This window comes from Glossina fuscipes, unplaced genomic scaffold (genome assembly GCF_014805625.2).
Source record: "Glossina fuscipes isolate IAEA_lab_2018 unplaced genomic scaffold, Yale_Gfus_2 28, whole genome shotgun sequence".
NCBI classification, from domain to species: domain Eukaryota; kingdom Metazoa; phylum Arthropoda; class Insecta; order Diptera; family Glossinidae; genus Glossina; species Glossina fuscipes.
The window spans coordinates 2,473,043-2,545,131 of NW_023998423.1; the positions used below are offsets into that span (position 1 = coordinate 2,473,043).

Sequence of the window (72,089 nt, forward strand, 5' to 3'; positions counted from 1 at the left end):
ATTAAAGCCATCTCGATGTTATGAATTTCTTCAATTCCGCATATGCCTGACCTTCAGCTTAGAAGAAGGTTACGAGGATTATTGTACGATAGGTTGTTCTGGAAAGTGAATGCGAGTTGTGCTCCAAGCCACGTTAACTTTCACTCGATTGCGTGTTCGGGAAAGATATTTAGAACTTTACTTAAATTCGCAAAGATGTCTCTTGCATTTTTTATTCTGCCAAGTGCTTGCAAGTTGTCAGATATGTTTATCTGACATCACCTTCATATTACATTACTAAACTTTGCACCTGGCAATTCCTATACATGCAGAGAATATAATAAAAATGACAATTGCTGAATTTAACAAGAAACGTACGTGTTTAACACAAGTTAGTATTTTTCCACTCGGTACTTCAAAAGAAGTTTTGCTCCAATCAAGGCTTTCGGACATTTTTTCAGGGAAGTCATCGCAAGCTTTACTCATCATTTGTATAGGAAAGCGTATTCGATCTTAATTCAACGTCGTCAGGAATGTTTGTCGACCGTTTGGTCGGTAAAGAGATTGTGAGTTTTACTCAAATACGACAAAACCTTTATTCGATCGCTTGTTAAATAAAGTGAAGCGAATAATTTTCCCAAAATCCTCAAGAACATTATTTGAAGATTTTCTCTACAAAGGAATAGCGCGCGTGGCTTAAACTCGTAAAAATGTTCGTTCGATCATTTTCCTAGTGAAGGGGCGACAGCGAACTTTTCTCAGAACCACAAAATCCTCTTTTCGATCGTTTGTTCAATAAAGAGATCACAGGCTGTGCTCGAAGCTACCGCACTCTTTTTTCGAGCACTTGTTCTATTAAAGAGGAACTTGATTCAAAATCGTAGAGGATCTTTTCTCAATCGTTCTCTCAATAAAGCAGACGACCTACTTTAAAATCCCAAAAATAGTCGTTGCAATAGACAAGCTTCTCGAATGATCTTTTGTAGCAAAACAACCTTTAAGGTCGTCTGATAAGGTTTCTGGTTTTCTTCTCAATTGTCAATTCTTCTCAAGCCTTTGAATAACTTTTTCTGTCGATGACTTCATCATTAATAAAATCATCCCAACAAAATTCAAAACAAGTTACTACTATCTGGTTACAAAGCAAACCTTGTCTAAGTTTCTAATTTACTTCAATAACTTTATACTATCTGTTGTAGTCGGGTCTTCTCTTGGCCCAAGGTTAGCGTACTAAATAAAAATTAAGGAAAGAGAAAATAAAGGGAAGGAAAGAAAAGCACTCAAGCATTTTTTCAACTAATGAGAATTTCTCGTATCTCAACTTTTCCAATAAACTCTTCAGTCGTAAAAGTTTTTGTTTGTTTATTGGCATTGTTTTTATTTTGTTTCTTCTTTTTTCTCTTTGCTTCACTTTATTAAATTATCATAGCATGGCATACATACATGTTTATGTCACATTGTCGCAATTTCCATATACACCCGTATCGCCGCGCTCTAAATTATACTCATTAGTCTGATGTTTATGTTCCAACAAAAAAAAAAAAAAAAAAAAAAAAAAAAAAAAAAAAAAAAAAAAAAAAGGAGAATTTTATTAAAAGGAAACAAAAACATTCGCGTTGAATTTTTATGTAATTTGAAACTTATTAATCTGTATGAAGCTGTACCCACACACACACACACACACACACACACATGTATACTTACATATATATATATATATATATATATATATATACGCGTATACAGGCACAGCCACAAAATTAAACCCGCACACAAACATACAGAAAAGAACAGAAAGCATAATAAAATCGTTAATGCTTAGTACCGTAGCGGCTGTATCAGTTCCGTTTGCTTTAACTCACCTATACTTAGTTGTATACCCTTTTTTTTCTATACTATGATCTGGTTTGCCTTTTAATAACACGTGAAACACAGTGGGAGGTGAGCGAGATAAGATACAAGCGAACGAAATTTACAGTGCGGTGGACAGATTATACACAGATTGCGGTTTATTGTGGTCATAGCATTGGTATTGACATCAAAAGAGGTCTTTATTCTTTATTCTTTTTTTTTTTTCTGCATTTAGTTTGGTTTGAATGAAACATTTTTTCATACACATGCAAACATATAAACGTAAACACACACTTAGACACGAGTTCATTGAAATGTAAAAGTTTTTCATAAGTACACTTAACTGAAACATGTTTGAAAAGACTTGCAGTTTTGCAAGAAAAATGTAACAATTGTTTAACTTATTTTTATTTTCATAAGCTTTCACTTAAGTATATTAATTTTATAAACAAAAAAAGACAAAAAAATTCTAGTGAAAGCAGCCTAGGAACGTTGGAAATTATTGCAGCGTATTGTTACCGTAAACAGCTTTTAGAAAGTTTCTCTTTATTACACATTTCCCCTAATGCTTTGGATGAGATTTTGCCTCGTGTGGAACGAGGTCTTTGTAAACAGTCTGTGAAAGTAAGATTTATTACTATGCACACAATGCCTGCAAGCACGTGCCTTTAGAGAATAAGAAACCATTTCTCATTTTCTTCTCTTTCCATATATATATATATATGTATGTATATAGATCTAGACGAGCAATTTGTAGAAGTTTCCTTGCAGCCATGGGATATGATCAAGAGTCATATCGTATAATTGGGTAACATGAGAAACGGGTAGATTTAAGTTTCCGAGCGTCTGAAGTAAAGTATCTGACCTGTCAGTGAGACATTCACAAGTACCTTCGTGACCAGGGCATTCGTGACGTAATCAACAACGAGTGCCTCGGAATGAAAACTTAGCGAACAATTTTTTTATAAAGGTGTTCACGACAAAACTCAATAACGCGTATCTTCGCAGGAAAAATCTTCGTGGCGAGTACTTTTCTGATGCGTGCAATTGCGAGGGTATTCGTAATGAAACGATTGACAAAACATTTGTTATGAAATCAGTGACCAGTGCTTTCGTGACGATATCAATCAATAACGAGTATCTTCATGGCGAAACCAGTGACGTGGTGAAACCAATGACGCGTTCCTGCATCGTTAAGCTTCTTTGCTAAACATGTCTAAGTAAACTTCATTTAGTGCACGATCATCGCTGGGTTTCACACAATTATCGTCGGAGCACGAATTTTGAAACGAATAGATGGAATAACGGACAGACATTTCTCCTCCTCTTATCGTCTTTAAGGACTCGATTTTCCTATTTAGAAGTTCTTAATCTCTATTTATTGCCTATGCTGTGAAGACGTAAAAAGTTTTAAACGAAGCCACCGCATAACGATGGACGATCTCGCTTCAAAGTAATACATGAATGGTTCAGTTTAAACTTAGTTTACCAAAAAAAATCAATAAAAGGCAAGAAAGAAGAAAACTGTTTTATACGATTTTGCCGCGCGGCGTGTCTTATGCTCATTATTTTATTTATCTATTAGAATCCTTTGCAACTCAATATCGAAATTAATTAAAACTATTAATGTAGGATCGACCGGTAAGTGTTGACCCTCTCTCTTTATGTTGCCAGTACGGCTTTTCTTAATTTCAAAAGTAGTTGTAGCGGGATTCTATCTATTTTCAGAATTGGTAGCTGTAAGAATGCATATGTGTAAGAAGTTCCTACCTAGACTCCACCAACAGACGACAGATATACACTGCGTCGATTTGAAGTCTGAATCTGAAGCTTTTCAAGAATAGGTATACTTTTCAGGACACGTGTGTATATGAAAGCAAAAATGCCATACGCATCATGCTTCGTGTGAAGCCGGTATGCTTCTACTCGACGGTAATGATTATAAAAACAAGCCGACAAGTTTTTTTGCCAGTCGGATCGCCCTACGTTATGAAAGCTACTTTAGAATGCGCATAAAATAGAACAAATGAAAAAGTATTAAATCTTTATTTGCTTCCATTTTCCCGTTACAAACTTGTCTAAGAATGTTGCGCAAATATGTGAAAAAGGATTAGATGAGGAAGTAAAACGGGATCGGTATTTAAAACGATTTTTTCTTGTTTTGATCGTAGTATACCCTAACTACATATGTTTTATACCCGTTTACTACTTTTCCTTACTTTTCTTCTTACTACGAAATAAACGCGGAACAGTAGTGAAAGCAAGCGGTAATCGACCATCAATTCAAAATACAACGAGAAAACTGACTGTCTAGTATATGTTTATGTTTAATGTTTTCCGTCGATTATTCTTCTTATGCTTTTTAATATCAAAGATATTACAGCCTCTCTCTTACAGCAGCGATCAGATAGCACAGAAGAAAGGAAGGTTAAAGCTTTCTTTAAATTTCAAAAGACAAGAGCATGCTTCGCCTTTCGTTTATATTTTATGAAGTTTTTAAGTAGTTTTTAATAATGATAGTAAGAGAGATATAATGACCAATAAAGAGACCTATGGTTATAAAAAAGTGATTACTTTTTTAATTTTCAATAGTTATTGTGATGCAATCATAAAATATTATGCAAAAGTGAATGTTCGACATTTTTTCTTTGCACGCCACTACTCCTTGTGTTATTACCCACCCATTATTGCACACAGATGATCACATTTTTTTACATTTCATGACATTATTACTTACTAAGTCATATTATTAACGAATTTTATTTACTTACCCGAAATTTAATATACGTTATTTGATCATTGAATTGCTCCTTACGAAACATTTTTTACCTTCCAAATTTATTTAACCAACATAAGCTACTTAGTTATTGACTTGCCTCTTACTAATACAAACATTAATTGTGCGGGATTGTGCGGGAACAAATAAAACCATACGCGATCTGTCGTCAAGCTATTGCTATTTGTTATTTTTTCTCACAAACCGAGTTTAATCCTCCCGTGACTGATGTCTAGTCTATAATTAAGCAAAACAGTTGTTATTTGTGAGATTCGTTTGTTTAAATTACTTCTCAATGTGTTTTCCTTACGTATTCCGCGAGCGCGTTCGTGTAAGTACAAAATCGACATCAACAATGTTGACAACTATTAAATCTAAAATTCATGTGGTGACTTAGCATATTCCCCACAAGAGTTGATTTACACACGAACCTCAATTCCCAATTTAATTTACACAGTCCACACAAAATGCGTTAATTTTAATCAATAGCATTTCCCATTATCACTTTCGTTAGCATAATTGATCAGCATTAGCAGTGCGAACCTTTTATTAAATGTATATGGAAAATCAAAAATATAGAATCAGAATGAATATTCCAATTAATCTGAACAGTTGCTAAGAGGAAAAAGACAATAATTTTTTTTGTCTCTTTGGATTAAAACAAAGTTGCTTCAATGATGTGACCAAATAGCTTTAGCAGTTTTGTATATATCACAAAAGAACATGCGAAGGACATGAAAAGGATTATCATATAAGAATGCAGTAAAAAATCTTTATTCTTTGCCGACAAAAGTTCCGAAAAAGTCACATACGTACATTGACTATAAAGAGGCATAAAATGCTAAATTAATTTAGCCCTCTCAGTCTGTTCACGCCTTAACAAAAATAAGATAGAAAAATGCAGGAAGGATCAGATTTATCACAGTTACTACACAGTTGGGCAGATAGGAAGACAGACGTGCTCAGGTGTATTCCGAATTTAAATCTAATCAAGCATTTACATGCTTTATGGGATTCTTGAAGCTTGCGCATTATAAACCTGTTGAAAAAAAAAACAATTAAGTTTTGATACGTTATAATAGGCATGGTGAATTTTTCCCATTTTAGCACAGGTACTACGGCTACTACAGGTGCGGCTTTTGATCAATTTGCCCCATTTCCAATACCAACCTACGTGGCAGAACTCCCAGCGATTCTGCAAGGGAATGTTTATAACAGACATTGCAAGGACGGACAGAGAGACAGAGGAGCATCCGGACAGGCGGACATACCTAAATCGATGCAGCTGAAGCTTCCTTCTAGACGCTGCAAACGTTTTGATAAAGTGAACTTACTCCTCATCCTTTGATGATAGATATAACCATGGGCGCGATCCACATGTAACTGCAATTCAGGGTTGAACTCATAACAGGTTGATGGTACAAGTTATGAGAGATCCATGTTAAATTACGCTTGAAGTAAAGTAATTTGCGTTTGCAGAAACTAATCAGTCGCGAAAAATAACGAAAAATTTGAACTTAAGCCTAATGCTATTCTCCCATCCGATTTCTTTCGGTATGGTCATAAGATATTTACAAGAATTATTCCAAAATTGTCAATAATACTCCGTTTTTTTTTTTGGCTGTTACAGGGGGTTAGCTCTTAAGAAAGCCAAATCTGCTTTGGAACCAAGTTTCGATAACCACTATACCTACTAATCGATATGCGAATGTTGCGAAGAAATTTATTAATTTTTCGCATATCTGGCGATAGGAATTTATATCGCAGTGAACATCTTCTCTTTAGGCAATATTTCTATCAAAATTGTTTTTATTTTATTTATTTATTATTGTGATTTTAGATTTTTACCTCTTGTCGACATGTAGTTTAGAGAGACTACGCTCGTTCCCGCACGAAACTTTCAAGAGGTTCTTGTTACTATATATATATATGTATCTAGCTAAACTATACTCTGCTTGATTGCGTGTGAATTCAACCTACTTTCAAAGTTGAGATTTAGCTGCCAACTGAATACGTATGTGTGTAGTTGCAACTTTCTATCTGTATTATTAAGCCCGTCATAAGATGAACGATTAGACGAACGGACGGATGAAAGGATGAATGCATGGACACCTAGTCAGTAAAGGGACTGAATAAGCAGATGGTCGGACAAAGAAGTGGACGGAAGGTCGGACAAATAAAGTTGAATCCACTCAGAATTTCTGTTTAAAACACATCCGGCGTATACCTTTACGGCTTATAAGTTGAAAAATGATCTCTCATTAGAATGTAAAACAAGTTCTGAAAACGACAATAATTCCTGCACTATCTTCCACCATTTACGCACTAATACACACTGCTTTTTGAAACCTCAAACAAGTATTCGGTACATAAATTTTGATATCAAAGGCTCATCTCAAAATCGATACAACTAACTTTGCGAATCGTTTTTTTATTTAAAGGTTATATTAATCATTGGTATGAATGTTTAAGAGAAACACACACAACATTTTTTTCGTTCATCTTCGCGAATCATCACTTAAATTCTTCAAAATTAGTGAAAATTTTAAAATCAAAAATTTATGCTGTAATGTTACATGTGTGTATGTCGTGTTTCTCGTCGTGTTTCGTAAAAGCTATGTTACACTTCGGCTATATTCGTCGGCTTTGCTGAGTTTTTCATGCATGCGCTTGTACTTTGCGTTGAAACAGTAATTTACTAATGGCGTGATATTCGTATGTGAGCAATGCTGTCATAAATGTTATATATTAAAAGCACAGAATGAAAATGCTTTCAATAAAAGAGGAAGTACATACTGGGTAAAGCAGTTTTAGCCTAAGCCAAATGTACATTTAAAAGCATTGCTGGGCTTTTGTGCAAATGCAAAAAAAAAATTAAAATACGTAAGTAAAATGGAAATTTAAATCATTAAAATTTTTGCACATTTAGCATAATTTATAGGCAAATAAATATTCAGTTAATTTATGGCAATGGGATAATTTTATATGCAGACATATATGCGTAATGAAAGCAACAACAACAATAAAACTTTTTAATTAACAAAAGTACGCCGTTTTATTCCACGCACGTGCATAGTAGTTTTTAAGGATGTTCATGAAAGTCAAGGTTTTATTAATATTACTAATGTACTTTCGCGCTTATAGAAAAACAGCTTTAGCCAAAGCAACCCGAACAATGTCGTCTAGTACTTTTCGAGCAAGATATTATATCTAATCGGATCATTTCCAATTGGTAGTTAGCTTTAAATCCTCGACCGCCAGTTTACCGTTGTCGTTAGAGAGCTATGTTCATCACGAGATATGACCACGATACGGATATATTACGAAGTCATTGACATGTGAATCATAATGCAAAAGGAAGAGAGAGGCAAAAAAAACGTAATCAATCCAAACAAATTATTTGAAATTTATCTAAGAATAAAACTAAAGCAAATTGCTTTAGTGTAAGAAAACTACAAAAAAAAATTCCATTTCACGGAACAAAAGAGATGGATGCCGCCACATTCTTCATACCGCTATGAACAAGTCTGTGTGGAGAGCAAACACGGATGACACTCGTGCGAACCGCCAGAAAAGAATATGGAATGTCAAGCGTAACTTCTTGACACAAGGTTTCCTTCTTATTATTATAATTAATTTGAATAGAGAAATAAACTCTAGGACTAAAAATCTTACCACATAAGCATCGGTTTTGTTAAGGACTCTACTGCACTTGAGATTTTGAACTACGGCCACTGAGATCCTTTCTGTAAGAATTCCATTTAATGTGATATATTTCCAACGCTGCACATTACTCTTTAGGTTTGCCCAATGACTTGGATTAAGCGAGCAAGGTTGGAAATTTGCCTAGAAAACCTTTGCAACAAGTGTGACATTTATTATATTTGCCTGTCTATATACTGCCCAAGGAGGTAGCGAATATCACATTTCCATAAGATTTGTTAAGTAGTCTAAAGTAGTCCTATATTTCCGCTTTTTTCGTTTCCAGAAATTTTTCTCTTAATTTCTTATTCATTTATACGCTTTCGTGCTTTATGGCATCAACAGGTTAAATAATCAAAAATAATTATTTGCTTTATTATTTTTGCCAATATTTTGGAATTGTTGAGGTTAAGTGCTCTCTCCATGTCTATTAATTTACGCTATTTTTTTCTTTGTGTTCCCTTTGAATATCAGCCATCGGTAGCCATTACACGTTCGAGGAAAAGCAAAAGTCGCGCGCTATTAAGTGCCATAAGCAAGAGTACCATTACCTCATTACTCCTTAACATTTGCTCGACAACAAGAGCTATCAGCTCAAAATTTAAATTTGTTATGGATCTAGTTCGATAACACGAACGGCAGGCAGGCTTTGCCGCCTTTTCGCATCTTCCAACCGAGGAAGTACTTACAGCGGTTATCTTAAACCTACAGAATTTAATGACATCCAAGGCAATTCTACGTGAAGCGTCCTGCAATTTGACGGTCTTCCTTAAAGCACACCGATAAGATATCATCATACGCTATTTCTCTTTTAAACGCAATTTAAAGTCTAGCTGCTACGTTCGGTGTTTTGTATTTATTATAAACGCTCTTCTTCCTTTCGCTTGCATAAAGAAAAAAATTTCGATTATCTTGATCATAATCAAATAAGGGGCGTGATGCTTCCAAATGATGAAACTAGCAGCGAACTGATACTAGTTTGCCTTCAAAGATACTCGTTTAAGGAATGAATTTAAAAAAAAAAAAAATTATTTTATGTTGCTTGAACATAAAGAAAAAATGAAATGGAATGAAAGAAAACATCAATTGAATATGAGACCCATTAAAAAGCCATAGTCAGCAGAATAACTTATAAAAAGCAGCAAACAAAAAAAAAGTACACTTTAACAGCAAATTGTGTGTGTGTGTGTGTGTTGTGTGTTCCTCCATAGGCCAAAGAACGACATGATGTGCACGCACACCACAACCGAATGGACACATATAAGCGCATACATCTCATACAACACCATATATTAAATCGACTCACGAAGCAGCAGCAACGACGAGAGAGCAACAACAGCGGCATAGAAAGTCTGGTTGCGCTTCAGACATCAGTACTTGAACCCATTTAGGAAAACTAGATTGTACGGAGTGCCTGTATGGATATGTATGCGAAAACAAGTACATCAGTGTAAATGTACCGTGTACAGTGAAATTCAACCACTAACAAACAAGTACGAAAAAATATGTACACTATGCCATAAGCAATGAAATTCAAATGTTTCCGCAGACCCATTAGGAAATTTAGGAAAAATATTTATATTAACTGAGAATTCTTTGCGTTTATTTTCCACAGGGATTGCAATAATAAATTAAAAATTCAACACAAAGCGAATGTTGTTGTTAGTTTTTTGTTGTTCCGTTTCTTTTTCTTTTTTCGTCTTCTTTTTATATATTTCTTGCTTCATAAACATTGAATGCCTCTAGAAGTAAAGTAAAAAACTGTTGTATGTTGGTGCTGCTGGGGTAGTAAGTTCAGTTCAGTTGAGTTCAGTTTTGTTGAGTTGTGTGTTGTGAGGGGTTTGGTGTAATGTTCGTAATCAACGAATGTTCGTTCGTTTCGTTCATTTATTTACAGTAGCAGCAAAATCGTACGTACGATTTGATTATTAAAACAGAGAAATGTATATACGAATGTGTATGCACTTACCCAAGCATATGTATATGCTTACAAAGAGTGTACATCAGTGCGCTCAATACTGAAATGCATACATATAACCACTCACAATTTTTTTATTTAAAGAAACAAGAGCATTACATATACACGCACTTGGAGAATTCTAAGCTATTCAATACGTTAACGTATAAGCGCATTTGTGCTATTTGTTGTTAAGATTGTTGTTGTTGTTATTTTGTACAAATCCGAAGGGGGAGAGAAATCAGTTTGCTTACGTTTAAGTTAAGTCCCAGGCATGTGTTGAGTGTGACGCTCTCTTGTGTATGCATGCACGTATATAAATTAATGCTTGTTTACGTTTGTATGTGTGTATGTGTGTATGTATGTATGTATGTGTGTGTGTGTGTGTGTGTGATTTTTTAAACCATCATCATCAGCACGTGGGACAAGTGAGAAGGCGAGTGTTTAGACAACAGAAACATGTATATACACTCCTCACATATATATATATATATATATGCTTGTGTGTGCTTACGTAAATCGTCGCGAGTTTATTTTTACATTTTCATTCTACTTAATATTCTTCTGTTGACTTGAGTTTGAGTTTCATTTCGCTGTTGTATTTTTTCTCTTTTCTTTTCGTTTCTTTTTTTTTTATTCAGCGCAATTACTGGCGTTGAAAACCTATTTCTATATGTTTTCTTCTCTTTTTTTTTAATTTTGGTTTATTTTTATTCCGCGTTTGGCAAAATTAATGGTTCCTTCTTTACAAAAATGGTAATGACGCAGACATTAAGCCTATGATCCGGGAAGACACACGATACGAAATTTGATTAAATGTTTCGCTTAATAAATATTGAAAATCTCTAAAGCTCCGCAATTTATGATAATTTTTTTTTTTTGTATTTTGCTATGACAAATGGCATATTCAAATATTTCTTCTTTTATTGCCAACATAAAAACGGTTTGTAAAATTATTCCTGGATCAAGCAAGTTACAGAACATAATACCCCAGCAACAGAACCTACCAAATTGATCTTAGGAAACTTCAGTTACGCCAACACAATTGAACGTAATTTCATTTTTAAGTTTGATGAAGATTGGCATACCTCTCCAAAATATTATTCGTTACCTATAGAATTCCTCACATTGACGTTTACGTAATCACATCTTTGCGAGATGACCTCACCATCACCGTATGATGTCATCACAAAAAGAGCGTAATTGGCAGCCCCTAGCATGATCGGTTGTATATTTTGCTCACCATAACCCTTCAAGTTGCAATTGTTGTCAAAAATATACATATATTAAGGAATTTGCTACTTCGTGTAGCCGCTCTAAGAATTAAAATTAAAAATAAGAATTAAATTAGAAATTAAAATTAGGCCATTACTACGAAGTAGTTCATTACTTATTTCTTACGGAATTTTTGACATTAACACTTAATACGAACGATTCATCTTAATCGACAAACCCAAAGTGTTGCTGGCGCTCTTCCAAGCCTTTCCAAGAATATATATCCTGCTTATTAGGAAATTTCAAAGTTCATAGCAAGATAAACTTCATCTGCCTGTTTTTTATTTTTGGTTTTTGTTGGTTTTCTCACATAACACTACTACTTAGCTATTGTAATGGAAATAGATATCTTAATCATCATGCCTGAAGATCTGGATAGTACTATACATAATTTTTACTCCCAGTTCTTTTCATCCATACAGCAGTCATATTTACTTTATATTTTTACCTATGTCTTGCCTCCATCAAAGTTTACCTCTTCCAAAGTTAAGATAAAAGGTTTCGAGAACTTACTTCAACGTTTGTCAAAGCTAAAATGCCTGCGAAATGAATTTTACCCACATATTTTGACCCACACAGCGTGTTTAAACTTGTTTTATTCGTCAGATATTTTTAAAAACACAGGGAATCTACAGATCCTCTATAATGCTTTAGAGACAAAACAGCATTAAAGGATTTGTTGCCTATAAGTGAATTGCTCTGTTCTCCATATAAGTTAAATTTATTTCTTAAACCGTATATGTCGAGCCACAAGCGTGATTACGAGGCTTAAGGGTGAGGAATACGATTCCCAACATATTGTGGTGAATTTATATATCGAATCGATATTTTGAGCTAATCTCTATTATCAAATACTAAGCTTTGCCGTCATATAAAAACTAATTTTCTAATTGTTCACCGGCATGAGGTTAGCTCGCTGTACGTAGCCTACGTGTTTGTCTTTGCCAAAAAGATAGGCTGTCTTCGTAAGTGATCGTAAGAGCGGACCATTTTCAATAGAGTTTTACTCTTCAGCGCAGATTTCACCACACACTCGATGAACTGATGCAGACCCATTGTGATTGTGAATCCATTGCTATAGTAAATTCTACATTCTATCTAAATGTTGCATATGCGCGCACAAGCTTAATATACCCTTGCAAAAGATAATGTAGGCTATAAAAATTTGGAGAGTTTTTATTAACCATATATGAGTCAGAGAGATATGTCTATGTACGATAAATGCTGCTTACTGTTAGTAGATATTAGTGGATTATATTTCACATAGAGCTTCTCTATTTAGGTTTGATATGCGTGTTTCAAGTGGAAAGAATAATATTTTTGCAAAGACTCAGTTTTCATTTCTACGAAATCTGTATCAGCTGCATTTAGCGCCGGATCTTACGTACGTAAAAAAGCTTGCGTTCGCTATTGCTGTCATTGCTTGGCCCATTGTAAAGTAAATGACAAAAACACGCCGAAGCATTGTAAAAAGCCAAAAACATCGTTCAACTCTTTGAATTTATGTTTCGCCTGAGAATCGTTAAATTGTGCACTTCTTCTAAATTCCGGGATTCTAATGTATCCTAAAAAAAAAAAAAAAAAAAACAAGAGAAGGTTGAAAATGTTCATCAGTAAAAAGAAAAAATGACAGAGAAAATAGTAGCAAAAAGTTTCTTAAGTACAGCATTTTCAATATTATCTGACGTATGCAATAACTCTTTAAAACTTTTCCATTTGCATAAACACACGTGCATTTAAATCCATATTTGAACGTAAACTACGATCTGTGTACAGGCATTAATCCACTTACACTTCGTCTGCGTCTTATTAATCCAATCATACACTGAAACATTAATTTGTATATATTCGTCCGTTAATATGAATGAGCGTGTGTGTATGTATATCTGCTTTCCATATGATTACATATGCATGTTAGTTTGTTTGCTTGTTGATTAATCAACGGTGGTTATAACATGTACGGCATGTTTAACGTGCGTTGGCACGAGCGTGCCAGTTAGCCGGCCAGCCAGCTAAGAGTAAAGTGGAAAAAATTGAAAAAGACAAAGTAAATAAAAATAAAAAAACTAAAAACAACAACAACAACAAACGCAGTAGCATTAAAATTGATATTTTTAATTAACGCCAAGGCCAATACCAGCCACCAGAGATATACACGTAAATGGACGCAAACAAACATGAACGCAAACTCACTTACATGCCATTTACGTTGTACGAAATGCAAATTCTTCGCGTCGTCATTATCGTTGTCGTTTAAAGTACTTCATGAAAAGTGTACGTACTACAAACTGATGTGTAAGTAACAGCATAACAGCACAACAGCACAATATGACAACATGGTGTCATGGGAGCTATATGGAGTTCTTTAAAATTGAAGGAGGCAAAGAGACAAATATTATGCAGAGAGATAATATTAATCGTATATACAACTGCTCTCTATACTTACTTTATTTAGTGTGTGGTGGGGCTGATAACCTACCTATTAAATGCACTTATGGGATGGTTTTAAAGATTTCATGTTCAACATGGGTTAGCAACACTACAACTCTCTCTTGTCTCAATTTAAATAACGATAATGCGTGCGTGTGTTTGTTTATATAGAAACAAATCGTTTGTTTCGCGTTAAAACGAAGCAAGACAACACCCTAATGATTATGTATTTGCTAACGGGCAACAACAAAATGAAGAGCTTCGTTTACGTTCGTAAACAATCGTTTATAAACGAAGTCTTGTAAAAAGTATGGCCAGCCAATCATATGTGCGCAATAAAAATTGAGGGTTAGGCTTAAATGTGTGAGTTATGGCGGGAAGCCAGGCAAGCCTTGTACGCGAGTGTGTGCTTGTGTTTACTCTATGTGTCATATTCTCTGTGAATTTAACATTTTAATGCAGTTGCCATTGCACCCGTTAGGCGGCCACATAGAAATATAACAGCACGCAACGTAGGAATGAGTGAGTGAGAGGGAGAGAATCGTGCTTTATAATTAAACGAGCCGAGCAAATGAACAAGAAAGAGTAACGTTTCGCATAATACAAGCAAACGACAAGAGTCTAATACATCGAAGAAGAGGAAGCAGTGTAAAAATCAGTTTAACGTCAGCGCAGTGCTTTTTAGTCTTATTAGCGTGCTTTTAGTGTGTTTTCAGCGTTTGTTTGCGTGACATTACGTTGCGGATATTTCCGTGCATTATCACTGCTGATAAATCTAAGTTTTCCGTTTCGCATTTTGCGGTAATACACGAATCGATTTTTGTTTCTTTGCTTATATTTTGTTTTTGTTTTTTTTTGCGTACTTGTTCGTACTTACAACGCAGACGGAGTGTGAGTGTACGTAAAACTAACAACTACAGCAACTACAAACATTCCCTTCAAAAATAGAAAAGTGCAATATGTGCAGTAAGAAGAATAAATATCTTTTGCTGTGTTTGTGTAAACATTAAGTGAAAATTTGTTAAAAATCAATAAAAATTTTGAAATCTTTGTACGCTCGCTGAATAAATAAAAGCCGGTTAGTAAATCTACATTAATATAATTCAAAATAATTGATATATAAATTATCAACGAAAGATTTTTTATAAAATTTTTATTAAATTTCATTTATCGATTTGAAAAAAAAAATAATTTTTATTGTCTATAATTTTATGACTGTATTTAAAAATTTGTTAAGTTTATTATTGTTTGCTTGTCGGTATAATTTATTTTTATTTATTTATTTATTTATCTTTTTTTTTTTTTTCCTTACAATTTTCACTGCAATCGTTGTCCGTTATTTGAAAAGCAAGGCAATGGGAGAAAAATTTCACTTTATTGTTTTTGGAGAGTCGGATTTCGCGTTCGCATGTTCGTGCGCTCGTTCGTTCGTTCTTTGATTCGTTCATCAGAAGTAATCATTGCAATCATGCTGCTTATAGCAATTGTTTGGTGGGGATCCAAGCAGGGTGGTGATTGTGTCAAAGCACTGTTTCATATACAATAAAGCAATTATGAAGATTTCAAATAGAGGGAGAGAGTGAGAGCGAATAGTGGTTTGGTTTGAGTTGATGGAAAAGAGGGATAAGTGAGTGTTATGTAAATCTCTTATAATTTTATTTTATTTTTTTTTTTTTTTAAGATGGACACGTGACATTTGTTGTTTTTCTTTTTTCGTTTTATTTGGTTAGCTTACAAAACTCTCTTTCGTATTGGAATTTACAATTTTTTGGCTTTACATATCTAATCAGAGTTGCCAATCGCCATATAATCTAATTAAGATGTAATGGTTAAGGTTTCATATAATTACACTTTACAAGTATTTTAATTCATTTCGATTTAATTCAAGGTGAACAGAATCTTTTTGGCAAAAACAGGGTGCCCGCACCTTTTCCTTCCAGGTAAATTCTGACCGTGTCGAAAAATGAACCTAATTCTCTTCCTAGCTTTAACTTAACCTTAATTCCTTAGGATCCACCTTAAGTGAATCTTCAATTTCCTCGCATATTTGTCTTCTAATGAGAAGGAGTTTTTCTTTCCATGCACATCACGTCTTTTAAGGATTTTCACCTGAATCACCAGTGAGTTTCATTGAATGACGTAATTCTTGCTGATTTAGTAATATTTCCGTTGTATTTGCGAGATCTTCCTATTCAATATCATTCCAAATATTGCTGAGTACACGTTACTTTGATACATGCTTGGACGCAACTGTATCATGTTTGCTATCATTTGTCTCGCTATATGTAAATATATACATTTTTTCTAAATTTTTTTTTAAGCCCCATATATATGCATATATATACCCCTGAGTGGCCGAGTAGACAAAAGGATCTAAATTAAAAGGTGTGATGGACTTAGATGTTAGTGCTTAGAATTTGTTTCACTGATATCTCAAATGCAATACAAAGCAACAAATATGTTGCGGCTGCGCCCAAACAAATATTAAAGTGGAGCAAATTCACAAATTTACAAAGAGATAAATAAAATAGTTTGTAGCCTCTTTTCTATTCCTGGTAAAACATAATTTAATATTTTGCATACGTTTTTGTTTAACTTGCTTTCGAGTCCGACTGTAATGTGGCAACCGATGTTATAAAAGTGGGCGGGGGTAGGTTCATTTTGCATCATAGGTTATGGCAACTCTGAATTTTCTCCAAATTTAATACATCGTGCGTCGAACCTTTTAGCATAGCGTTAATTTTCATGTAGAGATTTTTACTCTCGTGTGAATTTTTATTCTCTTTCACTCTTTATAGCTCTTCGTTTTCTCGTGTTTTTCTCATTTAAAGAAAAATCGCGCGCCTTTTTTATTTTCTGTACATTTTCATATCATATGGAATAGATACAGAAATTTACGCTAGATACAGAAACTGTTGTTGGTTAAATGTTATTACGCACACAAACACTTATCCATATATATATCTATACATCTGTAAACGTATACTTTGATATATGTGAGTTTACATGGCCAGTGTAAGCTAGATAGATAGATGTATTAGTATAAATGAAAAAGGTTGCAATTATTTGTCTGTCTGTCCCTCCCGTCTGTTATTTGTATGTACATTACATACATGGTACGGTTGTGTGTATAGGCCATAAATTGCTTTTTGGCAATCTTAAAGCTTTGTCCGTTTCAGTCGATTTTTGGTGGCTGCTGTGTGGCGGACATTCAACATTGACGGAGCAAACGAATCACGTTGAGTGAGCGCATTTCGTGTTATCAGTGCGTGAAAATATTTAATGTGTAACAGTTTTTGTTATTATAGTCTTATTATGTGTATTTCTCTTATAGTGCGTATATGTATGTGAAATTTACAATGCAAATGTATGGCTGCGTCAGAGTGTTTGTGATTATTAACCACCCTCTTGGTGTTTTGTTGTGCAGAAGATTAATAACACAGAAATTGTGTTTTGCTTTCTTTTTCTTGTTTTTTGTTTTCTTTTTGTTTTTTTTTGTTTTTTATTTTTATTTTTTTTTGCTGTATGAGAGTCTAGTTTGTCTTTTTATTCGAAGAGTTTTGCTCTCCATTAGGTACGTAGATACATACACATCTTGTTTCTTTGAATATTAAAAGTTAGTTTTTTGACCAAATTACGTTAGAGAAGATATTTCCTCGCGTTTCTTTTCCTTTACTTACGCTCGTTTATATTGAAAAAAAAAAAAAAGAAGCGAATTCGCATATTTTGTCGAATAACAAAACACAATTTGTTTCGTGCGGGTAAGGAAGGTAAGGTAAAGGAAAAGAAGTAGAAGTTGAAAACAAAACAAAACAAAACAAAACAAAAATACACTTGTGATGATGGTCGGTCGGTCGGTCGGTCGGTCGGTCGGTTGGTCTTATAGTCAAGTCGGTTCAATACAAAGTGAATTTATTTTGCCACTGTTTTGACTGAGAAGAAAGAATCGCGGTTAACATCTGAATGTTTGTTCACTGTTGTTGTTATTTTTATTTACTGCACAAGTTGATTGAAAAAGCCGGTGGATAAATTGTGTGTGTGCGCAAGTATGAACGTGTAATGGTATTGCTAAAAGTGCGTGTAAACCATATCAAGCTATCGTCGAACTCAACAACAACGGCATAATCACGGTATAATTTTCCGCATGCTACATATGGTAAATACATCGTCCACTCGTCATTAGCAGCCGCAATAGTAACAACAACAATGACAACAAATTACCATATCAAACAAATACGGCATTGAACGGTTTTCATATTTATACGTTTGCTTGCCGTATACGTATACGTATATGTGCTCGTTTTAATGACGATTATACTTCGTACATGGCTGTTTATTAGTACTATTTAGATGTTGTGGAGAAATGAAAAATACAAAAAAAACAAAATAATTGTATCTCTCATCCAGCATTTAATTGACGTTTTAATAAATCGGAATTTATAGCAATTGCTTGCTATGTGTGTGCGGTGTTGCCCGTAGAAAAAAAATGTGTAATAAGTTCGCTACGCTTTTAGGGCGATACGATCTCTTCATTGGTTTAGGTTCGAAATTTCTTGTAGCATAGGAAAGTCACAATAATTGAAGTGGAGGACAAATTATGATTATAATAGAGAGGGGGAAGCGATGTATAATAGATCGCCATTACGATCCGTTCTCTTACTTGCAATCCGAACTGAAATGTACGAGACCTACGAAGGACAGTCATATCACTACGTTCTCTGTTAATGTTAGTTATTTATTTTATCATTATTATTATTGTCGTTGTGGTGGAAATTGCATACTCTTTCAGATTGCGTACCATTCTCAAGAATAAATTCGATAAAACACGTGAAAGGTGTGCAAGAAGTGGCAACACATGTAAATGCGCCTCTAATCAGTAAAAAAATACGACAGCTTGATTACCAATTAATATTTCCATTCGTTATCGTTTATCTATATACGGCAACAGTATCCTATCATAATTATCCTAACTACGATGGTAACAAAGTACTCCGTCTCTTAAAAGACTCATGCAAATCCGGCGAAGAACATAGCAAGAGCTTAAAATAAAAGTCATTTAAAAAAACATCATGGACGCCATATTTGCTGCGTATTTAATTTACTCTTATTGATAAATGAGTAGAGTATTCCGCTATTGAAGTTCTCAGTTAGCTTGAATGGGCGACATGGGCAGATATTTTGCATTGCTTAGTATAATAAAAAGGGGGTCTATCGCAAGTTCTTTTGAGTGTTGTATACATTCGTAACTTTGCACCAAAACTAAGTCAGAAGCCACCATTTGCTCCGAACTCCCGTTAAATGTTGGTAAACTGCTCTACACCACAGATCCGGCCATTACGCCCATAGGAGGGCTAGCCTAAGCATGTACAAGACATTTTGGGAGAAATACGTACGTGTTTTGTTATTGATGGTGCGGATCGGATCACTTGTTTTTATAATGACTTTGGCTAGAAAAAAGTTTATCGTTTACTTTATCTCTGAGGATGATGAAGGGTACCCTCACGGCAAAATGGATCCGTTAGGTGTTTGTGTCTATCCGTTTGTAGTAATCAATTTGACGTTAGTATATTGCTAATAAAAAAAACTAGGAATACAATATTTTTACATGCTACACATTGCAGCGGTAGTGTGAAAACATTCAACTCATCAGAGTGTACTAAGCTTCATATGAACATTTTTTTCCTTATTATTATTATTATTTTTTTTTTTTGAGTGAAATTACCGCACATTGGCGCTTAGCCAAAGTGGAAAATTTCTGGTTTCGCTTAACAAAGCCAATATTTTTTGTAGCTTTTTTCAAAAAATTTATGATTAATTCGCAGGACAATACTTGGGGAAAAGAAAGAATATACGAAAACCGCAGACTTGTGAAATATGATACATCATCCTTAACTTTCTTGAAAAGGCATAACAATATGCCTTGAAGTCCAAATTTTGTTGTTTTTGCGGTGTAGCGCATTAAAATACTACTTGCGAAAAGTTTTTGTTTTAATAAAAAGAACAGTTAGATAAAGGGTACGTTTAATTCTTAAATATTGCTTACAAGCAGTGCAATGGGTAACCGTTTTAGTAATGTTTTCATTTTTAAGGACTTTTCGCCAAAATGATGCGGTGCTCTTAAAGGGGAACGTAAGTAAAAGCAGATAGCGCTTCTGCACTTCCTTTAGACCGGGGACTGCATTAACTCTAGACGCAACAGCAATGAGATGTAATTTCTCTGTTCTTATATTAGTTTGATGCGAAGGCAACATGTCTCCCACGAATCTAAAACTTCCGCCATTTCCATTGAACGTATTCTTTTGTGTATATACTTGTGAGTAGCTTGTTCAGTTCTTATAAAATATTGCTTTCAGTGGACACAGTATATAGTGCTAATAAAAAAATAATTTCTATACCTTACATCACTTGTGGTACAAAGGTATTAAATATGTGGACGTGTATGAAATGCACAGCGATCGATTCGGTGTCACTTACTGTATTGGTCAAAACTTGCCTGTCTCTTTGTTTGCCTTGTTATCTTATGTTCAACCTTCTGATGAACATTTTCGGCTCAAGGACAAACGCTATTGAAAATGATTCTAAGAGTCTGAGTTTTTTGAAAAGTCCTATATGAATAACTGTAGGACTGTATAGGGTACACTATAGTATTTTTAGCTGTTTTGTCTGCTGTTTGGATGCACCGTACAGAATAAAAAGTATATTTTAAGCCTGTCAGTAATAGCTTTATAAGTCTTCTCCAACATTAAATGCCTGAATAAGGCAGTACTATTATTGTACTAGTATTGTAGATATATCGTAGATTTCTAAAAAGTCATGTGCTTGCTCGACCTACTACAGAGACCGTTCACCGGCATGAAGTTAGCTTTTACTAAAAAGTGAACTATGTTTACTGATTCGTTTTCATCCTAAGATGTTTGGAAAACATTGAAAAATGGGTTATAAAATTTGAACGAAAATAAGAGATGTGCGTAATATAGGTGCGTGATATTATAAAAAACGTGAGCAAAACAAGATACATTACTTGAATGAAAATTAAAATATGCCATATCTTAAAGGAAACGCCTCCCCCAAAAGCCTTAGTTCATTGTGATACCTTTCGGGGCACAATGGCGGAGAAGTTTTGCTTTACATGTCGTGCGTAAAAACGTAAAATCATTTCTTTGACTTTGTTAAGACAAGGCGACCTAAATATATGCCTTTGGAACTTCAACCCGAAAGCTTCTTTAACCGTGTTAAAACGAATAAGACCGTGTAAAAAGAAAATTAAACTCATTTTGCTGGATAGGGTTGAATGTGAACAACCAAGAAGAAGAGCTCTGCACCGAAAGTAACTGACTGTTCGTCACTCATGTATACCAAAATTTGTCAAGGGCTTAATGCGAGGGCGTGCCCTACTCAATTACGAGCATTTTTCGCCAATTTTAGCAACCTTCAACAGCTAGAAGAGCTTCACTACACTGATTTATATTAAAAATTTAAATACCCTGCAAATGTGGACGTAAGATAATCATCTGTCACTTTTTAAAGGTGATTGTCTTGGAGAGGGAAGAAACTCAATTATACTTACCTGTATATTTGGCAAATAATGGGCAAATAAATTTAAGAGCGAAAGCTACAAAATGTTTTGGTCGTAAGCAAAACTTTGAAAGTATAATATTTGCTTAAGTCCATAACACTTCAAAAATAACGCGAAAATGTTCTTTAATACCTATTGTAGGTCACCATATCATCGTCATACTTGAATTGAAGTGCTTTGTTTGCCTATTTCTTTTACATCGCATACATCTACTTGCATGCATGAACACATATACGTACTCACTATACAGCTATCTATCTAACTCGGGACATAATATGGCGCAACTACTTCTCAGAGCCAAATAACCGAAACAAATCTAACGAAAACTCTACACATGAAGCAAGAATGAAGAAGTACAACGCGTTTAACTATTCTCTGTACATGCACATAAACCTTTTCTCTACACCGTGTGTTGGTGTGTGATATAATTTTCAAATCACGTTTTGCCTTAATACCTTTTTTTTTGCTTCATATACTCTGCCTTAACTTACTCTCTCATTAATCAAAGGCAAAAATCAGCGAGAGAGTGAGCAAATTAGTGAGACAGAGAGAGAGAGAGAGAGAGAGAGAGAGAGAGAGAAAGAGAAAGAGAAAGAAAGAAATTGCGAATGAGAATAGAAGACAAAAGGGTTTTCATACATTTCATGATTTCTTTTTTTTCTTCTTCAGTATGCATAAATGTGACCGGAGATTTTACGAAACGAAGCCGTCCTCGTTACTTTTGCCAAAGTTGAACTACAATAGTAAAGTAAAGTACACTGCGAATGTGCATATTTGGGGTATGAGTTTTCATAAAATCAAAATCGTATTGTAGTGAAAGGGTCTTTTTCTCCAAACAATGGAATTGTTGTTTCTCGAAAAGAGAAAAGTGATTAATTCATGAAATTAATATACGTGTAATTTGCAAGCCTTTCCGCTTACCACCGACTGAGCGAAATAGAGTGCGAACGTGAGAACGAACCTCAGTGACTTTAATTATTATTTTTTTGAATATTAAGAAACAAGACACAATAGAATGTTTGTTGCGGAATAAAAACTCTTCTTAATAATTTGTAATTTTCGCAACTTAAGTTCATCTGTTGTTTTTATTACTGCATTTCCTCGACTAACTAACTGATGATGCTCTTGTTATAACTGCCGTCAGCGGTCCGCGCGGCTGTCTACTTAGTTAGTTAATTCTGTTTTGGTTTTTTTTGCCCAGTTGACTGGTATTAAAGGTGTATTTTTTTTCTTAGGACTTTTTTAAAAAGTGTTGCTAATGGTTTAATGATGACTTTTGACATAAATTCATGGCGACGTTGTCGTTTTTCCTTCTTGCTGAAGTTTAATTGTTTTTGAAGACAGCTACGAAGCTTTTCAAGTGATTTTTCTATTTTGCTCCTCTGATTATCTTTCTTTTCTACATCTTTTGGTAAATGTGCACTAAAAAAAGCCAAAAGGTCAGCTATAAAATTGTAATTTTTCATTTTACTTTTGTTTACGTTTTGGGCGAGAAAATGATTGTAAAGATGTCCGCGGCTAAAAATGACTTTGGATGATTTGATTAATTTATGTTGGAAAGAAATGTTTTCAAATTTTTAATTCAATAAAAAACTCTTAAAAAGCCAAAGGAATTTCTCAATTAATTTCTAATTTAATTGAAATTTTAGCAAAAAAGCTCAAGATGTAATAAAATAAAAATACACAACTTTTTTTGCTAATACACTCCACAAACTGAAAGGATTTATGTGCATAAGCAGACATGAATTTCAACACCCACCACCCACCATTCACCCACAGAGTATGGCTCTTATTGTTTCATTTGAAATGAGATTCTAAATTATGTCTACTCATCTGGTTTTCTTATCGTTAACAATCATATACTTGCAAAGCTTACGCTTGAGAGAGATGTCTCTGCTAAATTTCTCTGTTTGTTTATAAAGTAAGAGATTCGTTAAACATTATTAATAGAATTTCAAATGCAAGATGCATAAAAGGAAAATCGGAATGGCAACAACGCCCACCAAAACCCGATTATATTTTGACGTCTTTGGTAATCTTGTAGTAAAAGCGAATATTCATGTTTTTAAGACGATATAGACCAGTTATTAGAACAAGTTTCGAGCATAGGAAGCAAGTGGAGGTAACCCCTATATAATACGGCGCTTCTGTACCGTGGATTCACTGTAACACGATTCGCGAATTGGGTGCATATCGCTATAACACGGCACTTCTGTAGCAAGGAGTCCCTGCAGCACGGTTGGAGAAATGGGCGAAACCCTTGTAACACATGAAATGTAATAAAAACTCTTAAAAGCCAACTTTATGGAACTTTTTATACTCGTTCTATAAAATTTACTCTACACAGCATAAAGAAAGGCTTAGGCTTACCCGAACAGTTAGAGTCACATTTCCTAAATGAAGATCCTTCCAATGAAAGGACCGCAACGTTTATAGACGTTGTCTGTATACATTGTAAATAAGTTTATAAAGTATGGTCTTAAAGCCCACCGGATAGCTTAGATCATATACTCGCATGTATTGAAGGCTATGTGTTTGAGATTTGCACCCGCGAGCATTGAGTTGTTGGTCGCTTTGCCCCTTCGGCCACTCATAAGGAATTTTAGAAAGATCTTTTAACGAAAAGCATGCAGTCGAAAATAACACTGATATCATCTGAAGGTAATGCAGAATAAGCTCACAGGGGATGATGATATCTTGCCAAAAAAAGTGCTCAATACTGATGAAGAAAACTTTCTTTAATTCATATTCATTTGTCTTACTTCTTAAAATATTCCATTCAAGATATTTATTTACCTAAACTATGAAAATGTAGCATTTTTTTTTTAATTTCTGGAGCCTGACACCTCTCTTCGTATTAATTCTAACCATTCATAATTTGTAAACGACCATAAAAATCTTGCCTTTTTAACAAGACGTTGCTTAATGAAAGGTTATTAAATCCGCTTAAAAAAAAATACATACCGTCGACGAGTGACCTCATAATACTTAGCTTAGTCTCCAGATTCTGTCCTGCGCGGTTTTTATAAATTGCACTTGATGTCATGTAAAGAAATGACCGAATTCCTCGTCTCTCACAAGATGGGCTTTATTTTCGTAAGAAACACTTCAGTTACTGGGCGATCTTATCATAATTACCTTACGGTCCAATCTTATTCTTTCTGATCACGGTTTGTCTCAATAGACAGTCTGTATAGCGAACGCTTCTTTAAGGAATTATTCTATTCCCAATATCTTCAAGGAACACTCGTTACACCTTGAAAGAAACAATTGAATCACTGTAATAATATTACTATTGGGTGTGGCACACGAAACTGGGCGTATTTTGATGGAAATCAGTCTTATTTGAAATATACTTGTATACAAGGTTTAGTAGTCGAAATAAGCAGCGTCAATATCTACGGTCTTTTGCCTCTTACCGACTAGCGGATGCCGTTCCTGTAGAAACTTTCTAGTGTCTCTTCAACTATGGAAAACTAATGATTTGCTGATTCGCTGATTGCGTCGACCTAGACTTATGTTAATTAAAAGAAGACAGCTTTAGACAATATGCCGCAGTCGGAAGATGTTCTCAGCCTAAGCTGAGCATCACATGTTGATTTGCTGTTACACGAGACGAATGCATTGTTTTCAAGAGAAACATTTTTTGCACAAAATCTTACAAACCACTTTCAAACTCTTCGACAGTTTGCTGCATTTTCACCCCAAGTCACGTCAACTTAATCATTTTCGTAGCTCCAGTTGCATTTTTTTCCGGATTAGTGCTAATGACTTCAATTTTCTTATGTACACTTGATATACACTGAGCAAATATTTTTAAGCAGCTTATTATAACTTAAACAACCGTACAAATATCAATATCTAAGCTAAGCTATGTATATTTCAAGTACGTTTCTGTAAGCAGTCCATTGCAGTGCTTATTACGCTTTCCCTTCCCAGTTTCGGTTTGTCAGAAATTTTAGCCGACTTTGAACTTTGGTAAATCAAGCACTTTATTTTAGAGGTGAAAAGACAAAATCAATTCGATCCTTTAATACGACCTTTCCATAAAAACCTGTATATATTTGACGTATTAAAAAAGAAGAATCAACAAGAAGTGATTCATGGCGACTATATAATTGTAGCCCAAAATGAATAAAATATTTTTTCCTGGGTATGCATGGCCAGTTTTCGGTAGTTAACCTGTAAAGTTTTTTGGTCTTAGACAAGTTGGTCAGATTTCAACATTTTCCTGGCTGCCATAAAAAGCGCAAACGATCCTTTCCAGCTATTAGTCGGGCTGTCAACACTTTTCTTTTCTAATGAAATAAAGAATCCTTGATATTGTTAATCAGCAGGCGTGACGAAAAACGCAAGGGATAAACAAATCTTACGATGACTTGTAAGTCAACATAATTTATCTATTTACCGCGATCAAGCAGAAAACAATCCGGATTAACTCTGAAATTTTGGGATCGACCAAGGACGCGATTGCTCTATTGACCGGGCCTTCTTACATTAGGCGACATGAAGAAGACTACACTATGAATTTGGGGAAAATTTTGTGCTATTTTCACTACAAGATTATATTCCAAATGATTGCAGAGGCTTAAGACTTGACTTCAATTGTATAGAGCGCTTTGTTGTTTGCTGGTTGTTTGTTTGTTTGTTTATTTGTGTATGTGTATAGATAACTGTAGAAGCATGTGAAGAAGCAGTCTCAGGAGACCATTTATCGCAAGTTACATTGTGTGAATAAAACGTTGGCTTATCAAGTTATCTAAAGTATTAATAATTAGCCATAATTGTATCTTACACCACTTGTCATACAAGAGTATATTGAGGTTATGCGGATGTATGGAACGTTTAGAAAGACTTGAGATCGAGGCACCATTTATTATATCTTAGTTTGTTTGTCCGTCTATTCTTCCGTAATTTTTTGAGTTCGAGGTGCACGTCCCTATAGCTAAGATGTTTTGAAAAAATTTACACTTAAGAACGAACGCTATTGAGAACGGTTTGTCCGTCGCGTCTTCTTTTCTTCAGCCTATAGACCACAATTTTTAAGATATTTTGATGACGCTACTGCAAACGGTTCGAGTAGAAAGACATCATCGACTCCGTTTCATATAATGGCTTACTTCTAAAAATCGTTACATAAGTAACCATGCGGTGGTATAGGGTGCCTATTGGTGAGCCGTGACCCGCTATAGCCCCGTTACTTGGGCTTCCTTTTTATGTTTTCATTGATATGTTATCAACCCTCCTGAGTTCTTTTAATCACAATACATAGTTATATGAATTAGTTACAAAATTTTATTCTCCCTACCCTTCTGACAACAGCACTATTTGCATTAGTGATGAAACCCACAGCAACAATTTTCGACATCACATGTATTCAATTTATATCAAATTAAACAATAATTGGATATAAGAAGATGGGAAAATTATTGAGTAATTCTCAGAAGACATTTTCACAAGGCATTCGATTCCGTTTATAATAGTAATTGCTTCCCATTAACTATTTATGAGAACGAAAGCAAAAACAGAAAGAAAAAATTTGTCTTCATTTCAACTTTTATTGAAAATCATATGAAGAAATTATATATATGTACAGGCTGTTCTTTCTCTAGCAATAATAATACTTTAGATACTTTATGATCTTCTTCTTCCGCAAAAAGTTTCAACACATAAATCGTTTAGTGGTTCCTCTTGCCATTAATTTGTCTCACGAAAATTTTGCAAAAACAAAGTCATATAAACTGAATAGTTTTTTTTCGTTTTGTGCATTTTGCATGCGCTCAATAAAAAAAATTGGAATTTTATTTAAAAATGTGTAAGAGAAACTCTTAATTGCATAAATTAGTGGATGCAGTCAACAAGAGATCTAATCTTAAATAGCATATCGAGCAAATATACGCCAATCATTCATATTTCTGTATATATTTTCTGCGTAAGTGATCAAGAGCTGTCAGTCAAGTCATTTTTGTGTTCAATTTCAGAAGTAAACGAAAGGTATATGAACCTAGTGATATCAATTATAGCTCTTCTATAAACACTAGATTTACGGCACTCGTCAATGCGGTGGACTTCTGATTTCAATCTCAAAAATCGTGCTTAAGGAGATAGAAGATACCTTCAGACGTCACATACTGATTTTTAAGGATCTAATGCACCGAACAATCTTTGTTACTATTTCTAGATGTATACGTCTTTTTAGTGAACCTGTCAATTTAAGGGATAACGTTTGTGAATCGCGGAGGTCGCAAAAATAAATATAAAGATAACATTCCATCCCGCGAATATATTTTTACGTAACCGGTATCCAAGTATTCGCCAACCAACCACCACTATACTTAATACAGAAACGGACCCGATTGGCTTAGTAATACGTCCACAGTTAGCAATTAAGTATTATCGCTGTTTAGCATTTGTATACAATTTTACACTCAAAAGTTTGGGTCGAAAGTTGCAGAAAAATGTGAAGCACTTGTCATTACTTTTCGAGGTTGTTCGAGAACATATTCGTAAAAGATCAAGGTGTATGCCAAATATCAGCTTCATATCTTTATTTTTGCGTTTCAATAAAACAAAGCGTCCGTAACGTAAATCTAGTGTTAATACGAAAAGTATATGAAAATTTTTAAACTTTGCCCGAAGTCTTTTTCAGTTCGTAGGCACAAAAAATCACACCTGTTCTCTAAAGTTCATTGAAATGCCTAATTCGATGTGTTTCTAGAACAGTCGTCGAGATCGATTAAATGATCCCCTTACAATGAAGAAAGCCTTAAACCTAACCTAAACTAACCTAAACCTAACCTCAAATGCTTTCTCCTGAATATAATAAACTGAACGGCGCTACTTTCCGTAATCAGTGTTGAGTGTTAAGTGACAAGATAGACCTTAATCGGACTTAAGAAGAGCGGCGCCAGAAATAACCTGCAAGTTTACATAACAGAGTTTTAGTTGAAGACAAGCAGTGTAAAGGTTCTAAATTTATATTGAAGACTGATTTATTAAATCAGTCCTATGTGAAATACAAAATGCATTTAGTGGAAAGTAAAATCACTTTGTTGTTTGCCAATTTTCACTTCATTTGATCTCTTTTCGTCTGAAACCATGTTTTGCACTTTAATTTTAGAAAAATGTTGTGTTTGCTTTATTTATTTTTCCCATGAGATATTATTCACGATTTATGCAGAGGAAAAATCTGGAATGCGTATTTGAGTTGATCGGAGTACATGAGTTTATACCGGATGTTTTGATAAAAAATTGTTATTGGTTTTTTATTTTGTAATAGCTAAAGTAGATTTTTAAAAAAAATCGTTTATTGATTAAAAAAATTTTTTTTTATTATCAGTTTTTTATTTTATATACGATTGTTAGTTTGATTCGAAGTTCTGTTTGTTAACCCTGTTATGGCCATGTTGCTCCCTTTTGAATGTTCTGACTTTTCGGCTTTATTGTGTCGCAATAAAACGATATTTCCATAGGGCGACATTTCGACATTACATAATTTGAAGGTCTCACGATCTTCCTATACCGCGATAATCCGTCATTATCACCTACATCTACGACTTTCCCCCATTTGCGATATATCGCTGTGGACATATCCTAATCGCCCGATATCGCGAATGCTTAATATTGTCACGTTTGGTTATGGCAGTGTTTTCATTTTCCTTAGTCGCAATATTTTGATAGTTTCTTTCCTATGTTCGGATTTCAATAAGACGGTATTCTGAACCGATAACATTTAAATGTTCTGATAGTGACACTTTCTATCCCTAAATTTTGACATCGTGATTGTCCGACATTATGGTATTCGGTGCATCTGTTGCGGTTTATCAGACATGAGTAAAAAACTAGAGTTTTTTAGTTTTGGAAACTGAGTTCATCTTAGATTATATTGTACCGTGTTTGTATCCTTTGATCGATTTCTCCCATTTTCAACAATAAATTGTGTACAAGAATTTCCAAGCCTCTGCGACCAGGAGAACGTGTATGGCAACCATATGGACAGACGGACATGCTTAAATCGGTTCATAGTTCGATGCTGATCACTGAGAGATCACTGATGAATATGCCCTACATTTTCGGTGATGGGTATAAAAAAAAAGCTATTTGTCCTAACCCTTTAACGAGATAGCCTATACTGTAGTGTAAGGTTTGAAAAAGGTATTTTGACTTGGAGGAATCAAACAATTATACGATACCGCATTAGTTACGGGCTCATTTGGAAATCCAAAAAAGTTGATGCATTTTTCGAACTATACCGTTAGCATCACGAGCTATATAAGCTTAACCACGACGTTGCATAGATGTAAAAGTCTAAACTAATGAAAAACTTTTCGGCTTTGATATGTCTTGCAAAGACGAAGATACTCGTGCTTTGTTAAAAGTAAAGGTTTTTCAATGAATTTCTTATATTTAACTTTTTTCTTCTTCTGTGGTTTTGAAACTTCGAAGTAGTTTTGAATTTCGCTAAATGTAAACCCTAAGGAGTTTATTAAGCCATACTTTGCTACATACATCTAAAATATAAGTAGCGTGAGTGTGGATATATATGTTTGCGTATAAGCGCACAGATGCATACACATACATTGTAATATCTGTATCTTCCTCATCACTGTTTCGCTGGCTACTGTGCTACCGTGTTTTTGAAATCTTTTCTAATTGCCGTCGGCTCTTTATCTTCTCTTGTTCATGTTCTCATTTCTTTCGTATTTTACTTGCAGATATATATCCACAGATTATCACTATATGTATATGAACGAACTTCAAAAGACTTCGTGCAAACGCTTTAAAAAAAAAAAAAAAAACGTGACTTATGTGCAATGTTTTAGAGGCTTCGGCTTTCTATATCTTATACTTATCTACTTTCGTACATTCATACACTTTTATGTGTATTTAATATACGTTTAAATTAAACATAACAACAACACGGCCAAGTAAAAATACACAGTATGCAACTTATAACGGAAACTACTGCAGCAACAACAACAACCACAACCATAAATAGTAGCCTAACAAATAAGGCTAAAGCACCAAATACGACAACGCCGCCAGCAACAGTAGTAGCCTCAACAGTGGCAGGGGCAGGGGAAGTGGCAGCGGCAGCGGCAGCGACGAGGGCAGCAGCCATATCAGCAACAAATTGGCAAAAGCCCAAAGTGAATGCATTTAATGAGCTATTCACCTGTTACCTGTGTCAGGGTTACATGATTAATCCAACAGCTATAGATAATTGTATGCATGCATGTAAGTAACAAAAAGAGAAAAAAGAAAATAGACAGACAAATATTAAGATTTCCAAGTGCGAAACACAGTAGGCTGGCATACGCTATGGCTAAAGGGTGAAATGTTTATTTTGTTTGCTTTTAGATTGTCGCAGTTGTATAGTTAAATATTTGCTGAGCGAATCTTTTTGTCCCCAATGTGAATTGAATAATAGAAAACCCGTAACGCTAGTGAATTTAAAGTAGGTTTTCCTTCAAAATAATAATTTTTATTTTAAATCTTGTGTATTAAGTCAATCCTTATTTTCTATGCAGATCTGATGATATCATGCGTTCAATTATTTATAAATTAGTACCTGGTCTCTATCACAATGAATGGGAACGAGTTAATAAATTCATTAATAATTCTCAGCTAAATAATGAAAATACAACATCAGCAACGGCTGTTGCAGTCAACTGTCCGGCCGAATTGGAGAACTTTTTTGCACCTACTGAGCCCATCAGGTAGAAATTTTATGCTTCTTCTCAACCAAAAGCGTTTCTCTACATAAATTTTATTCGCTGTAAACTATCTTTAATAAAATGATGAAATAACATCTGTTGCAAATTTGTTCTTCTCTTTAGTCTATGTTTAGAGTATCACCCATATTTTGCTAAACAGATTGCTGATGAGAATTCCTTACCACCCACACGTTATCTGCAATGCCCGGCCACTTTCAAAATTCATCATCTGAAACGTTTTCTTTACTCCAAATACGACATAAACGCAAGCAATCGATCAGTGGGCTTAGACATCATGTATGAGTATGAAATTTTACCCAATGACTTTACACTGATGGATGTAGCATACTGCTACGAATGGAAGAGGGTAAGTCGAAGTGGTTCCAAGCTATTTACTAGAGGGAGACTTAAAAAAAAGTTATATCCAAATTTGATTGGAATTTGAAGCGCAGGCTTCTCCTATATCGTATCGAACATTCTAACGCCTATTACATATCATACACGATACATGTATTTGTAAATGCTTGTTCGCTGTAAATGCTCTGCTTCTGAAAATCTTCGTCCGATTTGTCTAATCGTACAACTAGACAACCACATTACAGTAAGGAGTACCTTGAAATCAAGAACCCAGAGAGAAAAAATGTGCTAAGGTTATACGTATAAACCCGCGTTTTGATATCAAATGGTCGTCCGCAGATGAAGCCTTGTAGCCCGTCAGTACCGTTGCGCATGAACGAACCAACATAACTTTTGCCCCGATCCGTAAATTGATTTATAATAATGCCGAACGTCATTTAGCGAGCATTTGAAGGCAATTTTAAAGAACTTTCAAAGAAACTAAATAAAAAGAATTCCGTTATTCATGCTGATGAAGAACATGGTTGCACTTTACAGAATTTTCGATACGTGACAAACGGTTTTCCTATGTGATGTTTATATAAAAACCTTGGAAATTTTTCTTGCCTAACATTTCTTTTCTTCCATAATTTTTCTCTATTTTTTATCGACCCTTAGCACGCTCCTATGAAGTTTACTTATAGAATCTTAATCTACAGTGAAGGTTTGTTGCCTTCAAAGGAATCCATCACACCATCGGAGGGCACAAAAGCTAGCGACATTGTTGAGAAAACTTCTTCTATGCCTCCCCCAGTCCAACCTCTAGCAGCTAAACGTAATGATTTGAATAAAACTGTAACCAATCATGACGAACAACCGCAATTGCTTGCTGCACCCCCTCCTACGCAGTTGACATCGGCGTCTGTATCAAATACCTCTAATACTAAACCTAAAAGCAAAACCTCAAAGACCAAGGAAACGAGTTCGCAAGAATTGAAAGCTCCTGTTAAGGTTAAGGTTACCATAGCTCGCAAGTCGTCCGAGACAAAGAAACACAATTCGAAGCGTTCAGCTAACGATGATTTCAATTTTACTTCACTGACAAACGATTTCAAAAGTTTGCGAAGCAATGATATTCGCTATAGCAATTATTCCATAACCTCTTCTGTAAATATAAATAACAACAATAAAAGCAACACTAATAATAACATCAGTAGCAGCGATATTAAGAACAATAGTAACAACAATAACAACAGCAGCAATAATAATAATAATAATAATAATAACAATAGCAACAACAATAACAATAGCAATCACAATAATCATATTGCAAAATCCAAAGACAAGCTTACGTCTGCTGCATGTGCAAAAGACACAACAGATACAGTAGGTAAAACGAAATGTGAGATTGTGGTTAGCATACCACAGTCGCAGGTTACCAAGTCCGCATACGATTTTGAAGAAGAATTGGATAATCAAACATTATCGCAATTGAAAAATGCCAGCAGAAAATCATCTCATAATTCTGCTAAAGAGATTGCAAAAGAAAGCAGAAAAGAAGAGTCTGCGAAATCGAAGCCGAAGAACGTTCCCAAACTTAAGATTGAACTGAACAGTTTAAAGAGTAAATTAATTGAAAAGCCCAAATCAGCCGATATACGCTTAGATAATCTAATGGAGCATCGTGCCAAACAACGTAAACTTTCCCTAGATGAAAGCAAACCATTGAAAGAGAAAATCGATCTAAAAACCTATGCTAAGAATATCGGTTTAAAGCCAATCGAAGTGCAAACGAACGCGGAAGCCAGCGAAAGTCATGACAAATATACCCCGAATGCGTCGCCCATGTCTTCCTGTTCGTCGACCACTTCGTCTTCGAATGGTAATATAAATCATGGCTCAGTTGCCGATCATTCCACGTCATCGTCGTCGTCATCGCATAAGAAACGTAAGAAAAAGCATTCCAAGGAATCAAGGGAATCGGGTGGTAGTAAACGCAAGAAACTTCATGCGGAAATCTCATCGCATTCGGCTGAAGAAAGTCTTAAAATGAAAGTGAAGTTGACACCGCCTCACAAGAGTCACAAGCAAGATCACAAGAGGCCCGCAGCAATTCTACTTGGACCAGAGTTAGAAAAATTATCAACAAATCTTAAACAAATGCCTCTCGATATTTCTTCAAGTAGCGATGATAAAAGCAAAAAAGAATTAACGCAAGAACTCCAGCGATCTACGATGTCTGCCTTAACTGCAGCAACGGAAACAATAACAAGTTGCACCACCAGCTCATCTAAAAGATTACAGGATACGAAAACTTGTATTCCAGCACCCATAGTAATAACTAAGGAAGCTAGTAAGACGTCAACTGTAGCCATTACCAAAACCTTAGCCTGTATGAAAGGTTCAAAATTGCCAGCCTCCCCACCGTTGCCACCGAGTTTATTTAAAACGACCCCCTTAACTTTTACCACCTTTTCTACGGCGAATGCTAATAGCAACACCATTGTCGCTTCTAAAATCAATTTGAAATTACCGGAAAAAGAAAAATTTAAACCCATGCAACAATTTGTCAAATCAACTACTGCGCCGTTAAAATCTAATGTCAGCAGTAGCTTGGCAACGTTGGCTACAAAAACTCCCTACTTTGCTATACCTAATCCACCGAGACCGATTAACAGTAATTCAAATAAATATTTAAACACGCCCGCTTCCATAGCCAGTGAGGCTAACAAGCAGTTAGGAAATCTTTTGAAACGTTCTGCTTCTTTAGATGAAAGCAGTTCATCTAAAATAGGAGGCGGACTGCTAGGGAGTTGTGCCGCTAGTAAACAATTAAAGTTAGACCATTCTAACAAAATGAAATGTTACGGTGGCGCAAAAATTAGTAAAGCGGTACTCTCTGGAAATTTTCATTTAAAATCGTCAGACATACCATTGTATTCGCCATTGTCATCGGCCTACAATCAGACTTGTTCTGTGCCAAAATCTTACAGTGTAAGCAGCAGCAAAGCGGTTCTCAGCAACGCAAAAGTGCCCAGTGGCAGTGTGACAACACTGACGACGCAAGCAAATCCAATAGCCACTCAAGCGACAAAACCGAGTATAGAAATAGTGCGTTTTTCATCAGCCAATGAAATTACTAAACCAATCGCTTTACTTAACTCTCCTACCAAATCGAATACAGTAATGGGTCCTCCGTTATCGCTAGCCAGGGTAACCAAAAAACCGTCTTTAACTGGTCTCAAGGTAGTGCCCACTGCTGTAAAATCTCCGCCTTTAAGCACGATAATCTCCTTAAATCCCTCAAAGTTGCCGATAACCAGCGTCAATAATCCGGCGATAATGAATTTTCGTAATAGTTTAGCTATACCAAACCAAAGTAAAACTCCTCCTATAACGGGTAATAAAAGGACTGAAAGCTCTACGGTTACTATCAACGCTATTATCGCTGCATCCAATTCGGGAGTTAATGGCTCTGAAAAACCCAAGTGCAGCTTAAGAGAATTTCGCTTGCCTTCACGCGACTCGGCCTCAGACATTTTGGACTTATCGGCGTCAAAGAAAGTACCAACAGGTACGAATGGTACGTCAGTCATGAAACGGCAATTAGCCACAATAAGTGCTGCTGCTGGCGGCAGCTTGGAAATGGCTTTAAATAAAATCAAACAAAATATGGGATCCAACGCTAACAACAGTGAATCATGTAATAGCGTCAGCACAACTTCCAAGGCTTATAGTAAATCAGTAAAAAGCTCGACACCGAATCAAGATGATTTACTTAATCTGCATATGTTATCAGAGTCTGCTACGACGCGGGAAAAAATTGCAATCCCCGGCTCGGTGACATCCTCTATTTATGGAAAAACTAAACTGGGACAAACAGCTCTGGTGCGACAACAGAATGCCTCAGTACGCAATATACCTAATCCGTCAGCTTTAGCATTTCGCAATCAACAGCCGATAATGGTGCCCTTGGTCGCCATACCAAAATCGCTAACACTAAATGCTAATGATAACAACCTATCAATAAAGCCGAAAACTGAGCCTTCAACTCCTCCTCGAATACCTTTAAGCTCGACGGTGACGCCACAAAGCACTAATACAACAACGACGATCAACAGTTCCATGTCACCTTCACGATCCGTAACAACATCTACGAAAAAACACGCAAGTATAGATGAAGTGGCAGCGACATTAAATATTCGTGCTGCTGCGGCTGAGGCTTCAGCTAAGGCTACACTTATTAATGCTATTAATACTACTATTACCACTACTAGCGGAACATACCATAACGAAGAGCCAGTTCAGGTTACCACAACTTCATCTTTAAAAGCAATTGATCAACCAACTAAAACCAACAATGTAATGGTAGATAAAAAAGAATCGTTAACTGCGACGCATAAAAGTGCCCAACTGTCTACGACAGTTGTTAGCGATATCTTGGGAGTGGTAGAAATAAAACAAGAAATTCCTGACGACCAACATAGCGAATCCATAGCGGAACAAACGGAAATTAAAACCGAATTACCAACCACCACCACCACCATCACTTCACTAGCTTTCGCCAACAAAGACGAAACTTGCTCGTCAGCGATAGAGAACTCCTTAGCTACAACAACCACCACCACCAACACCACAGCTAGTGCTAAATTTTAAAAGTCATCTATTGAAGGTAAGTACACACGGGTATTAAAAATTTGATTGATTTTTAATAGCAGTAAAATAAGGGGCGGGGTTGTTTTTGCATACATATGCATATAAATGCTTTAAAATTACTTGAGACGAAATGAAAGGAGCTCTACCCTTAACATGTTCTCCCTGCTTATGCAAATTAATGACTTTGGGCTTTAAGCGTTTTATGCAAATTACATGACAGCGTTTGTTAAAAACAGACTTTTGTGCTATGTTAGGTACTCGTGGTAGAGGCTAAATTAAAAAAAAAACGTATTGCTTTTAGTTATGCACCATAACTTACACTCACTGATTTTCTCTTCTTAAGTGGGTTTTTTCAAACTGTTGTCTGGATTTCTTTTCGAAAAGGGAATTTTTAATAGAAGTGAATAAACGATTTTGAGAAACGACCTCCGAAAATGCTTTCTCTCCTACCTACTTTCTGGGATATGGACACATTTAGACTTTTTAGCGCTCACGTTCCAATCTTGAACATTGAGAATTTGACCTAAGAGAAGCCTTTTTTTTGAAGAGGAATGAGCAAAGCGATAAGTCCTACAGTGCTACCGGCTGTTTTGTCTTTGCAGTGCTTCTCTTTCTGGATCGCATTTGTAATCTAGATCTGCCAGGATCAAATAAAAAGTTCCATATCCCTTAAGGTGCCGCTCTCTCTGAGTTTCGGACATCAGAAATCTGCTTTAAGACGATAGATTATTTAAAATTAGTAGGTAAAGTAGAATTAAACCCTGAATACTTACAATAAGTTACAATGATATCCTTTCCACCTTTCCGGTGGTATCTGAAGATTTCAAGATAACACAAATAAAAACATTGTAGTTGGTCGCGGCCCTCCATTAAATGCCCTGAACCTTTATGCTTGATATAGTTACTCATGTAGCCCCTTTTAACATAAGATAGTATGTGCGAAGGGTTCGAAGAAATGATCCGCTATGAATCGGTTTCACAAGCTTTCGTTCTTGGGCCAAGACATGTCTTTGTACCAGCTTTCATAAAAATATCTAGCAAGCTGCCATCCGTGGATTGAACACAAGGATTCAAGACGGACAGACAAGCTTAACAAAACAGGGGTCTACTTTAGTATTTCTGGATACATCTACGCAAATGTTTGTTGCACAAGTGCACATATTGGGTATAGTGAAGACTTGCACATGTTTCAATATTCCGCTTTCTGTCTTACGAAGAGATATTTATTTCAGGATAACTAGTTAAGCAAATAGAGGGCGAACTAGTTCCGAAAGGCTTTTCTTCTTTTATTTATTTATTATAAATTACAATGCTTTTCTTTCCAACGCAAAGAGCTGTGTAACCGAGACTTTTCAAGGCAGACTAAAGAATTATAAGTACTTGAAAGTTCCGCTTTTCCGTCAACTTTGAGCATTAGAAACGACATAAGCTTTAGGAAAGACATATTTCGCTTATGTACAGCAAGATAGTTTTTGGGATGGAGTTGCACTTAAATTTTACGTGGTAAAATGACGACTTACAGCGCTCTTTCTTACCTAGAGACTTTTTTTCACACAACTTAATAGGTTCATGAACAGATAAAAATTAGTCTCATAAGCTCTGGTTTCTTTTGCTTGCGTATAGTAAATTACAGTGTCGCGTTATGTCTAGACTTTTCATGCTACAATGGAAACTTTTACACATTGCAGCGATCCGTTACTCATCGATTCCTAGATATTGGGAATCTGGCATATTTGCAGCTTGTAATGGAACACAATTTCCTCCCGTCCGCTATTTCGGTTTTGCTTACATGTAGTAGCTTACCGTGCTTCTCTTTCGAAGATAGGCATGTATTTAGAAGTGTACATACATATAATGCAATGGCATGCCGCCCCTTCAGATCTTGATACCAGGAATTACTAGAATAAAACTGCTTTTTTTTGTTACTTAGTTATAACCAAGGTATCATGTCATTGGTATTTCTTCTGTTTGCATATTTTTGCCCCTCAATTTACAAGAGTATTTGCTTGATTAGAAAATTGTGAATGATTTATATATAAAAAAAATGATCTGTCTTTTTGCATTAGCTTTTCATTATAGAAAAATGCTTCAACATTTTAACCCAGTGTAACTACAATATATAATGCGTTTGCTGTGACATCATTTATGGTACATGTATTTTAAAATAGGCAAGAAAAGCAAAAAAAAAATAAAAAAATAAAAAAATGAAAAGATTTATGTACAAACAAATAAACAAGCAAATGGCCTAACTATATGCCGGTATGTGTAGAGACGTAAGCAGAAACAAAGTTGTCAAACCTGATGATAATGATTGCGGCGATGATGCTAATGATCTAAATAAAACGCATATATAAAAACTCTAAATAATCATAAATATAAACATAAATAAACACGCATGGATGCACGCATACACAAGCGCACATTATGAATGAGGGCCAATGAATGTTGGTTGTTTGCGACGACGGCACTAAGTGACTGAGTCAATGAAAACTAATTGTGGAACGTGCGGAACCAGTTTATTGTGTGAAACGTTTGTTCGAATCTCTCTATAGAATACGTAGATAAATGAACGTAGATATGTGCGCGCGTGTGTGTGTGAGCCTGTGTACGCGAGTTTATATTTATCCACATAATAAATACATTAAATTATCGAGTGTATAAAAAAATCATCATTAATAAGCAAATATATAGAAAGAATTTAATACGCAATAAAAATAACAAAATTATTAAAAATATTCAGTAGTACTAGCAGCAGCAGCAGCAGCAGCAGCAGCAGCAACATCAGCAGTAGCTTTACCGAGTGTGTCTCTTTAACAGAAAAATAGCAAAATATCAAACGAAGAATTTCGAAAAGCGCAAGAAAAAAAAACACAAAACATAAAACGTATAATTGTCGAGTGCATTATAATTGTTTTGTGGTAAAGAAGTGAAAAATGCACATAAAAATTGGGGCCACACATAACAATTGATTACAACACGTACATGTTTTTACAAGTAGTAAACAAACGGACACACACACACACACACTCATGTATACATGCATACATACATACGTACGTACATAGCCATTTGTAATGACTTTACACATTTGCTCTATGTAATCCATTATTTAGCATTACAATTAGTCTCAAGCTAAGCATTAACTCACATACATACTACTAGCTGCATAAATAGCTAAACAAACATTAATAGACAAAAAAAATACAGTCGCAGACGTAGAGCTACACAAAATTGTTACTAGGTTTAGTTATATATATATATATATATATATATGTATAGCAGTATGGTATAGTATTTATAAGCACAAACATACAAAGCCCCCTTCTCTCCGCTCTTCTAGGTTTATCTCGTGCTCTAACTTTCAGTCTTTCTCTCTTTCTCTTTGACTTCTTCTCATACCCTCATACCCTTAAAAAGATACGTGCACATACACAGGTACACACAGCTAAACGAGCATGAATACAATACAGTATATATTTATTAACTGTGGTTTTTCATTGTACGTATATCTATCTGTCTCTTCTCGTCTCATCTCGTTTCGCCACGAACAACTAAACACAATATTGTGCAATACTAGAGCATCAACTTGACGAAAAATATTAGATAACATAAGTAAATAAAACAGAAGCAAATAATTTCTTCACTATCTCACGTAAGACCATGCAAAACTAAAACAACCCATTCTCTTCAATTGCTTGCAGAGTAATCAAAAAAAAAAAAAAAAAAAAAAAAAAAACCAATGAAAGCAAATAAGCGGATAGAAGTTTATGGAACTTCTTTACATAGAGAAGGTACTGCTTTACTTGGGTTTACCAGAAAGCAAACAAATACTAAATCTTTTTTGCTCCTTCCGTAGCTTTCTTCATTTAACGCTCAGCTTACCCTACACTTCTTAATGTTTCAAATTAACAGAATTATTTTTCAAAAATTTTCACATTTTTATCTCGTTTTTGTTTTCATATATTAATATCAATTGGTAATAGTGAAATTTTTGCTTATCTTCCACTTTACTATCATCTGCAAGGCATGAATTACATTAAACTAATGCGTTCTTTTTTTAAGAACAAAAATACGCTAGGCCTGGGGAAAGCCCCGATCCATTTGCAAATTCGATTCTGGCTAAGAATTTTGAATAAATTTAAAGTACGCTCGCGAGTAGACAATGTTAATAGCTTCGGAATTTTTAAGCTAAGCCAAGACTAGAGCTACCACAAAAAAGAAAAGTTCCCCCTAGGCAATCTAAATTTTTGCCAAGAAATTTGTGTAATCTTAGACTAAGTTCCGCGGACAGACAATGCCTTCCACGTCAAGTTTCGTAACCTGAACCGTTTAAAGGTGGATATTATACTAAAAAAAAGAGTTCTGAACGGCTCTAAGGGCAATTGAGGCCTTCGTCAACCGGACAGAGAATGTCGATAATTTTGAGGTTCTTAAGCGTGATCCGAGTGTAATTGAAAGACACTACCGCGTCACATTGGGGAATTTCGGACAAATAAGACTCATAGTCCACATTAGCTAAAGAGTAGTTAGAGGTGCCTATATTTCCGGTAATTCTACCGGTCTAGTTATTTGTTTTCGACCGGAACTTGTGCTCTTGAACTGAATATTTAACTTAGTGTTTCCACTTTATCTACATTCTCTTTTTGTAAGGAAATACGGCGATGTGTTCACAAACTTAGAAAAGAGTTTTATATATATTCAGTTGAAAAACGCAGGCCTTGCCCTTCGGAGACACCAAGCAATATAAATAATATGCAATCAGTATAAAATAATAATTTCCGCTTTTCAAGCCAATCGTGTATAGATCCTTCTTAGGCAACTGAGACGTGTCTAATAGACCAAATAATTTTGCATTTGTTTTCTTTAAAGCAGCATAAGCTTTGCACAGATCTTTCCAACTGCTACCGTTATACCAAATGCTTTCGTGAACAGCTTAGCAGTATATTGTGTTATCGGAAAAGAGAAAGGAATCGTGATTTAGTACTCTCAAGATATTAAAACTGATATGAGTACTACGGTTATAGGGTGGCTAATAAAGAACCAGTGCTTGCAGGGAGACGCATTTATGCACTTCTTATCAAAATTTCGAAATTTTTCAAATATTTTGTGAATATACTTTTTCCTTTGTTTTCTCCTGACGTTCTTGACAAAAAGAAACAAAACTTTAACTTTTGCGTTTTTTTTCCATTCCTTTTCGTAAAGTTTTCTGCTTCTATGTTACCCAACACTGTCTGTATACTATATATATATATATATATATATATGTGTGTGTGTGTGTGTGCATGATGGTGTACATTTGATAAATTAAATGAATTAAATTGAGACAAGCGGTAAATGTTTAATATATTTACGTGCGTATACATGTGTCCCTATGCACATACAATAAACGATGTGCGTGTATGTATTCTATACACATGCATTGATTTGTGAATATTTTCCTTCATTTAAATTAAATATATTCTGTTTGTTCTTTGCACACGAATCGAAAGCATTCGAAACGATCTGAATTTTATGAAATGTGTACATATTTTGGCAAATCAAAGCAACGAATTACTTCAAGCATGTTTATTTAAATGCAGTAATGAGTACGTGGCTGCATGTGTGCTTGCCTGCAATATGCGTTGAAGTTGGGAAAATTGATAAAATTAAATAAACATAATACAAAACAGTATCAGACACACGCGCACACATATATGTATCAAAAAATTGTTGAATAAATGTTCAGTAAATGAATAAATCAATAAACAAATGCAATACATTTTTATGATTACTTTTTAAAAATTAATGGTTTTGAAGAAATTCCAGAAGATTTTCAATTATAAAAAATGTCATGATTCGTTTGGGAGATAACAGTCTTTGTTATCTGTAACGAATACATGTGTGTACGGATATTGTTAGATGAAAAAGATGGAATTTTCTTCTTCTTTTTTTAATTAATTATTTTTTAAAATTTTTTTATTGATTTTTAAAATTGTTTTAGATTTTCTTTTGTTTATTGTTCTATAAATTTGCATTTTTTTCTATTGTTTGTTTATTTTTTGCAATGTTGTAATTTATATATTCATTTTGTTATATATTTTTTATTTGTTTTTTCATATTTTTTAATTATCTTTTTTAAAATTTTTCTTGTTATATATCCATCATATTCTTTTATTTTACACAATTTATTGTTTGTTTTTTGTTTTGTTTTGTTTTTATTTTTTTATTTGTTAGTTGCGTTTAAACTTTTTCATTTATTTATTCATTATCTTATGTGTATATAGAAAGTCTATACTTTATTGGAAGTGTAATGTAGTACTCTTTACGAAGCTGTTTATTATATACAGTAAGCCTTATCTCCGAAGGTGTGGTAGGTTGGGATTTTAAAAAGGAATTGCAATCTACCTTCCAAGCAAAGTCTGGTTTTGCGAGCACTATTTCAGCCTAGAAAATCTGGACTTAGCAAAATTTATTTCCGTAAAGATAAAGCTCAGCACCCACCCCTCATTTCAATATGAACAAATTAAGTAAGAGCCTATTGCGCCCTTGCTTGGAAGATAGAAAGTGGAAAAAACATTCTTGTCTTCTTCTTCCGTCGGAGGAAAGCTTTCCTGCAAAATATTACTCTATGGACATTTCACACCATGCATAAGTAGGGATTGTGTAATGAAGGCGGGTTGGTTGACACGTTGCACTAATACTTTGTTTAAAAGGTTCAAAAAATAAATTTTCAATTCACTTGGAATTAGATTTAAAGAGTAGATGGATTATTTCATCTTACACATCGAACTTAGTTTGGCTCATAAAAGTTATACTTTAGTTGACCTTAGTGCATGTAAGTCCACTAAAGGCCGCTTTAGCCTTCCTATGGCGAAGGCTCTTTTGCTTTTCTAAGTGTTCGTTTATTTTCTGCTATTTTTCGTTTTTTTTTTTTTTTTTTGTTAATTTTTATATTTGCTTATAACAGCTTACTTTTTAACCAAATGTTATGCATTATAAAATAAAAGCTTCATATCATTGCATTCAAGAAGATTACAAATTGGTTTGATATGTGGCTTTCTAACAGATTACAAGATCTCGTTACATCTTATGCCAAGCAGATTATGCTTTATATATATCATGAACACTAGCTACTTACTCTGAATACATATAGTTCACTTAGTTAAATATACTACTAAGGCTATGTAATATATGTCAAATGTCTTTAAGGTACAATAATCTGCATTAGAGATGTTGCAAGATGAAAGCAGCCCTCATTAGTCTAAGCGACGGGGTCAATTTAGATAAACCTATTATTATTCGAATTATCACAATCACAAAAACTTCAAAACTTTTTCGAAAGGAGTAAATTGCGACTCGATATATTTTATCATTCGTGTCAGGCTAAATCAAGAGACATTTAGAACATGATTTTTAGCTTTGCATAATTATGTGTCGCCCAGTCATATACGGGTATGATTTGACATATATGCGGAATACGGTATATGGAATAGGCCAAATATATGACTAGTATATTGAATGAACGGATTTTTGCTCCATATAAATATCGTTCATCAAGTGGTGGTGAGTAGAAATTCCCCCGTAAAGCGAATTATACGCTGGACGTAAGTTTTCCGTGAATTTTGGTTAGATGTTTGGGATAGAGAGGTTAAATGACAAAAGCGGATGTCGGGATCAGCTTAACTTTTCAAGATCTCTTCAAGGCTTCGTGCTTGTGATGTGTTATGTGAAAGATATCTAAAGTGGAATTTGAAAAAATTCCCGCCGAATGCCAGGCAGTCCTTTATATGCACCAAAGCCGCCTAAGTGCTCGAGTAGGCAAAGGATCTCTACTACCAATTCAATGATCGTGGGATTAAATTTCAAGTGCGATGAAGTTTTCAATAACACTGATAACCTTGGATATTGGTGTGAGTCAATAGCTAAATTATTTATAATAACAATAATATTTTCTGGAAGACATAAACGGCGGCCCAAGTCGATTTTCCGACAGTTTTAAAGATGCTTCCATCCAGTTTTTTCTAAATTCTTTGTCTAAAAGCAAGTACAAGCCCTTCCTTCACTGTCTTTTTGGCGCCATAGGTATTTTTACTATAAATATGACAGCGAAAGTAAGTAGAGTTTGTTGACAAAGCACACCGGCGCCCATTTAAGACCATCTCCACTGCGAGATGGACTCGTTAGTATTTCATAGTTTAATATGAGACTCATTCAGAGCTAGTAGTTTTGCGTCTTTTGCTTTGAGCTAATGTGGTTTATTACGTCTTCAGTCTTTAGTGATGTCAGCGACGATCTAAGCATGCATGAAGGCTTCTTGAAGCCAAATCCGCGACATAGCACTTATTGATCGGGCGTACAGTTCCTATGTTGCGCTCGTACTCTCTACTTCTTCCTCCCTGGTTATAAATGGTCTTTCACACATATAGCGGACATTTCCTGAGTAGATAATTATTAAAAAAAAAAAAAGAAAAGAAGGCGCATTTAATGGTTTGTTTTCGGCAAATAATTGAAATTGATTTGTAGCGCGTTCCGAGATCATCACAAATATAGAAATCTTTCATTTCTCTTTATTGTTCCCGGTTCGTTAGCTCCATAAGTGTGGATTGCCCACAAATTGCTTGATGTGCGCATATATTATACTTATATTGGGAGATATGTGTGTTGGCTTCTCCGTTTGCGTATGTAATTCATTAACATATTTTCCTTTCTTTCTTTGACTCGTTCATTCTCTGTAGAAACTTTGATTTTTTGTGCTTTTTTCTTATTAAACAATTGAAAGATTTGTGGTTTTACTATAAGCGCGCACACAATCCGACATAGATACACATATAAAATCATGTCTATGTTTGTCTGAATATTTTAATAAATTTCAGTGCTGCAACATAAATACAATAATAAAATAAACTCAATGGCTTATCAGTTGTTCAGTTCGACAAGCAAAAAAAAAACAAAAGCAATATCATCATCATTGTGGTTTTTGTTTTTCTTACTGCTATTGTAGTTACTAGCAACAGTAAAGCAAAACGAAGCTGTCGCCACAAGTGAAGCAACGGCAGCTAATTTTTTGTTTTGCTTTTTATTAAACTATTTAAAGAATAAAAATATATATGTGTGTGTGTGTGCGTGTGTATGTATAAGTGCACTGAGTCAGAAAGAGAAACGCTACACCCAACTAAGCTAAGCAATAAATGAAATGAAGTAAAATGACGTGACGCGTTTCGTGCCGTGCGTGACATGACGTGTTTCCACCCGATTCTTATATGTTTTTTTTTCCACTTCACTTTTTCGTTTCATCATTTATTAAATGATCTGCTTGTAGGTTGAGGCTTAAGTTTTGTATTACGCTCACCATACTTATCTGTACTACAATCAACCAACTGTTAACTGTAGAATTCTTACTCAATTTTTGTATTTTTTTTCTTTACGAAATCTTTACTGGATGGCCTTTAATTCTAAAGTAAATTCCTAAACTAGTCAGAAATATTTTTACAATATTTATTGGAACAAAAAAACGTCCAAAAAAAAGTCCAAAAACAAAAGTGCGAGAAATTTCATAAACGAATGTTTTTAAAATATCTGCTGGGGAAAGAAAACAAAATTTAATGTTTTAGAATTTCAAAAAAAAAACAACAAATTTCTAAATGTTCTATACTTTTTTCCTATACCGTACACCACTTGTGGTACAAGGCGAACGATCGCGACGCCCAGAAGAAATTGAGGTAGACCCATCTTTTAAGTTTACCTGTCTGTCTGTCCATTCTGTATTTTTGTGTTCAACCTATAGGTGGCAAGTCTTCAGATATTGTGATGGATTAAAGCACCGACTGTATTTGCCGCAATGATGAACGCCATTAAAAATGGTTCGCGTCGCGCGACGTTTACTTTTGCCTTCAACCATATTAAGCGATGCAATATAGGTAGTTTAATATTGGGTCCTGGTCCGCTGCAATGTGTTTACTATAATTTTAAATAATTTAAAGTTTTTCTTATACATATTTTCTACTTTTTTTAGTTAAAGCAAAATTTTCATTTCATCAAAATTACATTTTTCAATAAATTCCATTACGATTTTGAGATCTTGTCTTTTTCAAAATTTATTCAAAATTGTTTTTGAAAAAATACCTTCGATTTTTTTTTTATTATAACTTGGATCATACGCTTACCTGTATTGAAAACTCTGTCGCACGTAAGACTTGACCTCCCGAACTTTAAGTTGTTTCTCGTGATCCTTTGTTGAAATATTGCATCAATAAATTATACATAGGCAACTCAGTTTCTTGTTAAACGAATATTTGCGGGTTAGTTTATATGAAAGTGCAGGGAAGATAGAACTTTAAATTCCGGTCGATTAAGTGAGTGCATCCGCTTTGTTTTCACTGTAGAAACGTGAGATTAACTTCAGTTTGATTCTACTGCCCTATCAAGTGGGCTTTCCACACCATTCCATTTTCTAGCCGAACATACGCGCATATTGCTGCCTTCTTTTGCCCTTTCCACACCTACCTCCCAGACTACCATTGTGTCCACATGGATATAACGGAGACCCTGGCAAACTTGGCAAAAAAAAGTAAATAAAAAAATTAACAAATTGTAAATATTTACGAGTTTAAAACTTTTTAAATATCTGAGTCTTGGAACTTAATATGATATTGTAACCCTACAAAATCCAATTAAAAACGTCTTGAAAACCTATTTCACTTATATAAGTTTCAAATAGTAGCTGGCTATGTTATAAAGTCAGACTGTCAAGTGTTTTTTAGAGGACTTTTTTAATTGTTGATCTGTAATAATGAAACGTAAAAGATAAGCTTTTGTCCAGATTATATTAGATGTGAAAATTTTGTATTTTTTAGTGAACTTTAAATTTATTTATTATGCAGAGCTGGTTACAAAGTTTATTAGCTGAATATTTGAATTTACGAATGCTTCGCGGTACAAGTTTCGTTGTTTTGTGGCGAAATCGTCGAAAATCCATTTTCGCAAAATCTTCAACTTTGCAGAACTGCTGCTCAGTTAAATATCACTAAATTGATATGAACCAGTGCTAATCACGAAGCGCCATGTCGCAATCGGGAGATGTTCCCTAACTACTTGTTAGATTACGTTTGCTAAAGATGAACGGACATATACCATCGTAACTATTTGACAGCTTTACATTTCAGGTTCACGTTAACTTAATTATTTTCGTAGCTTCAGGTGAGTCTTTTTCCGGCTTACTCTAATGCGCGAATGACATACACCTTTGTTTATTTATACCGTACGCGTATGTTCGCGGGCTCAAACCTCAATATAGTTTGACACACTTGCAATAGCTACAATGAACTCTCGTTCAAAGGGACTACCCTACAGTGAATAAAAGACTTATGCTTGCTTTTTGGTCAGCAATATTTATTGGTGAAAACGATAAAGTAGTACTGCGAAGTATCAATGTACGTAACGGTTAAATTCAATGATTTTGACTTTCTTCTGCATAAAACAATAGTTTTACATTTAGTATTTTTGAGTTCTTCAGCGCACACAAACGCTAATCATTATATTGAAACAATTTGCTGGTGTAGCCCATCAAACACTTTTAGGAGCTTACGCGCAGTTTAAAAGCGATGCTTCGATGTCAACGACATAGATCCGGTTGCAGAACCAAAAAAGCGAAAAGGAAGAAGCCATGTATTGCAAGACTTTGCTCAAACTCTCAAAGAATTTTCGCTACAGCTAAGCAGTTGATGACTCAACTGTTTCTAGACGTCTTCATGCGATAGGAATAGACCAAAAGGAGTACAAAGGACGCAAAATGCAATTTTGGTCGCTTAGTGTAAGCGTTGTCCAGGACACACTGTTGTCGTTCCGCCCCACGAGATGTGGCGCCTTCGAATTGCCACTCGATAAAGCCTCGTCTCGAAAATGTGTGAAAATATGTAAATGACTGGGTCGATGCCAAACTAATATAAGTTCTGTCGGCAAGGTATCGCTATGTTTCCAAAAAGATGGCAATATGTTGTAGAAAGTGATGGAAAATATTTTGATTAACATATATTGTAACAATTTTTCTCAATAAACTCCGTTTTCAAGTGAAAATTGGCCAAAACTCTAAAATTGGGTCTCAGAAGAGTCGGCACGAGATAGCCAGCTGCTTGCACTAGGAATCGATCTGCCTATATAAGCCAACGGTCTAAGCGCTATCACCTCGCCTTCCCCACCTCTGGCACTAGACGTTGGAATTGAATGCCATCACGATAACCTGGTCTAGAATAAACGTAGCATTTTCGGAGACGATCTTGAACCCGCACCATGCCCCATATCTCACGCTACGTAGACCTCAGTTCGTTGCTTTTCTCAATTTGGTTTTCTTTCGAGTGGTTGGCGCAAGTGAGGGCAACTGAACGGCAGTCTTTAATGTGCAGTGTTCAGTGGTTAATAAAGAAGAACCTGGTTATACTCTTTGTGTCCTCCTTAGTTGATTGCATTTCATTTGTATTCTCTGTGGAGAATGATTCACTTCAGATTATTGACTCATTGCATACTAGAAGATGTTTGCGGAGTAGTATGATAAAACATGTATTTTAGATAATATTAACTTTCTGAAACAGCTTCGAATGAAGTCCAGTGAGAAAAAACTGTAGAAAAATTGTAGAATAAAAATAAGAAAATTTTAAAAACATTCTTATCACACTTATGTTTCTGAAGGCATTTGCCGTTTAAATGTTTACGCAGACAAATTATATTTTGTAAACTGAAGAGGTGCGGTGCGCATCATTATGGCTCCACACATATGCTTCGCTGACAGGTCATTCTTGCATTTTAATGAAGAGAAGAAAAATTTTCATAGTCAGCTTTAATCGAATGTTTTAATCGTTGATTACTTTTGTTTTTTCTTGTTTTTGAAAAAACACATTTCAACACTCAAGAAAATGTGTTTCATCAAAACTGTGAACGGTAAACGTAACACTTTATGTAAGCTGATAACATTTGTAACATGTATACATACACAATACATGTCGACATAAGTTTTCATATGCAAATTATTGCTCTACTAATACATAATACGTTCAAAACCTGATACACATGTAAATGCATATTTAAAAATTAACTCAGTCGAGCGACTTTCAAAGATTTGAAAGCTATAGAGCCAAGTACCCTCCGAACAGTATTCCCAATAATATATTCCAAAGATTAGACCAAGTGAACAACACTAAAGTGTACTATCTATCCCGACATTCTCAAATCTACAATTCACTCATAACTATGGATCGATTTAATGAAACTGATGAGAGAAGGGCGAAGAATTAGGGACGAAGCAACTCGTTTCCCCTTTGAATTCGATATCGTTATTTCAACGAAGCGCTAGACGAGCAGATCTGGATGATTCAATTCTAGTGGTGACACAATGAGTAAGAAAAGTGAGAAAGACGGGAAAATATGGATAAATCAATTTCTCCATAGTAAAGAAGAAGAATATAAATAAATTCACAGACAAACGGAGATGAGTAAATCGAACCAGTCATTGGTAGTGACAAAGAACATTGTGATAGATCGACGCAGACATAGTAACAGCGAATACACACAGGAAGAAGAAGAAAAATCCGTTCGTTTTTTCAAGTATATATATATATATATATATATATATTTAGGCAGAGAGACCGGCATGGGTAGATCGATGGCGGCAGTTTTTGTAACGATGTATAAATACAAACTGATTGACAAATACGGCCTTCGCTATTCGTAGTAGCGACAAAAAATGGTAGTCAAACCCAAAATAGTAGTGCGGAAGTACGCAGCCAAACAAAGTGAAATCGATTCCTTCATTCGTATTAATGAAGAAGGTATGTACGTAAGTAAATGGGCAGACAGGAGCAAAGGGATTTCGTTATTGTTGGTTAAGTGAGAGTCGGATGAAAATGATTCCTCTGTTCCTAATAATGAATAATATAACTATTCCAGATAAAAATAGAGACAGACAAACATGAGTATTCGAAAAAAAATATGATCTACACTACAGATCGCAACAAGGGTTTAACGTAAGTACCTGCCTTGATGGCTTAACCTCACGGTGGCCCAAGCCACGGGCGTTATTTAAGCGTAACCCACGCCCCCTGGCGAGCTAGACAATCCCTATAAACTAGGGGCATAAACAACACCAAAGTTCAGATTGTTTATTGTGTATGGCTCAATAAACCCACTCTGGTCAGTGTTGAGCCCTTTCCGCACCTCGATTTGTCCCACTTTGGCTTGGAACGAGTGAAAACCACAACCACCGCGAATGCTCCCCGAAGTGCCGTACCCAAACAAAAATTCCAAAAAATATCATGCAATCGATTTTCTTGCTTTAGGGATTTAGTAGGGAAATGTAATAACAACTTTGAGGATAAACCGATTGATTCTTTTGGCCGTTGTGACTAAGGAAATGCAATGATGACCGCGTGAATAAGCTGGTACTCCTGCTCTGAGTGATGGAAAAATTGTCGAGGCATACAGTTACATATGGAGGTAAACCGATTCTCTTCTCCATAGTTGCTGAGAAAATGCAAAGCCATACGGACAGACGGGTAAATCGATTCTCATGCTTTTGGTGAGGTTTGAACACATACAGATCCATGTGAAAATAAAGCTATTCTCTTGCTTATCGTGACTAAGGAAGTATAGGAATATACACACAGACTTGTGTGGGGTAAATCCATTTTTCTCTCCCTAGCGAAGAAAAAAATTTGAAGTCATATAAGTCAACTCGGACCTTAAAAGCGACAACGGGGCAAACCAGATGAACACATCGAATATAAATCCATTTGTTGTTCTTTATAATGATAAAGAAAAGGCTTCATCCGCCTGGGTAGCCGACGGGGAGGAATCTCGACTAGCAAATCAATGGTCGTGGGTTCGAATCTCAAGTGCGGTAGAGTTTTTAATAAAAAGCCGATAGCCTTAGATGCTAGTGCTTTTAAGAGCTTAGTCGTAGAATTTATTTCTGTGGCGAAATTAATAATAATAATACAAATAATAATAAGAAAAGGCAAACGAGGCAAAACGATTTCGCTCTTCTTCGTGATTAAAAATCCAACTCATTGATATGATGAACATTTCCGTCCGCAAAAAAAAAACAATTTGAAAAATTTTAATACATCTCCTCGGGCGGGCTTACGTGCATTTCCTGTAAAAAATATTGTTTTCAGAAGGGTGGCTGAAATTCTTCTACGAAGACTTAATTTCACTTTTGTTATTGCGTCTTGTTTGTTATTAACTTGAATAATTTATTTTATAGTTATAATGACGGAAAGAGGAAAAAAAAAATAAATAAATAAATAAAAGAGAAGAGAAGAGAAAACGAGCACACAGTAAAATAAAAACAAACTCTGAACACAGGAAGTAAACAGAGTACGAAAACGAGAAAGATTAAGAAAAACTAAGAGCGAGAGAGATGGAAAGAGAAGAAAGTTTTATATAAAACGATAAGTAAATTAAATAAAAAACAAAGCAAAAGAATTTATGGCAAATACTAGAATATATACATAAAAACACATTTATTTATAAAGGTGTAGTAACAAAAACAACAACAACAACAATAGCAATTAATGAATGCGATATAATAACGGAATAAAAATCTAAATAAATAAAACGTAATTCACGCTTTCAATTTTTTCAAACAATAAAATTACAAAAAAAAAAAGAACATAAATATAAAGAAATAAATTCAGATAATGCATACCATGAAAAATAACGAGTAGTTATGATAAGATATACATACCAATATATACACACACATATTATATGTGTACACATACGTACATTATACGTCTAAGCATAAACTTATTTACATAAATGTGTTTTTTTTTTTTTTTGTAATACAAAATAAAATCTCACCTAACTTGACTGTAGATACTACCTACTACCACTTATATCTTTGAGATACATAAGTATTTATGCTTACAATTTATGGAAATTTTTGTTTCTTTTTTTTTTTTGCTTTTAAGATTACAAAAGTGGCAATTTTTAAACATTTTAAAGTTGTTTTTTTTTATTTTTTCATTTAATTTCGTTTTAAACGCCTTTAGACCAAAAACACCATACAAAAATAAAAGAAAAAAGAAAGAAAGTTATTGAGAAAAAAAATAATGTATTTGTTGACTTTTGAATTTAAATTTTATTATATAATAGACTCTAAATGAATTTTTAAAAATTAATGTATATTCTTTTTTTTTTTTTTCTTTCTCTGTTTTGTTTTTTTTTTCTTTTTCTTTTATTTTTCTATTAAAACGTAGACTAAACAAAAAATGTATTTAATTTTCTAGAGCTTAGCATAAGTTGAAATGAATGTGTTATGTGTGAAATGAATTTCTTTTTGCAATTAAGAGTTTTAATGTAATTGAAAACTGCACAAAGGCTATTGATTTAAATGTTATATTATATCGATTTTTATTCACTTTCTATCCTCCTTACATTCATCACAGCATCCTTTCTCTCTAGCTACCTCCTTCCCGTCTTCCCTTAACAGAAAAGATGATCTTCTATTCCACACTTCTTTTCCCCCCTCCCACTCTCTCTCTCTCTCTCTCTCTCTCTCTCTCTTCCTCTCCCTCTTTAACGTGAACTTGAAGCATTTCAAACTTTTCTTTTTACGATAGTATCTATGTAAACTACAATCCAAAATCTGTTTAGATAATCTTTCTTTCTTCTTTTAGTATAGCAGAAATTTTCTCTCTGTCTATAATTATATATTAAAATGTATACTAAAAAAGTTTAATTTAGAAACTCAACAACAAATTTATTTAATAAAATATTTAGCACAAAAAATTATATATAAATAAACTAAAAAAAAATTATTCATGTGTTCATGTGTTTTCACTTCCGATCTCTTAGACCAGAGGTAAGTTAGATTCGCCTCTTTAGTCTTTACAAGTGGTGGGTATATGTACTTTTGTTTATATATTTCTTAACTTAAATCAGTCGATTTACGAATCGTTTCTGAAAAATAAAATTCGACTTGTGCTATGCGCGTTTACGTTTTTCTTATACAAAAGAAAAACAAGCGATCGCAACCTTTTGGTTAATCTCTTCAAAAGGAATTATATATATATTTATATTATTCACCAGCTGGCACTCGATGGCGTTGCCGTTGTCTTTTTCTTTTTGTGCTTTCTCAACATCGCGGTACACGTGTCACCAGTTGAATGAACGGCAACCGTGATCATTGTATGCGTCTAAGGTAATACGACCATGTGCCTGTGTGCCTGTTGCTGGCATTTTCAAATTACAGGCATTGGCACAGAAAAGTGATAATTTAACCTTAGAAAGGTGGCCATGTGGTGTTTTTTTCTTCTTACTGGAGCAACATACAACATATTTATTGATAATATACATACATAAGATTCTTTGTACATAAAAAGGTTGGATTTATACCAATTACGGAGAACAGATAAAGCTATTCAAATGATTAATTCACCATGCATATAATAAGGATGTTGTATCATGCCATTTCTAGAGCTTACATGTCTACAATGCAACTATCTATCTATGTTAAATTGTTTAGCTCCACTCCGAAGCGAAAAATACCACTCCGAAGCTTGAAAATCGTAGGCAACAGTGTGCAACTAAGAGGACGCGAGCCAGAAAAAGCCCGGTAATCCTCAATCCAAAACCGTATTACTTAACTACGATGCTTGACTTAGTTATTAAGTGCTTGCACGTATTTTGATTGGTTTTTTCACTTGAAAAAGGCATTTATTCGGAAAATTTGGTGCATTATAAATTAATTAACGTATTTTCGATAATTTTCTACAACTCTTTCTTATCTTCCTGGTAACATGGCGTTATCCTGTCGAAAGAACAATATCGGTTTGGCAGCGATCTTTCTTTTCGAAATCGGTCGAATCAAGCGGGAATGGCTTCGCGTCTGCTAACCGGCATCCCTGGTCATTGTTGAAACAATATATCGTTCAATCTGTTCAACTGACGTCGGTAGAGATTTGCAGTAACAGTTTCATTGGTTTTAGCAACTCTTCAAAAACTACATTTAGACGTGGATGGCTCTCCTGGATTACTTTTTGCACTCGGGATTGTCGTGGTAGACCCATTTTTCATCGTCAGTGACAATCCGCCGCAGAAAACTATCCAACTGCCTTGCAAACAATGAAGTCGCGATGTAGAAATGGTTCGAAATGGCTTTTTGAGCCAATTGGTAGTGATTTTCACCCCTTTTGGATTTTTCCCATCGCACTTAAGCGTCTAGAAATATTCGAGTCGTCAACTGCTAAGCTGTTAGAAAGTTTTTTGAGGGTTTGAGCTGGGCTTTCGTCCAATAAGTCTGGTAATTCATTGTCTTCAAACCTCTTTGGTCCTCTAGACCTTCAGACCCCCGTGAATCTAAATATCGGTGCATAATGCATTACCATACTTAGCAAATTTTGTACTTGACTTCTTCACGCGATGCGTTCCGGTTGCCGGGAGGTAGAATTGGCGATATATCATCGCCCTACCGAAAACTACACCAAGTAAAAAGAAGTATATTATCAAGGTCTATTCATGTCAATGAGGACTCGCTAAAAAATTTTGTTATACGACATTTTGCATAACTAGTTTTTTGAAGCTCAATGGTTGAAAGGCTCGATACGTCCTCTCTGGCAGTTTTAGTGTTAACACGAATGAAACCCTGCAAAATTCATTGCAAATATTCGCTCTTGGCTTCCTTGGAAAGAGCATTCAGTTCACTCTTGCATCATATCAAACAATTACGTGTTAAGCAAGAAAATGTAATTCATGGATGACTTGTGGTTTTCATGGTCGTCGAAGCTGAACAATCTTTTCCTTTAACACAGCCCCTAATATAAAAATAAGCTTTGGTTTTGAAAATGTTGTTCAGGCAAATATGTTAAGATCTTTTGAACAGTTAACGAACCTAACGGCCTTCAAGCAAATAAAGCGTTTCCTTTTCTTGATTTTACAGCCTTCCAGCCGAAAATGTAAGTGCAAGCATCCGCAGGATACGTACGATGGAGAACGTCAAGGTGTTGAATAATGCTTAGTTAGCGGACTTGGACTGTTTTGCTCGCACGAGCTGGGTGCTCTTAGGGGTGACCGAGTCTTTGTGGTCTGCTACCGTGCAAATCCCTTTAAAACGAACACATCTCCGCAAGGAAATCAAGTCGGGCCTAACGATAGGGTATCTTTCGGAATGGGTTTGCTATAGAACTCCAATTGATGTAATAAAATTGCTTTTATGGTGTTAGCGTGCAAATCCCGAACATGACACAATAACTTTATGGCTTAGCGTCAGAACAATGACAAACAAAAATGATATATTTTTGAACTGTATGGGATTGTGATTCGAATTGCGCCCCTCTCTTAAACTCTCTGTCGTTGAGTTTGAGGCTGCGCAGTATCAGAAATCTTACAAAGGCTACCTATATACTTTTGATCCAATTGAACGATATCTGTCCATGCGTCCCTCTAATGAAAGTTGCATATGTTTTATACGTTTGAGGTTGTGATTCGATAATCATGTCCATCCCTCCGTCCTTCTAATTGGTTGTGTGGCATTTGCTTCTCAGCATCAGAAATCTTATCAGTTACGTAGGTCTTTTTAGTCAGCCAAAAATTTTAACTCTATTTAATTACTTAGGTCCGTGCTTCTTAAGGGTTGGCGTTTTTTTAAAATGCTGTCGATCGAACAAATTGAATTAGAAGGTTTGCAACTTCACAAAAATAGCAACTACAGACTAAATATATTTATTCTTTTATTGTATTCATTATATATTTCGAAATTTCGAAGTCATCGACAGATGACTTAAAACTTGGTACAAGATTAGCCGAAACTAGGCAAAATTATTAAAAATGCTCTATATTTGGTTCTTGCGATCGCAATTATTAGATAAATATCCAACTTTCTATTCGCGTTTGTACCGCCTTAATGACTATCAGCAATCCTCGGGAAAAATGGATGTTGACTTATTAGAAGCTTTTATCGCTAGTTACGCAATTTTTTGTGTTCATTTCTCCGATGCACTATAAAAAGAATTATTAAATTAATGAACACATCCAATCTTGGGTAGGAACTGTCATCTTTGTTTTTATTTCAGTTCATGGTTCAGGTTTTTCAGTAAGTGAACTGGGGACTCGTAGGAAAAATCTTAGTAGACACTTTCGTCCGGTTACTCTAAAAACATTGTCTACAAAATTTTTCGTAATTAAATGAAATATTTACGAATAAACCTAAACAACAAGGTCATGTGGTTATGCGTGATCAGGACAGAAAGGCTTTGTACAACAAATTCAGTCTAACGTCAAATAGATATCCGCTACACTTTTAATTGATTGATATTTGATATATTACAGAGATGCTTGCGAACGGATTCATCCCTTTTTTTGAAATTCGTTTTCAAGAGATGATCTGCGACTGAATAAATGTCTGAAGTTTACGTCGCTACGTTTTCATCCTGTTTTACATCAAAAGAGGTGTATACTTATGCCGTTTTGCCTATCATCTGCAGATATTTTCTTTTCGGTCTAAATTTTTTGAAACTCAATGACCTAATAAATGTAACATCCCGTACGGGAAAAGGCGTATGTTTTACATAGAAGCGCTTTATTAGGGCAAACAGATGAATGTTCAAAACACTATAGTGAATGAGTGGAATTTCTCTTTTTTTGTTTTGTATAATCAAAATCAAGCAACCAAAAAAATCTAGGAACGTATTCATCAACAATTATACACATATGTACGTAGAGATTCACTCGGTCTTGTATTTCTGATAAAACTTAAAATATGCGAAAATGGATTTTTGTTACCACCAACACGCCATGTATACTGCTCGGGTGTTGTTTTTGACTTCTCTAATATAAACTTGGAATACTCCTCCATCATCATTGTAAGCAGCAGCAGTGGTTGCTACTAAAGTATTCACACGCGTTCAGTAACAACATCCTCATCATCATTTAAATGAGTTTACGCCTCGTTGGAAGGCTGGCGGTTAGATACATTCATATATAAAAGAATACAAACAAGCCCAAGCGCATATCAAACACAAGCACAAGCAGTCATACAAACATACATAGGCACACACACAAAGGCAAACGCATTAAAATGCTTACTTTAATACCGAACAGATTTTGTTATAAATAATAACGAGAAAGGAAAAAAAAAAAAACATACAAAAAAGAAAAACAACGAAGAAAAAGTCCGACACGAGCCATATTTCAGCATTAGTATCCTACACAACAAAAATCAAAAAGCATTCATTCACAAGGCAAATGTGATATTGGTTGTTGTTGTAATTGCTATTGTTGTTGCTTTTTTGATGCTATTCTATTAACTATGCTGGTGTTTATTGACGTTTACTGCCTGCGTGTGCGGAATTTTGTTTTTTGTTTTTCTCATTTCTCTACGACGCGATGCTGTTCTCGTTGTCGTTGTTATTGTTGTTTGTTACATAATTTATTTCTTCTTCTTTTTTTTTTTTTCACTCCACTTGAAAATTGGGTGCAAATTATTCCGTCCTTGATGTTGTTACAAATACGTGATGTTACGCAATTATCAAAAGGCATTAATAAGTGGATTGCTTGTTGGTTGGTCGGTTGGTTTATTAATTGCTGAAATTTCTAAGCAATTGCGGAGTAATTGTCAATAAAGATATTGAAACGAAATCAAAGAAACGTTCTCTCGTATTTCCCTGGAAAGATATGAATTTATCTTTGAATTGGTTATTGGCTCTTTCTATACATCATTTCATTTCACTTTTCATTCTCTTCGTTTTCACAATTTCAAGGCATTGCTCATTAAGGTATAGGCAGCAATCTTCCACATTCACTGCCTACTTATCGCATGTTAGCTCATTGATTTCTTTTAGAAAATTTAACTAATAAAAGCAGTCGAAGCTTTTGAAACTCGTTAAGTACTTAGGGAAGCTAACGAGGAACGTGCTCGATTCGAACGAATATTTGGTAAAATGGTTATATAATTATATTAGGATTTCAGAAGTAACGCAAACACACGTTCAATGGTAAATGAAACCAGACATTCTATAGGATTGATCAAAAGATGACAAAGAATCTATTGAGAGGTTTGGTGAGGCCATATATGTTTCTGAAAAAGAGCTACCCCAAGATTCGTCAGAACCATCTGCATGCTCGGCGCAAAGATTATCCCGATCGGTTTACTAAGCCATCCACAATTTTAATTCCAACTTATTTCAAAATCATTTCCAATTTATTCTAACGCACATCAAGGAATGTTTGAGACGCATTTCAGCTCCCTATCCCTATTTTTTGCCACTGTGGCGATCAAAATTAACATTTTTCCGTACATCTAGGGTTAAGCGCAATTTTTAAAGTTTTGCTCATTTTTACTTTTATTCATATATTCTTAAATAGCAGCAACTTTCTCGCTTCTGAATATCGTAACATATATACGTAAATGATATGTAATCAGTACTAAGTGGTGTGATATTCACAATCATAATAAGAAAAACAAGTCATGAAATTATATTTAGTTGTAAGCGAATCTTCTTTCTATCCATAATCCAAGACTTCATACTCTAAAACAATGGATGGGCGTGGCTGATTATTTCTAATTTCAGAATAAAAGTGGAAACTCATATGATGTACGTGTTGTACTTTATGAGCAAGTAGCAAACAACACGGAAAGCAAACGTGTTCACAGTTTCTGTAACATCGGCGTATGGGCGTTATAGACGTGTGCTTTCAAAAATTTATGTCATTTTCAAATTCCCTTGTAAGTTTGCAGGCGATATCTTAATTTTTGCCAATAGCGGAATATTCACCACAGATAATACACACTTGCACAGACGGACAAACAGCCAGACCGATGTCGATCGCGAATGTATATATACTTTGTGGAGACTCTGAGACTTCCTTCGGGCCGTTCCAAACGTTTCGACAAAATGAATGTACACCTCGTCTCTCGTTGATGGGCATAAAATTCAAAAATAACCGCTTAAGGAAAACAGAAGTTTGAAAAGTCAAATGCTATAATTATACGTCCAGTAAAATTTGATCAGCTTCATTAATTCTTGAGCTGAGCAAATTTTTAAATTTTATCTGTAATCAAAAAATTTATCAAATTATTCGCACATTTTATTCGGCAACGTGTTCAAAGCTTCTAATCAGATTTGTTGTCACTTTTTTCGTAAATGATTGCCTTACAACATCTACACATTTGTGTAATGTGAAGAGATGCGGGATGAAAGCACAACTCTTGATGTATTCATATCTCGTTATTAAATAAAAAAAATATAATGGGAAAAAAAACTCGTTCAAGAATAAGTTGGTATCAGATTTCGTACGCGTGTTGCTTTGAAAGAAAATTTTGAGTTAAATTTTCTTGATGTAGTTAAAAGATAAGTGAAACAAATTACTTTATCTCTGTTCAAGTTGTTAGAAGTGTCTTTGGATGTGGAAGTGCAACTATTTATACTAAACTTAATAATTTGTTTAGACTGAATATAAAAATCAATACAAGTTGCTGGATTTGTTACTTGACGAATTGGTTGGATTTTTACTAAAAATTCGTAAGTCATGAGAATAACAAGAATTTTAACACAAGCGAAGCATAATGAAATAAGTCTCAGATTCTTATGAATAGGGTTGAACAGCTCATGTCCAGAATGATATAGAGAGTTTTCTTTAAACTTACATTAATTTCTTCTTATGTAAGCAACATTGCCGTTCAAGCAATTCCTTAACGGGCTAAGGAACAAGCCTCCGCTAACAGTATTAATAGAACAACTTAACAATCTTTAAACTCACTACCTGCGAACATACATAAGTTCTCCAATGTTTATGGACCATTGATTAATGCTTTCGAAAATCCTTTTTCTTATGCTCATAAATTTCTTGAAGCACTTGAACAAATATTTCAACGATTACTTATATAATACCAAAATGGCGGCGTTGTGTTTATCCCGAAAACAATAACTTTTTTCTTAGAAAATTTCAATACTCAACTGATTGACTGAAAATTTCGTGTAAACTTTTACTATAGGGATCTCTAGCGATTATTAAATCATGCTATTTCACTGGAATGCTACGAAGTTTTCGACCGTCGAGTGATAAATAACAATAAGCGATTTTGTTGCGCAAAGATTTTGCATTAAATTTTTTTTGCGAAATGAAGTTTCTTGTGCTTACAGCTGATATAAACAGTTCAAAAAAGGCTGAGAACAAGACAAAGACGAATATCGCCCGGGACGACCATAAACCGATCTATCGACGAAAGTCACGTCAAATAAATCGAGGACTCGGTGCTTAAAAACTGTCGAATAACACTTAGGGACCTCACTCACGTTATTGGCATTTCAAATGGATCAGTCAACCGAATTTTAAAAGATATCTTGGAATTGAAACGCGTCAAATCTCGATTGGCACCAAAAGCACTCAATTTCTGCACTGTTTCTTCGAGACCATTTTGTTTAAAATTTGATTCATGTCATGTTCCGACCACCATATTCAGTTCAACTAACCGAATGGGCGGCAACGTTTTAACTCGATTAAAGAGATACAACGCTTTGAAGGTCATTCTGGAAATCAACTAAAACAAGTGTTTCAAAAATTGAAAAAAGCGCTGGCACAAGTACATTGTATTAAGGGGCTTCCTTTAAAGGGGGCAGAATATATATTGATGAACAAATAAATATATTTCGGGAAAAATGGAAAGTCTGTTCATTTCTTTTAGGCACACCTCGGGTACCCATCCGTTTAGCGATCTAAAGTTAATAATGGCTTTTAACTAATAACCAAAACTGAGGTAATCTAAAAAAATTATTGCGCAAAGCATGTTTTTAAGTTGGTAATGAAAAATTGTTATAATTAAAAATAAAGAAGTGAAAACGTTAAGGTGGGCCAAGGCATATCTTTAAGTACCTTACACAGCTTCGCTTAATAAAGTTATTCGACGACCTCGCAACCATTTGCCTTATGTGGTAGGTGGTTGAAAAAGTTATCCGATCCGAACCATTTTCAATAGCGTTCGTCTTTTGGCAAAAACACGTCGGTATGCCACATTTCATTGAAATATCTCAAAAATTGCGATCTATAGTTTAACAGAACGGTCAGATAGGTTTAGATTGCCTCATAATAATCTTCTGACTAAAAGACGGATCTACCTTAAGTACTTCTGGGTATTGTATAGATAGGGTCTGCACAAACTTAATCTGCCCTTATATTGTGAATGGTGTAGGGTATAATAAAATTGTAGAAAGCCTTCATTTGATAAGCTTTATAATCTTTATAACGTTATTTGCTTTTTGCCTTTTCCTATATTCGGCCTTATCAGCGATAGGAGCACGGTAAACTTTTACGGATATATGCAACATCCACAAGAATTTGACACAAACGTACGTAGCTTCCATTACACAAAACCGATTTACAACTGGTTTTTGAATCAGCTTCAATCGGCAGACTGCAATTTTCGAGATGTTCTGAAAAACTTTGGCAGTCTTCATACAACGCCGTTCTTTGGAAAAGTCGATATAAGAAAAGGACTTGAGTATTTTTGGACCAACATTCTCGAAAAATAGAAATTCGGCTTAGTAAAGACGTGTCGAAAAGTTGCACGGGACAGCGACAACGTCTCCAATATAAATTTTCTTAAAAGCACTTTACATAATACATATATATGGAGATGCGGTCTTTTTTTACTCAGTTTTTTTTGCGATTTGTTTTGTGTGACGTATATCTATGTTTAGAGATCCTGTGCGACATATGCAAGTGCGCCGTAAAGTTAAGTCAATGTCAAGAGCGATGTCATCCACATCACGCAGGACAAAGGCGGGGAGTGTCGAGGAGCCGGGATTCTGTGGAAGCGGAGTTTTGATTGTGTTCATCTGGGTATCACGACGTTCGCTAGCAGTCGATCAAACGACAATCGGTGCAAAACGTCAACTTCACTTCGTTCATCGTCAGCTTCATGTACCCAAGCGGCTACAAACCGGTCCATAACAAAAACTTGCGCTTTTCAGACTTCGTCGAATCGTATTGAGTTGTGTATGATTCGGAAGTATCTTCACGCTTAACGTAAGAAATTACAATTTTTTTTAAATCTCTCCAGCTCTAATTTAGTTATAATATATCACTTATTTTGCTTGGGAAACTCTTCACAGCTATTTTATGAAACTTTGATCCATTTTCTTAGGAAAATTGTTTTATGCGGTCCACCATTCACCGCGTAAGATAATTCTTTTTTAAAATATTTTATGAAAAATGATTTGTTATAGCCACTTACGAAGTTACTAATTATTCTCTCCATCTATCGCACAAAAACAGGTGCAAATGTATTGTGTAGACCAAAGGCACAGATTTTTAGTAGACAATGTGGTTGTCTTTGGCCGACTATTTTTCTTTAAATTTCTTTTCAGTGATTAAGCAGTGATTAGCACACACATTTATACAATTTGTTTCTCTGATTACAAATAAATTAATCAGCATTGCACCTACTCGCCTTACCACATTGTAACAACTTACCGCAATATAAGCACTATACAAGTGAAAGCATATAAAGAATAAGCGGAGAGCTTTTTACACTCTACACCACTTGTGGTAAGTTAAGTCCAGAAGGACCCGATATAGATAAACCCTTTATTGCAACGATCTATTCAAAATTCTATCTATTTTCTGACAGACTACGTTTGTCTGCCTGTCTGTCCGACTTGTTATCTCGTGCTTAACTTACAAGTCGAAAATTTTGCGATATTTCTATGAAGTATTGCACACCGAGTTTAAGAAATAGTTCGGGTAGGACCACTTTTCCGAGCAACACAAATTTCATGACCAAAGTCTTAAAGCACTAGCATCTAAACTCTACCGCATTTGAGATTTGAACCCATGACCACGAGCTGTTAGTCGAGACCTTTTGACTACTCGGCCACTCAGGTGGATCGAGCAACCCCAATGCAAAGCTTTATTTTGAAAAGTTGTCTTTTGAATAACTAAAGGGTAGTGTACAGTATGTAACGGTGGCCCGTGGCTCATCATTATGGTTTTATTTGCTTTTTTCTAATATAGATCTCGCAACTGAGCGTTTACATGCTTTGGACATTACACTTTATTAATTTTGCTTATCTATATTATACTATACTCAGGCTTGGAGACTCGAATTTTATACATACTCTTTGGCGTAAAAGGGTTAGTAAATAATTTTAAAACTCTTACAACAATTATTGATTAAAGAATTTCTAAGTAAGCAAACCTTAGCGCGCGTTCTACTAATGAAAGATATTGTTATTACATTTTCAGCATTGGGTGACTAGCAGTTAAAAAAAAAAGTAAAAAGATACGAAGGCATTACGCAAAACAAACGAAAAACATCGAAAAAATACTTATTTTAAAGTCGGTAATCAGCCATCCGATATGGAATCTATAACCCAGATAGCTAGACATTTGCATCTACAGGCCGAACAGTTAGAAAGAGAGAATTTCGAATTGTATAATAAAATTGAACAATTAAAAAAATTTACCGTATGTGTGGATGACAGCGAAGAAGCTTTCGCGTTTGCAAAGCGGATAAAACATTTAATGAAATCGAGAAACGTATTTCTCAGCAGATCTATCTCATATCATCGAAATTATATGATTTTATGCGAAACGAATTAAAGTTGAACCTTCCCATCACTTCATCAGGAAGTCCTTGCCGTCTTCCAGGTAAAAAATGTAATACTGAAGCAAGCACTAATGAAAAGCCAGAAAAAATCTGCTCGTCACTCTTTGCTGGAACGAGCACTGATCAGTGTTTCATTTACAATAAAGAAGAAGAAAGTAAAAAAAATATCTGTTATCTTCCAGTTCAAAAATTTAATGCCGGAATAAAGTCTAATGATAACACATTTAAGCACATAAAAGATGTATTAAACCGAACGCGAGAAACAGAAAAAATCTGCTCCTTGCACTTTGATGAAGTGGGTGTCGAAAAGTGTTTGACGTACAACGAAGAAGATGACGTTGTCGAAGGTTTTGTAGACTTTGGCAGTTCTAAGGAGGCTGTAACTGCAGAAGTCTTTTCGGTAATTATAAATTGCTGTTAAGTTATTATTGCCTAAATAACTTAAACTCTGCCAAGTTATCTGCAATGATAGCCAACAATATTGATTATGCCCAAAGTGAATTGGGATTAGATATCAAAGCACTCGGTTGCGACGGCTGCAGATTAAACATTAGTGCTATTGAGAAAATTAGAAAGAAAAAGCCCGAATACGAAAGCATCGTGTCAATAATAGATTATAGCCATCTTAACCGATAGGAAAACACTTTACAAAATCTTGGTATGCCGGCCGTTATAGAGAACACTTATATGCCGCTGAAGTGTTTAGCAAATTCATGAGTGGTGCTATCCGATTTGCCCTGGAGTCAAATTGGTTTGGAGATAAATGCCCTGAAATCGAGGTTAGCACAACAAGGGTATTCGTGGAGACAGTCAATTTTCTCTCCAATGAGTTCAACATCTTAGGCCATCATAATAAATCTACCGATAGGAACCGTCTAAAACGACCCCTAATAAAACGGATAGTTTGGATAACCTAATTGCAACAATAGATGCAGTAATTAATTTAAAGAACAATTTATTCACTAACGACGAAATTAAGAGCATGCAGTTGAATTTGGTGAAATTGGACCAAGATTGCCTTGAACGCTTGTTTTACGAGCAACTTAAAATAGTACGGAACAAATTTAAATCATCCAAAAGTATATACGAAACGAAAAAATTTTTTTCGAAACTGATGTCTTGGAAAATAGTTCGTGGCAAGTTTGACGAGGACGATGAATTTCTTGTAGATAACTATATAGATGAAAATGGATTAGAAAACTATTACACAAATTGCGCTGACGCTTCTTTTCCCATAATACCTGACGTTACTGAAAAGGAGCAGGCAGAACAGGCGGCCAAGCATTTTTTCACCGAACGTGTCGTTGACAGATACTTTAAACCCACAAATGATTGCTTAAAATGTTCGAGTGTTATGATGAGGGAAGATAAGCCCACCGTAGAGTGTCTGAATATATGCAGAAAAATATATGCGATATATTTCCCTCTATTGAATACTGAGAAACTGATATCGGGCTTGAGAAAGAAAATCTTTGATGAAATTGTGTCGAATAACAGGCACTTTTTTGAAGAAATCCAAGAGTGCAAAGAACATAGATACGATTTTTTAAACTATATGCTGAAATGCTTAATAATTAACAGCTGCAATTTGTTAACATGCAACGTTGTACAAAGCAAGAAGAGAGAAAAAGCAAATGAATAAAGAGCCGGAACCTACTGTCGTTTACTTTAAACACTCGACGTTTTGCGTATATCTATATCTGCCAATGGGGATCAATTTGATCCCCTTTCCCTGGCAGAAATTTCCAACGAATATTCCTTAACCAGTTAACAGTGTATGACGAAATTTGTGTACGTCGTGGTCCATCGCATAATCTGTGTGTCACAAGTATAGCGAGTACATCGCTAAAGAGGTGGACACAACTAACTGGTTAATCGATTGAGAGGACAAAGTTGAATGCCTGGGGCGGTATGCTTGCGTATGCATTCACAATAGACGGGAAGGTGAGACAATCTGGCAAAAAATAACTTTTTATTGAAAATAGTTGTATGTCATTGGCATTGATGAAAAGTAGAACAGATAGAGAAAAATTCTAATTATAGACAATTAACGATGTTTGCAGATAAATAAAATTTTAATGTTACATTCTTTTCTTTTTTTTTTGAAACTCAAGGGGTGCAAACAGGCGCCCTCGGTAATTTTAAGGTTAATTAAAAATTTAATCCACGAAACGAGACTCGAACGACAAGCATATGAGTTTATTAGTACAAAATATATATATACATCTATATTCACCGCTGACTATAGGTATGTACATTAAATGCCCTTTTTTTAAACCTATCACCCAGGGAGGGGAAGTATATTCATTTTGTCTAAAGATTCAGACACCCCCGAAGCATATATTTTTAATCAGCATCAAATTCTGAATTGGCTAAAGCATGTCCGTCTGTCCGTCTGTAGGAAACATTCTCCTGGGCGGAAAAACGAAACTATCAATTGCAAATTTGGCTGAGACATTAGAAGTTCTTGCGCACAAGTTGGTGTTGAAAATGGGCCAAATCGGTCGATGGACATACTATTATAGTGTATTAAAATTTAATTTATTTTGCAATACCTTTATAACGCGGACAAAAAAGTTTCAAGAACCCCATAAGGTATATAAATCCTTGGCAATCCTCGCTCATTCATCTGTTCGTCTGTCCGTCTGTCCATCTATGAAACTGCGTAGTCACTGTGGTAAACCTTTTTCCGTTCGCAGAAATTAAGACATTGCCTACAAATTTGGAAGGAATGTGAGTATAGCCCAAATAGATCAAAGAGCACGCCTACAACACCACGCGAGTATGCTACCAAAACTTATATTTTAAAAATAAAAAAAATCACACTCGCCCACTGCATAATTTAGTTCTTTTACTTTTGTTGTCTTTTTTAGGAGAACAGTGATGGGTATAAAAGATTCGGGCACGACGGAATATAATTTACTTACTAGTTAAAATTAAAATTTGCGCCAAATACACTGCTTGCTGCAGAGCCCCTTAAATTGAAAATGTGGTTTTTAATATTTTTAAAACAGATTTTTTTTTTTATTACTTAAATATATCGTTAATATACTCGGCTGGCTACCCGAGTAAGCGAACGGATCTCGGCTAACAACTTAGAATACAGATACAATGTTTGCGCTTGTGGCAATCTGCGATCTCCCGACTAAGTGTGAGGGAATAAGCGAATAAGCGCCTTTGAAAGGTCCAATAGGAGCAGGCATTACATATTTTCAACGTCAATGTTGAACCTAATATCCACCGTAATCTTGCTATTGAATTATTAATAACGTAATAATACTTTCTTGCGTATCGTGCGAACGAACGAACATTTCAATGTTTAATGTATGAATGCTTCCGATCGGCCGTCTCACAGGTACACAATTAAATACATATCTGCCAAAGTTCATCAATATTCAGTATTCAACTCAAGGCGAATATGCTTTCCTTAGTTGTTGTTTACTTTACACTAACTGTGTACACATGAACCGCATTATGGTAACGTTAAGATAAAAAAAACAAAAAGAGAAAAAAAGCATACATACAGCTTTTTCTGTTAACCGGTTAAAGCAGCTTACGCGATAAGTGAGAGGTTGCTTTTGCCCTTACAGCAAAATTACTTAAGTTATATGTTATAAGGTATGCATTATTAAGACTTTCCAAAGGCGAATGAATATCTGGAAAACTCTTTACTAATGTAATAAATTAACGTAATTTTATACTCTTGCGCGACTCAAAACTTTTTCTACTGACATTAACACATTGTGTTAACATTTTTATGCACTCCTCGATTTCTCCGTGCTTCAAAGTGCTATAGGGTACCGTTCAGTACTATGGATAGTGAAAAGAAAAAGTTTTATTAAGCAAACTTGTGACTTTGCTGCCACCCGTAGTGGAAGTTGAAGTAAAAGTTCGTGGAATATTGTTCATAACGACAGCAAATTGTCTCCCAATAATGTTTAAATTACCCTACACGAACTGAAAGGCGTCAACGGAAACACAGTAACTTCCTGGTAACGGAAGTAAAATTTACTAAATGGTCAGCATGTCTTTCATTTCATTGAAATTCTCTCTTTGCAAATGATTTTCATTCACACAGCGGCAGTCTGCTGCCAATCACATACTGTACGGTGAAGCTATTAATTTTGTTCAAATATTTGTCACTTTTATTATATTTGTTAAAACGTAGACTTAGTTACTTAAATGTTGGTTCCGGAGGAAAAATGTGTCTCATGAGGAGAAGGAAGTTGTTTTTTATAATTAGTAAGGCGGCTCCTTGCTCCATCTCCCTTCCATTTTTTTTTTTTTTTACAAGTAGATTATCCTTTATGAGTGAAGTTGTGTCACAGTTATGAGGGTAAAATTTTAATGCAGTGAAAGGACTCTGTAGAAACCCTATAGCCGCATTCTTTCATCTGGCCGGAGAAAAAGCTTATCTTCTAAAAGCATCTTTGGATCAAAATTCTATAGTAAGTAACAACTAAGTGGTGATTCGCGACTAACAAGTGATACAGTTTTCTATAAAGCCGATAGCCTTAGTCGTCGTGGCTTTTAAGACTCTTTCACCTTGGAGTTCATTGGTCGGGTTAAATCAATAAAAATAAAAGAAAAAAAAAACGATAACAGAAACCAACCTTTAACTTTATTAAGATTCAGGCAAAGAATCTTGTATTCACCCTGAACCTCTTATCATCTATCGTTGATTCGCTGAATATTTAGAAGAACGAGAACAAGGAGAAAAAGGAACAGAAAATGTTTATAATGCATCACAGGGGCTTCTATTGCATATAAGAAAAGCAGGCTTTTATAAATAATTTCTGTTCTCCTTTGCCATTTTCCTAGAAAAGTACTACTTTGCAGGAATAGTTTCAAGTTCGCGGACCAGAGATCTTGTTCTTCGCAGAAACAATGTCTTTCGGATCCGCACGTGATTTAAAGGACCATTAGAATTGACGGCGTACTTTGGGTTCAGAACAAACCATCTTTAGGTCAAGCATGATCGTGCACTTGATTTCGCCAAAATCTACTTATCATGGCATTTTATTGGAAAGGGAATAGTCCACATCTGAGCAAATAATAAAAAAGGCGGGACTTCATTGGCAATTTTAACAATAGAAGTTATTTTAAGCGTTGAGCGAAGGAGGTTGAGCCAAAAACATGGACTAGCCGGAAGCAATCTATCGTCAGCTGCTTGCACGGTTCGCTATAGAGTATTATGTGTTGCTCCCAATGAAAGAAATCCTCATAGCCTTGTAATAGAGTCCCTCATTAAAGGCAATGCGATGAGAAAAGTCAGCATCTCTTGAAAATTGTTTTGTATCTGACGTAAGCACTTAAGAGAATTTCGAACACTTAAAGAATCTTAGGCTTTAAACTTATTTCAGTTCAAACCTTTTCCTATGACGCGACTATCACCGCCATGGCCGCTATTTAAAAAATCATAATCATCAGGGGAAAATTTCCCATTTTTTTGTTTTTTTTTTTCTTAAATTAAATTTCAGCTCAATACATTCGAGTGGCCTTTCGCTTCTCTAATAACCTATAAAAGTAAACATATCAACAGACTGCAAAGTATGCAAAACGACTTAAAAACACGCCAATTGGTAAATATTTTGTTAGGGTACGTTGTCAGAGCTGTACGATACGATAAGGACAGTGACGAAGATACAATGACGATGTTTAAGGAATACAACGATTGCACTAACATACTATACGCAATACCTATACATGCACACAAAAACAAGCACGCATACATACACACACACGCACACACGCCCATGCACACGCAAACCCGCATATACGTTTATTCACTATATATGAGATTGTAGTGTGTACCCCTCTGGCGGCAATTTTAACATTTATTTCAGTTCCGCCCACAGACAGTTGCCGTCCATCCATACATATCAAGCGCCAATACCGAAAGAAAGAAGACTTCAATGTGCTATACGCTATATAGAGTTTTAACATGACATGAAAACTACTTTTAGTGTATTAGCCCGACGTATAACTGCGGAATGTATATACAAAATGTAAAGTAAGGTGAGTGATATAAACAAAAAAACCAGGCTGAGGTGGAGGGGTCGAAGTTTACTCGTACGAACACAACGAATAACAAAGTTTAAGCAAAAGTTTTTAATAACATTTAAAATTGCGTTGCTGTGTTTTTATACATACAAATAAAAGCATGAAAAGATGCCGAGCGACGGCAACAGCAACAGCAACAGCAACAGCAACTTCAGCAGCAGCATCGACAATAACAGACATGCAATAATCAGGCATAAGTGGGCACAGAAGAAGGCCAGCAAACAAAAACAAAACATCGAAACTAAGCCTATAATAAACGTAATTTCGCATTCATACACGTTCTTCTATAATAGGAAGAGACTGGCAATTGGCAGAGTAAGTAAAACAGCCAGGCAGGCAACAGCGGCAGCCTTCACTTGGCTTACACCGTACACATTACACTCTAAAAGGCACCAAGGCCTACTCCAAAGACAGCCACTTCAATTCGATTCGATTTGTTTTGGCTTATGATGTTTGCTTGTGTCGTGATTTTCGGTCTGGTCTCGACGAGCGAGCTGGAACAACGACGACGATGACGATGCCGGCGACCGGTTCGGTCTTTTTACCTCTAAATGAGTGGTTGGCATGCCATTTATTTGGCATGACATGCCATGCCAGCCAAAGCACATACATATATACACACACCCATACAGACGTATAAATACAACAAACACGTCCATCCATCCATTCAGCCAACCTATCGTTCATGGCGCAAAGCAAAGCAAGCAAGAAATTCTCGATGTATTCATATAAGCACATGCACGCACATACACATCTGAACACATCATTTGCAATTTCATTACATGTTACTATTGCTGTTTATATCGGTATGGTTGTTGTTGTTGCTTGACGCATTATGTTTTCTTCTTATTTTCAGAACTTTGGCCGCGTTACTAATGCTACCGCTGTCGCTGCTGCTTTTGCTACCTTAGAGTAATTTCACCTTAAATGATCATAAGGACAACAATGATAATGTTGATGATGATGATGATGATGATGATGATGATGATGATGATGATGAGGATGACGATGACGACGTTGATGTTTTTTGTTTCTCACCATTTCTGGCGAGTCTGGCAATTTATAGTTTGCCATTTATTGTGCGATTGCGAAACAAAGACCCGCCACTTAACAGCCCATGCCGTACAAAAGGGAATTTCAACTCAATTCAAAGGCAACAACACTAAAAACGTTACACGTACAAACTAATATGTACGCACATTAGCTAAAGAAACCCTCTACATACAAGAGCCGAAAACATTAATGTTCACACAAAAAAACAATATATACACACACACACACACACACACACATGCATATATATATATATATATATATATATTGCCAGCATTAAAACACAAAATGGCATTTAGCAGTAAAATGTTAATACGCGGCATATAGGGCGTGAGACAACAAACAAAACAGAGAAGAACAGAATAGTAGAACAGTGAACAGAATACACCGTCGTATACGGCACACAATGCAGCAAAGCAGTAAATATAAAAATTGGTTAAATATTATTGCCACGATATTCAATGGGGATCATTTAAGTTTTTCTTAAGCCTTTCAGTACGTGCGCGTGTGTTTGTTTGTATATATACGTACGGCAGTGTGGGTCTTACCTACATTATAATAATACGCTCTTCACGTTTTTTTCTTCTTTATGATTACTTTGAAAAACACTCGAAATTGTTTTGTAAATTGCTCCGAAATCTCATGAAATGAAACCCTTGTTGAAAGTTTTTTATTCTTTTTTCTTCCATTTAACTTCTTTTTTATTTCTTTTCTTCTTTTCCTTTTCTGCTTTGCATTATGCCAGCGACGTTCAGCAACGTTTCCTTCTTGTCTTTTATTTGTTAAGTCATTTATTATGAAATTAATCAAATTAAAATTGTAAAGTTTTTCACGATAAAAATTTTTTTAATTAAACAAATTAAAATCATTTCATTATGAATAAACGGATGAATTATCTTTGCGCTGTAATAAGTAGACGTTAGGTTGTTGTCTTTTGTTCGTTAAGGGAAGTTTTTCTTAACCTTTTACACTTGAACACGTTCTAAATCATCTCTAGCTAGGCAGCATTGCCACATAAGTTTTTTTGGAATGCGGTCGCCCTTCGTATCGCGATCACTTCATATTTACGCATCACAGAGGGCGTCTTATATGTAATATTTGTTGCACTTGCAACCCTGTGGGGGTCGTAGGACCCAACTCCGGAATCT

General features: G+C 35.1%; 1 protein-coding gene across 7 annotated transcripts; it reads left to right on the forward strand.

The window, feature by feature from the left end:
- Positions 1 to 14,776: 14,776 nt before the first annotated feature.
- On the forward strand, positions 14,777 to 38,443 carry LOC119636832 (protein suppressor 2 of zeste). 7 transcript variants are annotated; one of them, XM_038032510.1, is made up of 9 exons: positions 14,777 to 15,048; positions 15,323 to 15,423; positions 17,545 to 18,322; positions 30,261 to 30,783; positions 30,907 to 31,003; positions 31,077 to 31,265; positions 31,386 to 31,629; positions 32,277 to 36,270; positions 38,321 to 38,443. In XM_038032510.1, the coding sequence occupies exons 4-8, from the start codon at positions 30,489 to 30,491 to the stop codon at positions 36,252 to 36,254; spliced, it is 4,803 nt and encodes a 1,600-aa protein (XP_037888438.1). In that variant the 5' UTR covers positions 14,777 to 15,048; positions 15,323 to 15,423; positions 17,545 to 18,322; positions 30,261 to 30,488; the 3' UTR covers positions 36,255 to 36,270; positions 38,321 to 38,443. The 7 variants fall into 7 exon arrangements, with proteins under 7 accessions (XP_037888438.1, XP_037888442.1, XP_037888441.1 ...); XM_038032514.1 differs by having other exon boundaries at positions 17,545 to 18,126; XM_038032513.1 differs by having other exon boundaries at positions 17,976 to 18,322.
- The last annotated feature ends 33,646 nt before the right edge of the window (positions 38,444 to 72,089 follow it).

Excerpts from the sequence above, each read along its gene's own strand:
- LOC119636832 (XM_038032511.1), top strand. The coding sequence starts at position 30,489 with ATGCAACTTATAACGGAAACTACTGCAGCAACAACAACAACCACAACC. Across the intron at positions 31,004-31,076 it reads GTAACGCTAGTGAATTTAAA|ATCTGATGATATCATGCGTT; the intron begins GTAGGTTTTCCT and ends TTTTCTATGCAG. Across the intron at positions 31,630-32,276 it reads ACTGCTACGAATGGAAGAGG|CACGCTCCTATGAAGTTTAC; the intron begins GTAAGTCGAAGT and ends ATCGACCCTTAG.